Source organism: Primulina tabacum, chromosome 9 (assembly GCF_025594145.1).
Source record: "Primulina tabacum isolate GXHZ01 chromosome 9, ASM2559414v2, whole genome shotgun sequence".
Classification (NCBI taxonomy): domain Eukaryota; kingdom Viridiplantae; phylum Streptophyta; class Magnoliopsida; order Lamiales; family Gesneriaceae; genus Primulina; species Primulina tabacum.
Genome location: NC_134558.1, coordinates 31,485,061 through 31,557,149, shown reverse-complemented (window position 1 = coordinate 31,557,149; position 72,089 = coordinate 31,485,061). Strand labels below are relative to the sequence as shown.

Here is a 72,089-nt window from a genome sequence, read left to right as displayed (position 1 = left end):
AGCTCCCAGCCGACCTCCCTCGGGATGACCTCCTCGGGTTATTATTTTATGAAGTGTTGGGCCGAGCTCCCATAGCCCAGCCGACCTCCCTGAGTATGACTTCCTCGGGTTATTATCTATCAAGTGTTGGGCCGAGCTCCCATAGCTCGGCCGACCTCCCTCAGGTTGACATCTTCGGGTTATTATTTTATGAAGTGTTGGGCCGAACTCCCAGCCGACCTCCCTCGGGATGACCTCCTCGGGTTATTATTTTATGAAGTGTTGGGCCGAGCTCCCATAGCCCAGCCGACCTCCCTGAGGATGACCTCCTCGAGTTTTTATCTATCAAGTGTTGGGCTGAGCTCCCATAGCCCGGCCGATCTCATTTAGGATGACCTCCTCAGGTTATTATCTATCAAGTGTTGGGCTGAGCTCCCATAGCCCGGCCGACCTCTCTCAGAATGATCTCCTCGGGTTATTATCTATTAAGTGTTGGCCGAGCTCCCATGGCTCGGCTGACCTCACTCAGCGCGGCCTTATCTGGTCAATATTTTATTAAGTGTTGGGCCAACTCCCATGGCCTTTCTAACCTCACTCAGCGCGGCTTTACCCGGTCTATTTTATTGTGTTTGGGCCGAGCTCCAATGGTTCGGCCGACCTCACCCAGTGGGAGCCCATCGGGTCATTATCTTATTAAGTGTTGGACCGGGCTCCCAAAGGCTGGCCAACCTCTCTCAGTGCGACCTCATCAGTTACTATTTCAATTAGGTGTGTGGCCGACCTCATCCAGCGGGACCTAGGGATGGCAATGGGTAGAGTATGGGTCGGATTTCATACATCCATCCCCATACCCATTTATTAAATTCATCCCCATACCCATCCCCATACCCATCGGGTATTGAATTTCATCCTCATCAACATATCCATCGGATTATCGGATACACATACCCTACCCAAATACCCTATTATCATATACAATTGAATTTTTTCAAATTTAAATTGTTTCATTGAAGTTATGAATATTTAAAAAATTATTTAAATGAACAATAAGAAAAATTATTAATGATAAAAATTTGCAAAAAAAACTTTATAGAAAAATTAACAAAATATTAAAAATAGTTTATATTAGTTTAACAAAATTACTTGGATTTGAGAAGATGAATCTTTAATAAATATAATTTATATATATATATATATATACCTACATACATACATATATATATATATATATATATACATTAATTTAAACGGGTATTCGGGTCGGGTGTGGGTCGGATTATATCAAACCCGCCTCCATACCCAAACCCGAAAATCTCCATACCCGATTACCCAATTATTTAATCGGATCTAAAAATCCCTCCATACCCTCTTCTATTCGGGTCGGGTATCGGATCCTCCAACGGGTTCGGAGGAAATTGCCATCCCTAGCGGGACCCCATCGGGTCATTATCTTATTAAGCATTGGACCGAGCTCCCAAAGGCTGGTTGACCTCTCTCAGTGTGACCTCATCAGGTTTCTATTTTATTTAGGTGTGTGGCCGACCTCCCAAAGCCGGCCGACCTCATCCAGCGGGACCCGTCGGGTCATTATCTTATTAAGTGTTGGGCCGAGCTCCAAGAGCCCGACCGACCTCTCTCAGGATGACCTCGGGTTATTGTTTATCAGGTGTTTAGCCGAGCTTCAAGAGCCCCGTCGACCTCTCTCAGTATGACTTCATCATGTTATTATTTAGTGTTTGCCGAGCTCCAAGTGCCTGACCAACCTATCTCAGGACAGCCCATGGGCCACCGAGAGCTCAAACCACAACGAGCTTTTGGTCTACAACGTCAGCTCGACTTGAGGTGGGGACTCGTGATACCCCCGGATTGAGGATGGGCTCGGCCCGCTCTCGGTAGCCCATCTAGTTGAGGACCCGACATTCAGAGAAGCACGAGAGGTCATCTGGGAGGTCATCTAAGCCGACCTCCCATATCAGCAGTACCGTCGATTAGAGAGGTCAGCCGACCTCCCACGCCGAGCTTCCATGCCGACCTCCCAACATGAAGCTGAGCCGACCTCCAAGATTATGATATCGGTGTGATTGAAAACGTCTTGGCCGACCTTCCACGCCGAGCTCCCATAGGGTCCTGACTTCAGGCAGGCTCATACCTACGAGAGCTCTTACTCAGGCATTAACGCGTAACCCACAGAAATCAAAGCCCAGAAAGGTAAAGCCCATTAAAGATCTAACCAAATCTGGCACAAGATCTAACCAAATCTTTCAAGATTCTGAAGATCTAAATCTACCAAATCAGGACTCTATCATCCTCCTATATATACCAAGTTTCATTCATTGTTTATTGATTCATATATTCACATTCTTTTAGCACACACATTATTCTCTCAGTTTTCTGTTCTCTGACTTGAGCGTCGGAGGGGCTACGCCGGAACAACCTTCCGGCCCCCTTCTAACACTCATGTTTGTGCTTTCAGATTTTGAATGTCCGATCCGAGCTCCCCAAGTGAAGATCCAACCTCACATCTACCTTTCGAAGGTCTGATCCGAGCTCCCCAAGCGAATATCCGACCTCCCAGTACCATCCCGGATTTCAGCAACATCACTTATAAATATAATTTGAGTGATCTGACACTAGTTAGAACTGTAGCAGGTGTTGGAATCTTTGGAAATTATTTTTGCACAAAATTTGTATAGTGTATTTTTGGTTAACATTTTAAAAATTTATAACAATTAAAATACATAATATTTGTGAAACTATCTAACAATCTCAAAAATTTTGAAGTGTTACAATTACATAATGTTACCCAAAATCTTCAAATTTTAAATTTTTTAAAGCATTATTTAACTACCACATTAATACTCCACTAAAAAAGAATAAAATAATTTAAAAAATGAACTTAACTAAACCAAGCTTAACCAATCGCAGGACCAAAACCAAAACAGACCAAGCTCAAGCTGTGGAATAATTTTTGAAATTTTTGCATGACAAAAAAAACAACTAGTTTAAAATATAGATTTATCAACTAAAATTTATAAAAAAACAAAAACAAAAACAAAAATATATGAACCATAAAAGACAGCAGTCACATAATGTATGAATTTGTTGACAACATTATGAAATATTGAGTCAAAAAATAGCTGTCTTCCCTGTAATATGATAAAACATCATTTCATGTCCCAATTAGCCCCTCATTACACGTTTAATCATTAATTAGCTAATAATGAGATTTAAAATATCACATACATATTATTTTTAATGTGGACAATCTAATAAAATAAAATTAAAAATAATATGATTGTAGAAATAAGGGAGAATTTTGCGACCGAAGTCCCGATGAACGGCGGCCGTAACTATAACAGTCCTAAGGTAGAGAAATTCCTTGTCGGGCAAGTTCTGACCAGGACGAAAGGCGTAACGATCTGGGCACTATCTCGGAGAGAGGCTCGGTGAAAAGATTTTCATTTGTTGAGTGGTAATTGAAAATAACAGCCAAAATTAGTGTCAAACTGAGAAATCTGCGCAGACGTGAGGTCCTGGCTTGCAATTTTGTGAAGATTTGAGCCTCCAGATGCCTTTGCTCTCTGCAAAATTAATTATACAAAAGACATATTACCATAAATTTTTATTTTTTTTAATTTTGACATAGGCGTGTTTGTTGCAATTAGATTTCGAATATTTGATTCAATTCCAAACGTGGAATTTTAGTGTTACATGAGCTACAAGTATTCGTCACCAAAAATAAACTTTAAAATTACCATGCTATCATGGATCTCTGGTTTGGAGTAATCACCTATATATCATAGTATGCATGTAAAATGATCATATAATATTAAAAAGAACTAAAAATATATTATATGAAAACCATAATCTTTAAAATAAAAAAAAAATCTATTTAATTTTTTACAAAAAATAATATTTTCATGAGAAGGTTAGGAAAAGGGAAATTAATTACCTGCAGGGCCTCCATGACATCTGTGTCTGAATTGAAGTCATAAACTGTGCTTGCTACATTAAGCTTCATAGATAGAAACTTAATACAAAAAAAACACAAAAAGGAAAACATTTAATTCTGATAATTTTTATAAATAATTAAGAAATAAATACCATATTTCATTTTTTTTCTAATTCCATTTGCTTGCCTCAACTTGATTTTGCAAAGACTGCACGTAATTTATTATCTCATCCAACATCACTGCCATCCCCATTGTCTGCAAATTGGATCAAATAAAAAAATTTCTTAACGCAAAATTCAATCTTTGAATTTTCATCGAGACCCTTTAACTAAATTTTTGGATCTCTCCCTCTTTTACCCGGGAAAAAAAATCCCCCGAGTTAATAAAATAATAATTACCTTGTAGCATCCCGGAACAATGTCTTGTAAACATCTAAGCCGTTCGTTGATTTTTTCTCTTCTGACCTACATATAGATAATTAGATATAGATATATTAAAAATTCTATATCTTATATTAGTATTGTTTTTTTAAAAATTTGATACATTTAATTAATTTATATATATATATAATTTGGATTTTAAATTTTACTCTTTCTGCTAAACTGTGACTATCTGTGGCTTGGCCTCTTTTGGCTCTGACGTGCACAACTTCTCTTGGCTTTTCCTTTTCCTTTTCACTGTCTTTTACTCTCTTCCTTCTTCGTCCGGTCTGTAAGAAAACTCAGATGTTAACAGTTATTTTCATTTGAGAGCATTTGCCAAAATTTATAAAGCCGATCGCATGACAATTTACTAAAAAAACTGTAGTTAATGAGACGATTTAACTCAAATATTTTAAATAATATAAAACAATCCATCTGTCAATACTTATATGATAACTCATGAGTTCTGATATCAGAGACCTTTTGTAGCTTTACTGGAAACCATAATTGGTGTTAACAGTAGAAAAGTAAAATAAATATTGATCAAACACCATTCTTGACCAAAAATCGAACTTGAAAAAATAATAAGATAAGAGTTTACATTTTTCCATGTAATCCCATTTTCAGAATCCTGAAATGAATTAGCTGTGCTGCTTTCTAGGTTGTTTATAATATCCATTGATTTCCTCTTCTTCTCAACCATATGATCATTAAAAGACTGCAACACCATATTGCTTCCATCCTGGATAAACAATCCAGCAGGGTCTGCAGCAGAATCAAGGAAATTAGGATCGGCATGAGGATAGCTAATCAAACTGCTGTTGAAGTTGATCAATCCCGATAGAGAATCCGGAATCGTGGTCGGATTCAGGCCCGTGAATTGGTTGAACAGGTCTATGTTTGATTCTGTGTCGGACAATGTGAAAGATTGATCAAGGTTTTGTAATCCTGGTAAGAAGTGATCAGCCATTTCTGTTTCAAGAATTTTAGTCTTTATGGTCGTGGATCCCTCGGGTAATCCTATATAAAGTATAAGTTTGCCACTTGGGGATAAGAATAGGATCAAAATTAATATAGGAGTGAACCCATAAAAAAAAATTAACAGCTTCTTGAATATTCGAGATTATACACAAATATATATATTTATATTAAGACAAAAATACAAACATTCAATATATATAATGCATAAAAAGATTGTGTGCCCGTATATATAATTAGGTATTTTAGTAAGGGGTCTCTACGATTGGTGGTTTTACCCTTATTAAATTACAAAATACACGATCCATTAAAAGGAAAAAACAAAGTTTCTTTAAAACAAATTAAAAATATACAAATATTCAAATAATATTTAAAAACATATATTATAATATATATATATATATAAAAGAACATATTGTAAATACACATGATAACGCCTGCTCCAAAAAAATCTAGTATATATAAGTGATTATTGGTATTCGTACATTAAAAAATAAAAAGTTTATCAGATGAAAATATTAGAATCTCTTAAATTATTGTGTATAGGGATAAATGTTGCATTTTATAGGGCCACGTGGCAAATTGAGGGTGATGTTTCGTTGGTGGGGTATATCTAAGGAGATATATCCAAATTATGGGGTCGATCATTCGTTAGCCCCTGCATTCAGATTTAAGTAACATTATGATGAAAGATTTAATTCCAAGCATTCACACAAAAAAATCCTACAAACTTTTTTAGAAAATTAGTTCGAGGGTATCTAATTTAACTTAAATATGATAATTTTCATGTTTTGGATTCAAATATGCGGAAGCATGATGTCTGTAGAAAGTACTTTGTATTTGTATTCGTTTTACGGTAATGATTAACTCAAGTTGTTATAGGAGTTCATTATAACTCATTATAATTTGTTTCAAGTATATATTTTCAACCTATACGATACAGCGCATTATGATCATTTCTCCTTCTAAATGTCATGTTTTCGTTGTCGTCTAACTAATCTATCAAGTGTTAGAGTAGATGCCCTGCAAGCCAACGGTTGGCTAGGGAATTTATTGACTCAAGTGAAATAAACAATCTTTATTTTAATATAATTTAACTTTTCATGGTCTTGTTATACTTTATCTGTATAATCATGCAAACAGCATAGATAAAGTCCTTGATTATGCTTTAATACAAATGAATCGTAATTCGATGTTGAAACTCATTTGTAATCACTGCATATTCTAAATTCGTTCCTAGTCGATTCAGCCGCCTAAAACAGGGATAAAGGTCGCTTGAACTCGAGACTAGCATCTGTGATGTTGTGTACTGCGTTTCTTGGTAAGGGCATGGAGATGTCCAAACATGCAGATGGCAGATGGGTAGTCATATGATGATTATACCGAACAATCCTCCCTCGGACTTTCCAAGTGGTTATCATTCATCGAGAGGATAAGTCTGTGGTTATGATTGTACACCATTAGTCCTTACGACCCGGGACAACACTGAGGCTCTATATGCTAGGGCTGTGCTTTGACTCGTTTACCGGCTCTAGGAGAGTCATCAGGTGGCGAGGTTGGGTACAATTGCGACACATATAGGAGCCAGTGCATTGTAGTCGGGGATTCACCGCTCACCTGCGGGTGTGGATATCCTATGTGATCTGATATAATAATAGTGCATGGAATCTCTGGCCAGAGTATGAGATGTACGTTGGAGAATGAGTTCTCCAATAGTACACGCGATGCCACTATTATATGTGTCACATAGTTATCGAATTATTATGCAACCCTCGATGAACTAATGTTTGCAGATTCGATCGGGATATATGAGATGAAGGGACCGTACTGTACGTTAATCATAATCGACTTGTTCTTGCAGGCACTATCAGTGATACCTAGGGGATCATGGGGCGATGCTACTAGACGCTCTTACCATGATCCGATGGGTGTAATCAGAAATGAGTTCTGGCATTCTTGATCAAGGCGTTGATGAAAAGAATGGGGCTAACTAAGGTAAGCCCGAATAAAGGATTATGTCCTGAATCACAAAGAGTTGTGAACCCACGGCTAGCTGTATCCCTGAACCATTGAGGGTCACACAAGCACTAGATCGTTTGTTCCTGTTGAGAGAATAAATTCAAGGAGTTGAATTTATATTATGATATAGTAAATTCAAGCAGTTGAATTTATGATAATAAATTTTGAGAAAATAAATTCAAGGAGTTGAATTTATGAGATAATAAATTCAAGAAGTTGAATTTATGAAATTTGGAGAGAATAAATTAAAGGAGTTGAATTTATAAAATTTGATAATTTAATTTATTAAACTCAAAAGTTGGGTTTATTAAATATTAAATTTTGGAGGTGATAAATTCAAGGAGTTGAATTTATAATTTAAATATTAAATTCAAATGTTGAATTTATAAGAGATTTAAATTAAATGTAATGGGCATATGTATAATGGACTTGTAGGAGTACAAGACCAACATACATATTATTAAAGTTCTTAATTAGACTTTAAAAGATTAATTAATTAATTAAACTAGTTGAACTAGGATAATTAATTGATTAAGCCCATTAAGTGTTTAATTTAATTAATGGGCCCTAAGCTTATATATATGTGTATTATGCTTAGGGTTAGATACAATTCATTCACAATTTTGAGAAACCTTAGCCTCCATTCCATTCATTGAACTTTTCGAAAAATACATCTCCTTTTTCTCTCAATTTTCGGCCACCTTAAATGTTATTCAAGGTCTTGAGCCGCCTCTCAAGTTTTAATCACCAACGAAAAATATCTTCTAAATTTCTAGAACAATTTAAAAGAGGAACAAATCTTCTAGTCGTGGACCTGATTAGAAGGATTGAAGGAAAGAGTTCTTGAAGAAAGTTCGTAGGAATTTCATAAAGAGCTATCTCCGCTAAACCCGGAATAGTTGGAGCCGTGTGATTAATTCACCAAAGGTATAAATTCTTACGCCCTATGAATGTTTTTGTTAAAATTATACGAGCGCCCAAAGCAAAACATATTTTGATTTTCAAAATAAATAAAATTTTTAAAATTTCCGCTGCGTTTGGGCGTGTAGAAAACCGAGATCCAACAGTAGGAAAGTGCTCCTACATATTCAAAATGTGATCAATCTTGTGCATGTAGCACTTTGTCATGCAAGTTTAAGAGGTGACTTTCACGCATTAGCATTTTGTTTTTCATTTCACTTATTTCTCGGTAAATATAATGTTCTCGTTACCGTGCAATCCATTAATTATCAAGCACTAGAGATATACATATACTTCCTACATGTTAAAAAGTATTTCTGGTGCACGTGACACTTTTTTTTGTAGGTTCAAAAGATGACTTTCACACATATAGCTTTTTGTTTTTCATAGAACTTATTTCCAAGTAAATAAAACATTATTGTTTCTACATAACCCATCGATCAATTAGTATTAGTAATCTAGAAGTGAATTCTACATATTTGAAAAGTGGTTCCTATGCATATACCACTTTTCTTGCAGGTTTAACACAAGCAAGTGATTGAATGAGTGGGGGCCTCGAGTCTTTTTCACCATGTTCCGAAATGGGAAGTATTTTGGAATGATTTGATTGGAAACCTACTAAGTGAAGACTTTCAACTCTTAAACATGTAGCGATTATTTTTAATAACACTCATTACTTGTATTCTTACTTGGGGCTTGTTTCTGATGTCATTGTGTCACGCCTTGATCCTAAGTTCTACACAACTATGACTATGCATTTGACTCTTATAGATATTACTTCATACATGATGTTACTCTACGACAATGGTCAACCCAAGTTTTTATATTTAAAATTGTCTTAAGTTTCAGTGATAACAATTATTGTTGGCTGTTACAATATCTTATTGATTGGTTAGTTGTTTGGATATCGTGCTGGACATGTTTTTGGATGCTGGTTGTTCTACAAAGTTTCTATATTGTTTATTTTTGCTGGATATTATTCTATATCTGTTAGCAGCTATCAGAGCAAGCTCGACCATCTCAAGTCATCCATCTTATCTGCCTTAAGCTTGCCAAATGATTTTATTATCAAGCTTTTACCAACTAGAAACAGACAAAAACATATAGTACATCAGTTGAGCTTCTCATATTTCAATCAAGAATGTTCGCAGAAGAAGGTAAAGTTCACTACAGACATGACATTCCCTGCATAAAATAATGTTCATCGTATATGTTAGGACTTAGGAGTACTGTTTTCAAAAAATTTAGTGTTGGAGATTTCGTTTATTCGAGGAACCAATAACCCTATATTGAAGACTAATTAGGATCATCTACGTTATTTCAAATAACATTCAAGTCCTCGAGGACTGATCTTTCAAGAAACATGTATCATGCTGCTCCAGGCACACACTGAATATCATATTTGATCATTAAGGATCAATTTATTATACATTTTTTTTCACTCTATTATTTATTATATTTAGCTGATTAGAATCGTGAATTGTTATATTTGTCATAAATTTGTTTATGAACAGATTAAGAGTATCTGTTGAGTTACTAGGAGTTAAGTGGTTAGAGTTTTCAAATAAATGAAGTGAGTTTGTACAATCTGCTGTCACGCCCCGAGACCGGGTTATGACACCTGCGTTGTTTAACAACCACACGATCGAAAAACAACTAACCTCGCAGTACATCATAAACCGAAACCAATTTATTATCATAAATTTCCCAAAAGTTCACTGTCTTTACAACTCAAAAAAAATAGAAACATGCGGAAGCGTAAATACACGATACTGAAATCATAAGACAGAATAATCGACGGGTCCCGAATTAGACTGCTTCATCACCATCCCCAAAAGTAGTCTTGCTCCTTATCCTCAATTTGATTCTCATTCTTATCTGGGTGGGAAAGTAAGTGGTGAGTATTTTGGAGAAATACTCAGTAAATGGGGGCCGATCGCGCATGACCATTATCGAGGATATACATATGAATAAATTATCAAAATTTCAATATTAAGCATGTTGAATCAAATACTAACACAATTACGAATATAACACTGAAAATCATCTCATTTTCTATGGTTTTTACTGATCAGTCCCCTATATGTTACTCCTCTAAGGGGAGAGACCAAAGGAACGGTTATTATAACCCACCGCATCAAGGCATAAACAAAGTATATCAAAGTTCGGAATTTCCTTTACCATTTCTAAATCGAGTCATTACAGTGCATTTCAAAAAAATTCAAACATGCTTTCATATATTTAACTGATATCGAACAAAGAACAATTCAAGGGATTTCAATACCAAATAAAAATGAATATATCACGCCGACCGAATTTTCAAAGTCATGTTTAATTTATTTTCGAAACATATTATGCCCACTTAAAAAGAAATAAGTGTGCCAAATAAAATAGTATCAAGAACCCACTTACAAAGAAAGATATATAGCAAAAGCTCACTTACCGTATTCTGACTGCTCAAGGAAACGTAAACGTGAACGGTGAGATTGCGGCAGAGCTTTGTTACTAGAGGGCGAAGAGCTTCGAGAATACGGTGCTGCTAGAGAGGATTTCGAGAATTTGGATGTGCAAGTTTCGAATGAAGAGCCTTCCTTTTTATAGGCACGAATAATCTGCTACAAGGTAAGCTCTGAAGTCGCTCCACGTATGACGCTGCGTTGATGGCTCCACGAATGACGCTGATGGCTTAATCAATGGGTGATTGCACTAACCTCTCCCGGATGAATGTGGCCACTTTTTGGTTCAAGGTGCTCACTCGAGATTTATGCTGAAATGGAGTGATTTTGGCTGTATGAGTTCCTCCACAATTGGTGCACTTCCATAGTGCATGGTCTTCACATCTGCTGTGTTAACCAAAGTCTTCCAATGAACCTTTGACCCAGGAAGAGAGACGTAGAAGAATTGCTTTCGAACTTTCATTAACAAATCTTGCCTTATTTACTTACTGCATTTATCTTTTAGCCTATAATTTTGGTTTGTCGCTTGGATCTTGTTGTTTGACCAGCTAGTTGCGTATTCATTGAGTCCAACGTGCTCTTTTGGAATTTAGAAAATATTTTTACTAATTGTCTGATGCACCCAACTGATTGAGATCTTGGCTTTAGTTGTTAACCCAGCTGAAGTTTCTTGTGAGTTTTTAAACCATACAGGTTTTAATTGTGCTTATTCAACCTCTTTCTAAATATCTTATTGATTCGAACACAAATTGTTATAATATTTCATTGTAGCTTATTATAATCAATTTTTAAAAAAATCAACACATGTGACATCAATATCATTACAATAAATTTTTTTCGGACTAATTAATTATTTTAAAAAAAAATTATTTTATTGGTCATTGTTTATACGCTAAATCAGCAAAGCATAAGTTAAGTCCCGCTTAATTTTGTTCCTATATACATCATGAGTAGATCTCTTGTGAGACGGACTCACGAATCTTTATCTGTGAAACGAGTCAATCCTACCGATATTCACAATAAAAAGTAATAATCTTTCATGGATGACCCAAATAAGAGATCAGTCTCACAAAATACGACTCGTGAGATCGTCTCACACAAGTTTTTGCCATACATCATGTGACGCCCCAGATTCGATGACTGTCCTCATTGTACCAAAACGAGTCTTTCCAACGTGCTTATGTCCTCACTCACACGCACCCTAGGAAACTTCCCAGGAGGTCACCCATCCCAAAATTGCCCCAAGTCAAGCACGCTTAACTTTAGAGTTCTTATGTGATAAGCTACCGAAAAGAAGATGTACCTTCGTGATATGAGTAGTACAAATCAAAACTTTTAAGCCCTCTTCAACTGTACAGTCCATTATATTGAACAGTCTCGGAATCCCTCTCATTCCCGTGTGGGTCGGTTCATTCATGTTTCCTCCACCTAGAAGCCTGCCAGGAGCCGCTCATTGTCCGTGCAACTGATGGCACCGGCGATCACCCCCCGCCCTCTTCGGCCCCGGGCCTCACACATCATATCCTCTTAATATGCTCAGCAACCAAGTTTCAACTCGCACATTCTCATAATTAAGAATTCCTATTTATATTGATGAAATTCTGGTATATATGGATGTCACATTTAGAAATACAAATTTTTTTTTGGAGTGGCTCTTTTATTTTCTAAAATATCCTAGTAGGGAACAACAATTCCCCTCATTGGAAAAATACTCAAAATTGACGCTTGGGTTATTATACATATATAAAAGATTTGAGTTGAATCGTTGTTATCGGTTATAACTTTTGAAAGCGGAAAATGATATATCCGAAAACTGATATTAAATCCAAGATCGTGTATAACTTTTTATAAATCGATAAAATCCAATCTTATAATTAATTGATATAAGAGTTAAGATCACGTGTTTGATTTTCTAGATTTGCATTTCTAGGTACACAAATTTGTTGGAGAACAATAATTGATCTTGCTAAAAGAGCACCTGAAACTTGGTATTTGGGTTGCGTTATTATATGATTTAAAATATTAATCAAATTGCGTTATTATATATATATATATCCAAATTTCGATATATTTGAAGGTAAATTTTAATTTCTAAATTGCTAATGTTAAAATTTTTTCTCAAAATCATGTTTTTACGTATACATGAACATGAAAAATCAATATGCTGAAAGCTTAAATCGAGTGTTACCTCCGGCCATTGAAAATTTGTTGAAGCTTTCTAATTTTTTTTTGATTGAAGCCTTCTAAACACTTCAACACTCCTTTAGATGGTGTATTTTCTGTATGAGATTGTGTGTTTAGGGACCTCAATGCTTTCGGTATTTATAGGCACACTCATACCATCACCGAGTGTTTTTGGGAGCTCGAGATTCAAACCAAATTTGTATACGCATCTCAATTTTCAAAATTTGAGGCTGCCGTGTTTAAATTTTTTCAACAATTGTTGGCAATGACCGTCATCATTTTCAACACGTTTATTTTACGGGTCACAATTTTCTTACATTCTCCCACTTGACCCGTATATCTCATTTATCATAGGAGAAATTAAAATACATGAATCATGGCGATAGATCATCTAAAAACGATTATTATCTTCCATGTATCACAATGTATTATATCTCTCAAATAATTTAATGAATAAACCCTATATTTATTCGAGGTCCAACTTTATTGATATTTCTCGAATCAATGAATGTGTGCATAATAAATATGAGAAAATATCACATCATAGTTTCATTAACTTTGTTTTTACAACAAAATTACATAAAGGAACCAAGTCTCATTCTTTCTATATGATCCTTAAATTTCAATGGTCTAAACCTGGATTACTCTGATATCTTCCCAACATCCCAACAATAAATGCAATGTCAGGTCTAGTGCAAACCTGAGCATACATCAAGCTTCCGACAGCAGAAGCATAAGGAATGTTTTTCATTTGTTCCCGCTCTAGATCATTCTTTGGGCATTGGCTCAAATTGAATTTATCGTCTTTCACAACGAGAGCTATACTTTGTTTATATAGGTTTCTTGAGACAGACCTATAATACCTCGAATTCTGTCTCTATGTATCTTAATGCCAATGACATAAGATGCATCGCCCATATCCTTCATATCAAAGTTTTTAGAGAGAAATTGTTTCACCTCATATAACAAACCCTTATCATTGGTTGCAAGTAATATATCATCCACATATAGAATAAGGAAACAAATCTTGCTCCCACTGACCTTCTGGTATATACATTGATCCATGGTGTTCTCAACGAATCCAAATGAAGAGATAACATCATGAAATTTCAAATACCATTGACGGGAAGCTTGTTTCAATCCATATATAGATTTCTTAAGCTGACAAACCAATTGCTCACCATTACTAGAGAAGAATCTTTCAGGTTGTTTCATATAAACATCTTCTTCTAGTTCTCCATTGAGAAAAGCTGTTTTCACATCAATTTGTTGTAAATTTAAGTCAAAATGTGCAACTAATGCTAGAATGATACGAAGAGAATCTTTCTTAGATACCGGAGAAAAAGTCTCCTTATAATCGATTCCTTCCTGCTGAGTGAATCCTTTAGCAACGATTCTTACTTTATACCTTTCAATGTTGCCTAATGAGTCATTCTTTGTTTTGAAGACCCATTTACATCCAATGACTTTTACACCATCAGGCAACTGAATAAGATCCCAGACTCCATTAACTACCATAGAATTCATCTCTTCTTTCATAGCATTAAACCATAGTTTTGACTCATTACAACTCATGGCTTGTGAAAACGTTTCAGGATCATTTTCGGCTCCGATTTTAAAATCCGATTCTTGTAAATACACAACATAATCACTAGATATAGCTGATCTTCTTGTTCTAGTAGATCTCCTAAGGTTGTTTGGTTGATCAACAATTTCTTGTTGTTCTTCATTAACAACTTGATCTACTGGATTTTCATCAGCGATTTGTGGAACTTCAATAACTGGTTGTCTAACACCCATTTGGTCTTGAAGGGTGTGAATAACGATCAATTTGTCATTTGAATAAGAGGGTTGTGCATTAATGTGATCATTCTCAAGAATTATGTCATTTGAATGATCACTCCCACTAATCAAATCATTCTCAAGAAATTTTGCATTTCTTGATTCCACAATTCTAGTGTTGTGAGATGGACAATAGAATCTGTACCATTTGGATTTTTCGGCATACCCAATGAAATATCCACTTATAGTTCTTAGGTCCAGTTTCTTTTCATGTGGATTGTAAACTCTTATTTCAGAAGGACAACCCCAAACGCGTATATGTTGCAAACTCGGTTTCCAACCTTTAAATAACTCAAAAGGCGTCTTTGGGAGAGCCTTAGTTGGAACTCGGTTTAATATATACACAGTTGTCTTAAGAGCTTCAGTCCACAAGGATTTAGGAAGTTTGGAGCTACTTAACATGCTCCTCACCATGTCCAATAATGTTCGGTTTCTCCTCTCAGCTACGCCATTTTGGTCCGGAGAACCAGGCATAGTATATTGGGCAACAATCCCATGTTCTTGGAGAAATTTCGCAAACGGACCAGGTGCTTGTCCATTCTCAGTGTATCTACCGTAATATTCTCCAACTCTATCAGTTCTCACGATCTTAATATGTTTTCCACATTGCTTCTCCACTTCAGCCTTAAAAACCTTAAAGGCTTCAAGTGCTTCGTTTTTATTATGAAGCATGTAGATATACATGTATCGTGAATAATCATCAATGAAAGAGATAAAGTACTTCGGACTTTGCATGTTCATATCTAGACAACAAATATCTGAATGTATGATTTCTAATATTTCTGTACTCTTCTTGGCACCCTTTTTAGACTTATTGGTCTGCTTTCCCTTAATGCAGTCCACACAAGTCTCAAAATCAGTAAAATCTAAAGTACTGAGTACTCCATCATTTACTAATCTTTTAATTATCTCTATGGAGATGTGTCCCAATCTCCTGTGCCACAATATAGAAGAATCTTCATTTATAACATATCTTTTAATACCTCCCTGAACATGCATAGTGGTGTTATTATTTTGTAAAGAAATAGAGAAAAGAACATCAACCATTGTACCATTTCCAATAAGATTTGATTTATAAAATAAATTTATTGATTTATCCAAAAACTGAAATGAATAACCAAGAGGTACAAGTTTTGAAACTGAAATTAAATTCCTAGAAAAACTAGGAACATAAAAAGTCTTTTCTAATTTTAAAATATAACCACTATTCAACACTAGGTAGCAACTCCCAATAGTCTCCACATGCGAAAACATCTTGTTTCCTGAATAGATGCTTCACTCATTTTCTATTGGCTTCCTTAGGTTTTGCATACCCTGCAAGGTATTTGTAACATGGATTGTAGAACCAGAATCAATCCACCATATGTTATAAATCATATCAACCATATTAGATTCATAACAGACAAATGAAGTAGGAATACCTTTCTTTCAAGTCAGTTCTTAAATTTATTGCAGTCCTTCTTAATGTGTCCCGTCTTTTTACAGAAGAAACACTTGGATTCTTTCTTGATGTCAGGTTGGGGTTGAATTATTCCTTTCCCTTTACCCTTGACTTTGGCTTGCTTTTTATACTTTCTTTGTGTGCTCATAAAGATATTATCATTTGTTTCCATCAACAACCTTCCTTTCTCTTGAACACACATGGTCATTAATTCATTAATCGACCATTTATCCTTATGTGTATTATAGGAAATTTTGAAGGGTCCATATTGCTGTGGAAGAGTGCATAAAATGTAGTGCATAAGAAAAGTCTCAGACATTTCACTTCAAGTGTCTTGAGCCGAGCCGCTATGTCCCGCATTTTCATGATGTGCTCTCCCACACCTCGCTCACACTAGTGAGCTTTAATGAAGAGAATTTCATAATTAGGGTGCTAGCAAGTGCTTTATCCGAAGACTGAAATTGTTCATCAATAGCCTTCAGTAATTCTCTGACATTATTATGCTGATCGACAGAACCACGCATACCAGCAGAGATTTTGGTCTTTATGAACATTACGCAGAGTCGATTAGATCGCTCCCATTTTTCATAAAGATCAACATCATCCGGAATGATGTTTTTAGTAATAGCATATGGTTCGTCTTTCCGTATAGCATAATCAATATCCATCCACCCTAATTGAAGAAGAACTTTTTCTTTCCATATTTTACAATTATCGCCCTTTAGTTCGGGAATGTCACATTTCATATCAGAAAAACTCGCAGGTTGCATAACTGCACAAAATATCATATGCTTAAAATTTTGAGACAATATCATGTTTTACCAATGTAATTCATGTTTTAAAAATCTAGTGACATAAAATTTGCCTGTGGGCTAAAATTTTAATTCAATAAGATTTTTCTGTAACTTTATGATAAAACTATCAAAATGTATTTTCCTTAACTCCTGTGTGTAAATTAAGAAAAATATAATTTGATATTTTAATCTAATTAGTTATATAAATATAATAAAAATCCATGTGGGGTAAAATTTATTATGTTTATATAATTAATTACAATTGATGTCCATTATGTGATCCAAATCCACTTAATGCATAATTTTTCATAATTAAGGATGCTGTGGCTATTACTCAATTATTTAAAATTATACGGTTCACCGAACAAAATTTTGGCTTTACTTAATGCTTTATATAATAATTATTTCGCAATCAACACTTTCCAAGAGTGCTCCCAGAAAAGATAGGTAGTGCTAAGGCCCTTTAAATACCCAACTCCTAGACAGAGCAACGTTCCTCAGGGAGACCAGTGGCTAGTCAAGGCAGTTTAAACCGATCTATGAAGAACTCCCTCAGATCATGTTTTCTTACGTCACCTTATAATTATTATTCAACTTTAATTATCCACATTTATGTGAATCTTTATAAGCCAAAATTTTTCATTAAATAACTTTATATTCACATTTTTACTTAATATGAACGAATACATTCCCCATCAGTTTTTCTCTTCAATCAGAGTAGTGATAAAGCGAGGATCACATTTACATAAAAATGTGGTCTCCTCATCAGTTTTTCTCTTTTATCAGAGTAGTGATAAAGTGAGGATTATTTGTTCGTTTGTGAATATCTGAAATATTTTATTATATTCACATCTTACTTGATATGTTCATTTCAAATTATAAACAACTTAATATAATTTAATATGAACAAAATGTGAATATTGTTTTTCCAAAATATTTTTCAATACAATTTGCATTTAAATTTCTAGAATAAATGCAAACATAATATTAAATTTGCATGTACAAATCAAACACTTATCCATAATATTTGACATTATCTAACATGCAAAAATAATTTCTAAACATGTATTAGAAATTACGTCGAACTTGAAATTATTTTAATGTGTACAAATTATTTGACCAAATTTCAACTTTCATTTTTCATACGTAAATTTCCCGAAGCAAAATTTTCAAGGCAGAGGTATCATTGCTCTGATACCAAATTTTAAATTTTTTTCTCAAAATCATGTTTTTACGTATACATGAACATGAAAAATCAATATGCGGAAGCTTAAATCTAGTGATACCTCCGGCCATTGAAAATTTGTTGAAGCTTTCTAATTTCTTTTTGATTGAAGCCTTCTAAACACTTCAACACTCCTTTAGATGGTGTATTTTCTGTATGAGATTGTGTGTTTAGGGACCTCAATGCCTTCGGTATTTATAGGCACATTCATATCATCACCGAGTGTTTTTGGGAGCTCGAGATTCAAATCAAATTTGTATACGCATCTCAATTTTCAAAATTTGAGGCTGCCGTGTACAAATTTTTTCAACAATTGTTGGCAATGACCGTCATCATTTTCAACATGTTTATTTTACGGCTCACAATTTTCTTACAGCTAATTTATCTCCGATTAATATATTGTATTAGTATCTTTTGAAATATTTTTGTTTATTTTCTAAAAAAATAAAATTGTCCTTTTTTTAGGCCCATTGATCCCTAGAACCACAATGTAATCAAATTATCCAAGTAGGGTTGAATCCATTCTTGGCGAGATTATCTTATCAAAGTTGTATTTATAAAACTCGATCCTGAGACCATATTAAAGAAAATCCATGCTCTATATCACTTGAATCAATAGGCTATGACAAAAAAAAACATTTATCTTAAATAATAATTAGTTTCTCTTGGCACACGATGTATGCATACATGTTAATTTTTTTTATATTAAATACTTTTTTGAGTAAAAAATATAGATATTATAATAAAATTCAAAATTTTTAAAAATATTATTTACAATAATTTTTATGTTATGGGTGATAACAACTCGTTTTTGTCTGCTAAGTTGTCTAACTGGTTGTTTAGATGTTGTTAGGATGTCCTGCTACATGTGTTTTGTTTGTTAACTCGTTGGATGATTAGAAGGTTGCTGTGTTGAGTTGTAATTCCTTAGTTTTTGTGATAATAAACAGTACCTAATTGTTATAGGATCCAACCATATTTTTTATGTATTTACAGGTGGTGGAAGCGGAGCTCAAGTAGTTTCACTGCATTGCTTGCAACTAGATCTTTCAAGATTGGATCAAAGTTCAACCAGACGGGATTACTCATGTATTACTACTGGATATTATCCAGTTCAACCGGATGTTGCAAGTGTGTTTGGAATAGAACCGGATTTCACAAATTCCAAAGTTATCATGCCTACCATTTCTTGACTAATCATGCACAGGACAAGGAAATCGGTAATTCATAATGTCAACCAATGAGACAAGAAGTGTTTAAATTTTATCTCTTTTCTAGATCAATTTTTCAGAGCTCTGTTAGTTACCATTTTTTGTAAGACTCCAACAAATCATTAAATGCATCTTACTATGATTTAAGAAATGACTGAAGATAAAGTTGCTTTTGCAACAGAAAAAGAAAAAAAAAGTTGAACGTTGCAAGGGTTTGAACGTTAGAATCAAGATAAACTATAAATTGATGGTGTCTTCATTCATTTGAAGAGTAGTGAACAACTTAAAAGCTTTCAAGCTCTCAATTTTCGCAAGATTTCCGAGCACAATGATTTGAATCAATCTTCAACCGCCCTCAAGTTCCCTTGTTCAAAGTTCATTATAGATCACCAAGGATCAAACCAGGGCTTATTGCAACTTCTCAAACAACTGTTTGATCACTCCCAATACTTGTTTTGAATCTAATGATTCATTTACTTAAAGTTGATGTATTGTTCTTTAAGTGAAACTAGTACTTTCAAATTAGGGCAAGATATAACTCATAAATTGAAGTGTGTTGTACAAACGGTTGTAAACCAAACTGTTCTAGTGCATTCCTTTTATAATGGAAGAAGGGGAGATGTAGGAGACTATTCTTCGAACTTCCATAAAAATCTTATTTGTTGCTTTCATTGCCGTACTTATTTTTATCTTGCTTTTCTTGTTGAAAACTTAGCCTTTTGATTATATAATTATCAAATCCATTCGAAGTATTTTTCACTTTGAAAAACATTTTAAGTGGTCCAGCCGCATTTATATAATCGAGAAAATGATTTTTTTAGTTAACAATTGTTGAGTTTGGTTTGAGAATCATCTCAAACTTGAATATTTCGAAGAAAAAAAAAATCAAGAGTTTTGATAGGGTCGGTTTGGGGAAAAATCAATGAGTTACAATAGCTCGATTCTTGAAATTTTGAACACCGATGAATTAAATTAAGTTTTGTTTTCAAATCAAGCGGAAGACACTCGAAATAATCATTCATAGAAATCGATTAAATATTTTGTAAAACATTTAAAATACAGGCACGTAGAATTAGTAAAAAAATTGGTTGAAGCATTTTATCAAACACTTGGTATGCAATATTTTAGTATTTGAAGAGCACATAAAATGTTTCAACAATGCATCTTTAAAACAATGGAGATGATAAGTAAATGCAATAAATAAATGAACACAAATTTTTTTATGGATGTTTGGAGACTTTAAATGCTCTTGCGACACCCCTTCTTCCCTCTGGGAACTATTCACTAAAAGATTTAGATTTATACAACACATTGTACAAACCCAATCCAAAAGGGCAGCACTCAACTAGAACTCATAGCACTAAAGAATGCATGCAGCACCTCACAATCAGCATATTGTTTAACGTCTCATATGCAAAGACTACTAACACATTGTTTTACGTCTTTGTGTGAAGACTCACTCAACTAATCTTTGAAGTTCAACTCTTTTGTATATGTGTGAATGATTGTGTGTGAGAAATTTATCATTTATAGTGTACATCTCAAATATATCATCACACAAGAGCTTGTGCTCTCAACTAGAAGATTTCTTAATGATAATTGTCCATAATTTGAATCCCCTTCAAAAGCTCTTGTTCGATCTTCAAGGTATTGTATTTATAGGCCTCAAAAATGATATATACATTAGATAAAAGAATATGATCGTTTGGAAAGTTTCTGCACTGTTTCTGAAATTGCAATGGTCAAATTCGTCTTGCTGAAAATTTTGCCGAGCCTAAATTGGTCAGCTGGTCAACTTTGGTCAGCTGCTCAACTGGTTCAGTTCAACTGGTCAGCTGCTCAACTGGTTCAGTTTCAGCTGGTGTGCTGAAAGCAGCCTTGCTGATTTCAGTTTGTGAAGAATAAATACATTCATCATCATTTATCAGCATCTTAAACTTCGATTCAGACTTTGACTTATGAAGATGATTTGTAGATCATCGTCTTATCTTTCCAACACAGACTGTATCGCTTCATTCCAATAATCGAGCTGAGAGATATGTCTAAATACTGCAACTGCTCATATCCAACTGATTGTTGTTTTCGTGCAATCAGTTTGACCATTCAGTGATCGGTTTGAACTAGATGACATCCGATTTTACCCAACTGAGGTGAAATACGACTTGTTATAAATTGGGTTTTCTGATCACTTGAGTTGGCGGATTGCATTTGAATTATCCAGATGATAGATATCATTAAAACACCAAAACTCGCCAAAAATTTAGTTCGGTTAAATTCAGTTTCAGTTTCCTTTTTGTGTTTGAAACTTCACACGTGAGTAAATATGTTAGAAATACAATAACAAGTTTTGTTAATATCAAAATCAAGATTGCAAACATGAAATGTTCCAACAAGTTTATTAAGTCGTCCCCCTCTAAATTCATTTATGGATAACATGCTAGCATGGATGATCCTAACAATTTTTGGGTCTGAGTTTAACTTTAGAAAAAGGCCCGTAAATCATAATTTGTGTTCATATTATTTTAATTTCATAATATTTTTTGAATTAAATCAATACATTATAGACGATATAAAAAAATCAAACAATACACAATAGAAAAAATATTTTTATTATAATTAAATAATAAGATCAAACATATCTAAAATATTATTAAAAAACCCGCTTTATAGTTTTTAGAGGCAAAAATACTACTTCAGATTGTATAATCAATATATTCAGTAAATTCTTTTCCAATTGATAACACAGTCAATCAATTCAATCTTTCTTGTGACATGGTTGATCGAAAAAACTTTGTTTTGCACTTGTTATTGTAACCGGGATAATCGACAAGATTTTATAAGCAATGTGAGCATTGAAAAACATTCATCCACTTTTTCATGTAATTCACGACATCAATTGTCGATTTTTCTTTTCTTGTTAATGAGCACTTCAAGAATCTCAAATCCAAAGTAAATCATCCAATTAATGTGAGAACAAGCCATATGAGTCAAAGAATAGGATTTCTATTAGGTCAGTTACGTTATTGTATAATAAATTTAGGGAATAAAAATAAGTTTTTTGTTTATATTTGGCTCGGAAAAAATAAGTTTATATTGAAAATAAATTTATCAAGAGGCTCAAGATTAATAAATTTTATAAATAAATTTATCAAGAGACCCCTAGTAAAAGAAAGTTTATATTGTGCCAAAAAATAATAATTTTTGGTGACGTGTGAGGATAAAAATCTCATTAATAGTACATTTATATTAGGTCAATTTAAACTACTATACAATATATTTTTTTTCAAACATATGGGCCCCTCAAATAAATGGGCTTGAGTTGTATGACCACCTCTTAATGGAAATGACTCTGATTGCTGGAAGTCCTATTGGAGTATTTGGATGTTGCTAGGAAGATCCTATTGTATGTATTCTTCATTTACCAGTTGTTATCAGAGGAAGCTGGATCCTTTCAAGTCAATTCAATGGGTTTGCCTTAAGCTTATCAGAAGACCTTTTATCAAGCTATCAAGTTAAGCCTTATCAGGTTGTAGTATCAATCGATTACCGGTCAACAACAGACAAAGACTGACTGTTTATCAGTCGAGCTAGTCAGAGTTGAATTTAAAATTTTCCCGTTTGAGTTTATTGTAGTCTTTTATCTCCTTGAACAGAATCAAATAATTGTTACTTACTGAATTTAGCTAGTGTCCATAAGTACTTATTGTTATATGTTATTTCTGAAAATAAGATAAAATACACATGACATTTTCTGCATGCAAAATTGACGATCATGAAAAATATGTCCGTTTTAAAAAATTCTACATTGGAATCTCGAGTATTTAAAGAACAAATCATCTTAAATCAAAGACTATTGAAACCATCTATTCTCTGCATTACTTTGAAAAATACTCAAAGCTTTCGAGCACTACTTCAAGTGACCTATTAAAATGCCCAAAGGACACGCTGATCATTTTCAGTATCTGATCATTAAGGATTAATTTGTGCTACTTTATTTTTACTATATATTTGTAACATCAAGCTGATACAAGACTGAATATTTGTAAATTGCAAGAAGTTTGTTTTGGACAGATAGCTCGTTGTTGAGTGGAAATATTAAGAGTTTCAGTGGTTAGGGTTTAGTAAACAAATGATGTGGGTTGTTACAAGTTCCTGTATTAAATAAAATCTTCTAGTAAAATCCTTTTTTAACTTGAAAGAAGATGAAACGTAGAATGATTGCTTCAAACTTTCATAAATAAATTTTGCGTATTTTATTTCATGTTGCTCTTATTATTGTTTATTTATTGTGTGTTTTTTGGACCTCTTGTTTATTGACCAGCTAGCTATGTATCCTTGTTCATTGAGTCCAGTAAAATATTTTTGCACTTGGAAAATATTTTTATTAGTTGTCTATTGTACCAAATGATTAAAATTTAAACTTGGGTTGCTAATATAGCTTAAGTCTTGTTAGTTTTAAATTGCTAATTTTTGAAATGCACCTTCTCGATCCTCACATATATAATCATTTAAAATTCAAAAGTATAATTTGAGAAGAGAGGTGATTTTTTTTTATAACAAAAGATATCATAACACCAAAGTTACCGTTTGGATTAAAAAGTTCTTCCAAGAAAAGTTTTTTAAAAAAAAATTAAACGAAATGCTTTTTTATTTTTATGGGTTTGGATAGGCTTTTTAGTGCTTTTAAAGCACTTAATTTAAGCTAATATTAGAGCTTTTTGTAAACTCAAATTATGAGCCTTTTAAGAGATTTTTACCTAGAATCAAAACACTATCCTTTCATCACAACTCTCAACCTAAATTCTCCTCCATTCTACAAGGTAGATTTTTTAAAATATGCTCCATCTTTCAAATAAATTTTTCTTTATAATGCACGACTAATCGCATTGAGATGGAATGAGTCCCTTGATTTTTTTCTTAAATAATGTCCATTGATTTTGGGTCATTGGTCTCCATATTTGGGTTAATCTTGTTGTTCAAGCTCATGCGACCTTTTGGTATGTCTTGTTTATAAAATACTGAATCAATCAATAAAAGTTAGTCTCCAATGTTTATATTGTTGCTTTGTGGAGTTGGAACTTGGAATAGTGACATTGACAATACTAGAGCACATACATGGAATAATTGACCATTATGTGTTGTATTCATATGTTTGTTTTAGGATGAAATGGCTCATCATTGATAGAACAACTGCAAAAATCGAGTTATTAATTAATTATAATGAACCTTATGTACTGTTTGGTTTAATATTTTTGTGCTTTATTTTTCGAATATAGAATGTATTCAAAGTTAGCTGTAGGACCGAGTGATTACCGCTTTACCAAAAGCTATAGCTAGTAGTAATGGTACAACTCAAATTTTTTAAACCGCATAGCAGCTCAAGTACCACGTTTCGATCGCTCTACCAAGCAAGGACAATTATTGCACCCAACAATCTCCTTCCCAATAATTACATTCCTTGCAATCAATGGGAATCGAACCCCTGATCTTGGCTCTCATACCAATTATAGGATCGAATGATTGTCACTTTACCAAAAGCTATAGCTAGTAGTAATGGTGCAACTCAAATATTTTAAACTGCACAGTAGCTCAAGCACCACGATTCGATCGCTCTACCAAGCAGAGACAATTATTGCACCCAACATTAGCCCATAAAATAGGATTATCAACTCCAAGCCAAATACCTAGATATACGATTGGGAAGTTGTTGCTGATGGGAATACTAAGGTGGATTGGACCAATCACAATACTAAAATATTTTTAAAAATTTGTGCTGAGGAAATTGAATCGGAAAATAATCTTAACAGACATTTAAACAAAGAGGATTATGAAATTTAGTTTCAAAATTTCGTGAGAGAACAGGACTTTCGTTAAATCACATACAATTTAAAAATAAATGGGATGCTGTGAGAAAATATTTTTATTGTGCGCATAAATTATCGGAAATAATGAGACTAGTCTTGATTGAGAACATAACAAGATGACCGTGCAAGCTGATAATAGTTGGTGGGAGGAAGGTACATAATTTTGATGATACATTTTAAATTATTTATAAAATTATTTTTATTTATTTTTGCTTCACATTACGCGAAATCCCAAGTATATAAAGTTTAGATTAAGGGGACCCAAAAATTTATAATTATTGGAATGCATATTTAAAGGTTCTATATCAACTGGATATGCTGCAATAGCACCATTAGAGGATCAACCAGATCATAATAATTTGAATGATGATACAAATGATTGGGATATTGAGTTCGATGGAGAGTTTCAAAATTAGATTTATACTAATGCTAGAAACCAAGAGGTTATGGTAAGCTCAACAATGGATATTGACAACTCTAAGCAACAAAGAACGAGAGAAAAACGATAGTGGAAAAAAGGGTCATATTGCCACTAGGTTAGCTAATCAACTTAATCGTGTGCTCCAAGAATTTGAGTCTCAAAATTCTATGTATGAAACATCAAAGGATGGTCCATGTTGCACTGAAAATTTCTTAGAGGTTCTACATAATTTGCTTGATACGGTGGTTGGAAGTGAACAATTCTTCATAGTTACTAGAGTTTTGGGAAAAAAAGCAATATACACAAACATTCATCGGATTGAAGGACCTGGAACTGTAGCTTGGTTGTGCATCAGCTTTCACTGAAGATTATTTGAATCGTTGTTGACATGAGTTTTGTTTTTATGCAAATTATTTCAATTTTCCACTTGATTTTTCTTTATTGATGAGTTAATTTTATTTTATAGTATCTTTATATTTTTTCATGTAAGATGAGTCAACATGCTTCAGTTAGAAATGTTCAAGAGCATTTGCTTCAAGAAAATTTAATAGCGTTTTAGTGTCCATATGAAAGTTGTCGAGAGATATCATCAAACCTGTCGATCCTAAATTTACAGATGTCCCTGGACATATTAAGAATGATAAAAGATATTGGCCTTATTTTAAAGATTGTATAGGGGCTATTGACAAATATATGCATTTGTCATTTGTGTTCCTCCTAGCAAACAAATAGATTTCACAGGAAGAAAAAAATTACTTCAATAATTATTATGGTTTTCTGCGACTTCGACATATGCTTCACTTTTGTATGGGCTGGTTGAGAAATTTCTGTTCATATTTCTAAAATTTTTAAAGATGCTATGTGAAGAGAAAATTTACATTTCTCCCACATGAAGATTTGATACTAACATATTTTATGATTTTTAATTGTTTAAATCAATATTTATAGCTTAACTCCAATTTTTCGCAGGTAAATATCATTTGGTTGATGTTGGTTATCTTATTTTCAAATGATTTATAGGGCCGTATAAAGATACTAGATATCATTTACCTCAATTTCGATTGGCTCCAAACTTCAGATCAAGAAATGAAGTATTTAATTATTAGCATTCAAGTTTAAGAACGGTTATTGGAAAAACATTTGAATTTTGCAAGGCACGATGGGAGGTATTACAAAATATGCCGAAATTTTTTCTGGATACCTAATTCAAAATTATAGTGGCGTGTTTTGTTGTGTACAATTTCATAAGACGGGTATGATGCGAGTGAAGAAATTCTTGAATAACTGGAAAATATTGATGATTTGCAAGAAATCAATCAAGATGATGAAAATGGTTGTGTCCACGATAGAGATACAAGATGGCAAGAGCCAACACAAGACAACATTAGGTAAATGAAATAAGTGAGAGATGATATAAGAAATTCATCGTCAATACAATAAGGTCGACATTAAAGTAAGTTTTACTATAAATTATAGCCAATGGAATATGGAAACTAACAATTGTTTTAGATATTTTTAGATTTTCAATTTGTATGGATATTTTTATGATTTATAAATTTAATATGTTATTTAAATTATTTATATTTTATAGATTACATCTATAGAAGTATAATAGAAAAATATATATCAATTAATGAAATAAAAAGCATTTCAATGATATTCATCCACACATTTTATGAATTTAAAAAGTGTTTTTTTATCTATTTATTCAAACATAAAAATAGCACAATTTTTACTTAAAAAGCACTTTTAAAAGTCAGTTTAAACAAGCACTTTTTTTGTTAAAAAAACTAATAAAACCAAACGGGCCCTAAGTCCCTCAACTTTAATAATATACCTTATGCAGTTTGAATAATTTTCTATTATTTTCTAATTAGTGATTTTTTCTTAATTTAATATTTTAATAATATTCATAAAGGTATGAATGAATATAAAAATGTAGCTAAAACAAGATTGCAGGATTTTAAAAAAATGTTATTTTAAGAAAATATTAAAAAAATTCAATAAAATTATATAACGAGTGTATAATTGTAATATTAAATAAACTTCAATAAATCAATCAGCCTCAACTTTACTTATAGTAAGATGATGATGATTACGATGATGATGTATTAGATATGGCAAAACTTGTATGAGACGGTCTCACGGGTCGTATTTTGTGAGACGGGTCTCTTATTTGGGTCATCCATGAAAAAATATTACTTTTTATGCTAAGAGTATTACTTTTTATTGTGAATATCGATAGGGTTGACTCATCTTACAGATAAAGATTCGAGAGACCTACTCATCACATATTTATAAATATGAAAAGTTTTAAACAATTATAATTCAGATATACACAAGGCATTTACAATATCACAGTATAAAAAAAATTTAAAAAAAAGGTGCGGGAAATTTTTATTCCATTGAATGTCTTTTTTTTAGCCCGTTCCTTTTCTTTTGGGCCAAGAATTTCTAATTCATCAAATAATTATATTTCTGCTGACAGAGAGTGCTTTGGAATTTCACATGGCTGAATCTATCACTAAATAACAATCTTGATGGATCGGGGAGCTCCATCTTTTTCATCCCAACACCAAACCAGCCTATTATCACACTCTTGTCAAACATTGATCTCGAAAATCATAAATTTAATCGAAGTTCGTATAAGACACCGTTTGATGTAAAAGATAAATAGTTGAAGTATTTGTTACATCTATTGTTTGTCTCGAATTCTACGATAATTGAAACAAAAAATAATAGTGTTATCCATGTTTTTTAATTTAATATCACCATATTATAAGTTTTTATCATCGTCGAAGATCTACCTACGTGTATGAATCGAGAGGTCGAAGTCGAACCACCCCACAAAAAAACATGTTATTGTCTGGTATGTTTATGTTTTTGTTTTTTTGTTTTCCCAGAAATATTGAATAGTGTAAAAGGGGGTCGAAGACAAGTCTGAACGCAAACAAAGTGTACATCCTAAAACATCAGGTTGATCACAAAAATTAACAAAGAGTTCAAATATTAAAGATGAACAGTACATTACTAAAGATTTTTACATCTGCAGAATCAAATATCCCCTCTACAAACTTCAAAACGAAGATAAACACGAAGCGATTCCATCCAGATATTTCACCTCTTAAACCTCCAAGCTGATACTGAGAGAAGGGGTCGATCCTGCCAGCAAATCACGACGCTGCCATTCTCTTCTTTGATCTTATAGCCATCACAACTATAACTTTGCAGCAATCTTTTCGCTTGCAGCATCGCGTAATAGCTCAAAGGAACACTCGCAAAACCAGCCAGCTCAAATCTTTGATTCCATTTCTCGAGCTTTTCGTGTCTTTCTTTCCTCTCCATTCCCTCGCACGCTATAACATTCTTAATCTCCTCGCCCAACATCTTTTCCATCCTTAATCTCTCCAAAGATGCTCTAGGTAAAGCTGACTCCAAGCAATCGAACAGTGCAGCATAGAAGTATAAAGATTCGGACAACCTTTCCATGAGGGAATTCCCATTGTGATCTGAGTCTTGTTCTGTCACTACCATAACTTTCGGAGAAAGACCCCATATGGCATTAAGAAAAGTGTCTATATTTGAGGAACCATTTGAAGATAAAGGTGAGGATGAGGCTGAGTCGGTACTTGGACTATATCCATTAACCATATCTTTCTCCAGCAATTCGCCTAAGGTACCTTGATTCATTTGTGCTATTCTTTGCAAGTGAATACCAATCGCATTCATAGGCGTCGAGGGAGACTTTTTCTTAAGCTCGTTATCCGAGGCCAAAAGAGAATGCAACTGCATCATTGAACTAATAGCTAGAGCTTCCCCTGTTTTGACGCGCAACTTTTCGACATCGAGATTTTCTAGTTTACTGACAATGGGGTTGAACTGAAACGGTATATCCAACTTTTCCGCCTCTTCGGTTAATATATGTGCCATCTGTTCCAGTACCTCCTTTTGTTGATGAATCCCAGTAATCCTCAAATGAGGCGGACCTTCGGGTCGTGCACTCAAATCTCGAATAAGTGCACACCATTGTGCCGGTTCAGTCACATTCAAATCGATAACATGAACCATCCTCTCCCCCTCCATTGCTTCGACAATCGCTTGATTACTGATCACAAAAGCCACCTTAACAAACGGCAAGAACTCGAAAAACATCTTTTTCACCAGAATTTCTTCAGAAACAACAGAGATTCTAGTCGAGCGAAAGGCCTTGTAAACACCAGGCCAGGTTCTGAGGATCCTATCGGCAAGAGCCTCCGAAAAATACGACGCAATCCGTTGCATGGTATCACCATCCGGCGATGCAAGATGAGAGATTTGATCAAGGGCTATGTTTGCATTTTCAAGACTGCCTGTTGACACATGATTTGCACAAGTGACCAACAAATGGATTAAATAAAGTCCTCTTTCTTCAGGTTTCAGATCCTTAAGCCATGGATACGGTGACATAAAACCGGGTGACAAAGACATCATAGGAAACATTTGAAGCGGTGAAGAAGTTACAGACGATGATCCATCTTCTTGAAACATATTTTTTGAATTAAAACTCCCAGGAAATCAGCAACAAGAACAGATGTTTTCCTGGAAAATCACAAACAAACAAACAACTACTTATTCAACAATTCCCAAAACCACCACATGAAGCCAATCAACAATCCATCAATAATACCAAAACTCGAACTACACACAGGAAACACGACGTAGATATATCACACCAAAACACAGTCAGTATACTTGAACTCACCAACAAGGCCGAGATTTCTAATTCGCTTTCTGGGTTTTCCAATTCATCAAAATCCCACAAAAAGCCCCCAGAAAATTCCCACAAAACAACCCAGATTTCTCTGTCTTCTCCAACTCAAATAGAGAAGGGTTTGGTTGGACTTAAGGCTGAGGATTACGAGATGAGTCAATCTCGGGAAATTTGTCATTTTGTTGGTACAACATAGCTCGGTTGTCTACCATGCGTGACATTAGTTTTTGTCGTGTGGAATTTGGTGTCCTTTTGCTTCTTGAAAGAATATGGAATTTGTGTGAACAAGTGCCCCTTTTCACTTGTTTTCTCTACGCATAAAGTTAAGAGTGTCTAGGATATCCATTTTTTTCCCTGGGTAATTTTTTTTTATCAATTTAGATTTAGGTATTTAAATAAAAAGTATTTCTATTATGAGACGAATCTATATTTATAAGACGGGTCGACTCGATCTATAAAAATAATAAAAAATATTTTTCATTAGTCAGGTCAAAAGTTCGTCTCATAAAATTGAATTGTAAGACGTTCTCATCTGTTGTGATAAATTAATATATTTTCAAAAAATATTAGTAAATGCTTTTAATTCAATTTGTTTGGATTAAATTATATCTGACTGAATAAATATATTATAAATTCGATCGTTTGTTGTTTTAAATTAATGGTAATAGTACAACTCTAATATTTTAAATCGTATAACAGCTCAAACATAACGTTTCGATGAGATATTTTATTGTTTAGACCTGGTCAAAATTTTTAAAAAAATAGTCATCCCAAGTGTATTTAAATACACTATAGAATGTCATTTTCAAATTGAAGAGTTAAACAAAATTAGGTAAACAAATACTCGTGTCTCGATTATTCTACTCAACAAGAACAATTATTACATCTCACTATCTATATATAAGTAACTATTACCACTTCAGCACAAATATTTTGTGTGCGAAAGATATAAAACCTATTTTATATGTAATATTTTATAAAATGGGTCGACATGAAAAAAAATTATCCTTAAAAAAATGTTTATATTAGACAAAAAATAAAATAAAAAAAACTAAAAATGATGGTTTGTTTTATGTAATCTCTAATATAATTACTAATTAATATCTTCTTTAAAATAGCAGTAGAATTTATTTAAAAAACCTAATGATTCTTACTTTATGTAGTGGTGTTAATGGATTTTAAATTTGGAAAATTTGGATGTACATTTAAAGTTACACTCAAGCTTATATTTTGCGTGATAAATTACAAAATTACTTTTGAATTCAATTAGATGTTTTTTACAATATTTTCTAATCCTTTATTAGATTTGATAAAGAAAAATGTCATCATATGTGTGGATTTCAATATACATCCTAACATGACTCTTTTAAATTCAGTAAAAATTGATATCATTTGAAATTCCTAATTATGACTTCTCTTTCAACCAAATCTTTCTCGGACACCATTTATAAATTGGTAAAAACTTGTGTGATGGTCTCACGAGTCGTATTTTGTGAGACGGATATCTTGTTTGGTTCATCCATAAAAAAATATTACTTTTATGCTAAGAGTATTACTTTTTATTGTGAATATCGATAAGGTTGACCCGTCTCACAAATAAAGATTCGTGAGACCGTCTCATAAGAGAACTATTCTTATAAATTTTACTAATATTTTTCAAAATAATTTTTAAATTACTATTAAAAATATTTTATGATTCATAAAAAAATATTTTTTCTTGTTACCTTCGTTTAGTATAACATTGGTTGACAAGCAAGACAAATTGGAATAAAAAACACATACAAAAGTTGTATAATTTAATTTTCTTAAAAAGCAATGATCTTGCCATACTCTCAAATTAAATACGTTTTGCCGATACAAACTATTACAAATAACAATTAATCAATTGTTTGTCGACGGATAATTCAAACTTCGTATTTCGTAAGGATTTTTTTGTAATTTCACTCTCGTATCTTTGTCACTTTCAAAACTCGCCAAATTTAAAATGGAATTATGATCATGAATCCCATATTTTTATTCAGCAAAACCTTTTTTTTTGGATTTTTAAGAAAATAAAAAAGTATAAAAAATATGATAAATATTTTATAAGACGAGTCTATATTTTTCTGGAACGGATAATATTTTGTGATTCGACTGTAGTCTAAATAATTTATCTTCAATATGTATTAAATCACTAACTTCATGTCTTGATTAACAATACAACATTAACAAATATACATCACCTCACTTAATACGAAGGATAAGACGTCGATTGATCACATATTCTTGTTTTGTCTGATGTTTGGTTCAAGTTCTATTAAAAAAAATATTTTTATATGCTATCATTTTATCCAAATAAATTGGTGTATCATTTTAAATTTTTATATAACAAAACTTGTGTGAGACGGTCTTACGAGTCGTATTTTGTGAGACGGATATCTTATTTGGGTCATCCATGAAAAAGTATTACTTTTCATGCTAAGAGTATTAATTTTTATTGTGAATATCGGTAGAATTGATTCGTCTCACGTATAAAGATTCGTTAGAGCGTTTCACAATAGACCTATTCTTTTTATATTATACATTATTGATAATCTCATCATTAAAATTTGAACCAAGCATTACAGGTTCAAAAAAAAATCTTGCTTGAAATGGCTTAAAAAGCTACAACTTTAGTAGTGCCCCCCATTCAAAATTTTTACATTTTGCATGATATTTTTCTATAATATTTCATATAATAAGATAAAAATATATGGCACACTCAAAACTAGAAAATCCGAAATAAATGACTATGTTTCTTGTTCTAACATGGGTTAGGTTGGTTCACCCCACTTCAAGGAAGCCTTTTCGTGGTGTTCTTGTCATGACATAAGTGTATGGGGAATCAAGAACTGTCCCAAAGCAAATAATATTCTTGAAAATCAACTAAGTTCCAAATATGCCCTAACAAAGCCAAACAATGGGCCATGGCTTTTGTTCCCAAGTGCGTTCCAAGTGTGGGAATAACAAGAAAATTCTCCCACATGCTTCCAACATTCAATTCCTTTTCTTCTGCAGAGCTAAAACAACTTTAGTTTGGTATTATCTTCTCCTATCAAGAAAAAAGAGGAAGAGATAAAAGGAAAAGTCCAAACTACGACATCAGAATCCTAAGACATGGTGGTGACCTTGAAATCTCGCTCACCTAATTTGATTGAATATAGAAAATTAACAAATATTTGTTGGATCTTATCTAAATGGGAATTCTCCATCTGGGTTTCAAGAAGTTCCCTTGATTAACATGTGAGGTTCCAAGTCCAAGAGGAAAAAAGTAGAGATCGATTAAGAGACTCTGTTGCAGAAAATTATGCATATATGACAATTCTGGTGTATTCAATCCCCAACAGATTCTACAGGGAGAGAAGTTGGAACAAACAGGGAAATAGTTTTGAAAAATCTAGAAAGATTAGACTGCAACTCCTCCAAGTGTAGCGAGCATGTCTGTTTAGTTAACATTGAATTCTCGAAAGATAATGTAGCAATTAGGTCCTCACTGTTTCATAAGGCACCTGCAATCAAATATTAACAAGTTTGCTGGTAGTTCATAGCAAGTTGAAGATCATGTTTTCGAAGACTTACTTCAGAAATGGATACAGAGGTGCATCATTGTTTTAAAGCAATAAACTAGAAAGACTAAAGAGACGCTCACCTTTAGTACTATTTTGTCTGAGATGAGCGAGGGAGACAGCAATCTGAGCACCAACTCGTGCATTATTTTTCACGAGAGCTATATCTAACATTTCCGTTAAGGAAATTTAAAAAATGAGATGTTTAACGCCCTTCAATCGATGTTTTATATTGTTTGGTTAGTGATGCAAAAGTATCTCTGACAAAGAATACTTGAAGCAAGGGAGGTTCCTCCGGTCAGTTCGTTTACTCTAGTAAGTAAGAAAGGAGTTTCAGTGCTGCCAGTTACGTGCTGCTCCCTGTGTCACTCAAATGAAATATGTATATAAAAAATAGGAAAAACAAGACTGATCATCATTATTTCACATATTTGATTATCAGGTACAAAGTTTTACCGAGCATCCTTAAGAGCTTTCTGTATGGCTGATTCAATTTTATTTCCTGAAGCAGAATGTTCTCTAGGAATAGGGACCGCTATCAGGATTCCAGATCCGAGCTCAAGATTCATGTTTGAATCTATAGTGGTCGAAAATAGTACTAAGCTCAGTAATGTAATTAACTGAGGAAAAGGAAAGAAAAAGGAAAGCTCCCTACCTATTAATCGAGCACAGTCCTCAGGTGAGTCAACACGACAAGGTGCCTGAAATTTTATAGTAAACTATCAACAGTTTTCTCCCGGTAACAACTAAAAGCAAGCTAAATATTGATACTGAGAGAAGACCGCAGTTTTTTGGTAATACAGATTCAACACAAGATGAATTATAAACTTTCACAAAGCAAAACCAGGACCCAGGTATAAATTTTAGACAACTTTGATGAGCAGTATAAAATGAAAAAAATGGAATCGATCCCATAATACTTCATCGCATAATTCAAGACATAATCATAAAAATTCTGGGACAAGGTATAGTAATACCGCAAATCTTCTGCTAGATCTATTATTTTGAAAAAGGTTACCTTGCAACCACTTGTTTCAGAGAAAAAAGCAGGGAATTCATCAGTCTTATATCCAGCCACACAAACTCCTTGAGTTTCCTGAAACTCAACAGAAAATGAGTATGCATTCATTGCATAAGATGGTGTGACATGTGAAACAATAAAGGGTCATACCAAATATTCCAAAGTTCTTGGAATATCTAATATTGATTTCACACCGGCAGAAACTACAGCAACAGGGGTCTTTCCCAGCTCTGTGAGATCTGAAGAGATATCCATAGCTACAAAAAGAGAAAAAAAAATCATTTACCAAATCAGGACGAGTTAATAAAACTATTCTTCAGAAAATAGGTAACTAAAAGGTCGTGCATATTCTCGACGGAACAAAAGGTTCAGTTTATATCAGGTACTTGTTCCAGTAATTTACTTTTGGATTTTCCAATAATAATTCACTCTCATTGATTTTGCATGATGTGTACGAAAAGGTTTAACAATTAAGTTATTTCTCAAATGAATGAGCTCATCATGGTTTTAACTCCATTCTACCAAATAGTTTACTTTTTGGTTTCAACCAATCAAGCAACTCACCGAATTGAAATCATAACTGAATATATTAAAACAAATGCAATTATAATATATACAGCACAGAACATCAAATTACACCACATCTTTTTACTAGATACTTCAAAGCAAGAAGCACCCCAACATATTTCTCACTACATAAATAAAATAATGATAAAACATACTACTCTCTCCATGTCTGTGAACTCCCCCAATGCCACCAGTAACAAATACTGGAATGCCCACCTGCAAATAATTGAAGTCTTGACAGTTGGTAGCACAACTATTTGCCTTAAAGGAGTGTTCATAAGAAGGAAAGACGTATTAAAAATGATTATTACAGAGCAAGGAATACCATGGAAGCAAAAAACATTGTTGCAGAAACCGTTGTCGCACCGTTTCCTCTAGTAGCTACCTGAAAAGTTTGTTGATATTCAAACTCCAAAATACTAGCTAGCTATATGAGGGAAACAAATCCTAGTTCACGAAATGCCATGCAGTTGACATGTATTGTGAATCAATAAATTTGAAGAATCGGGTGGTAGACATTAATCTCAGTATGAAATCATATTGATATAGTGAATAAGTGAGTATGATGGCAAGATCTTAGATAATCACCCACAGTCATTAGGATTTTATTAACTTTTCAAAACATACGATTTACTAACAAACACAAAAAAATATTTTGAAAAAATAACCAAATTGTAGATCTCATCTAGCATCTAAGCATGGCAACCAAAATTGATAAAGGCTTGAATTTGCTGTGGTGCAATCAAGAATTGAAAATTTTAGAGTGTGGACACAAAACCAACACAGCAAACAAAGTGTGACTTATCTTCAAATACTCACAACATGGGCGATGTCTCTGCGAGCTGTTTTTCGAGCCTTTCTTCCCAGAATGGCCAACCTTTCAAGTTCTTCGGAGCATAAACCTACAAATTTAAAGCTTCTTCAATAATCAGAAGATTGTCACCATTTTAGTTTCCCTCCAGTATACAAGAAGCAAGTTAAAAGAAAAAACTCAGAAGATATCAACCAAATAAATGTAAAAGAATGTGAAATTTCAAACATTCACAAGAAAATCTAAGTTCATTGCAGGGATTTCCTTCCTCCACTCCCCCACCCAACTAAAAATAGAAGAAGCAAACACAGGATAAATGCCTGCTTTAATCATCCAATATTTTAAAATGAAATAATAGTTAACAAGACAATTATGCAATACGATATATAACGAGAATTCATTTCCTACCATTGCAAAAAACATCACTTTCAACATGAGACGAGAGAATGGAAGCATTCATAAAAAGTGAAATGAAGATAAGTGCAAGTAAACATAGAAGAGAGAAAAATGTTCTCTTATTTTATTATTCTGCATATTATCAATACAATGTACACAAATATAAAATGGAGAAAGTACAACTTAAAAAGAAATATTACAAAATATAATAATCATTGAAATATTATCATATCTCAATCAATCACTAAAATATGAGATTCTAGCAGTGATTTCCTCTTGATTTATCAAGAGGAAACCATGGTGCGAAGATGTCTGCCATCCCCAACTTGCTGATTTGAATCTCAAACGGTTGTCTCAGCAAACCCTTTGTAAGAATATCTGCCATTTGTTGCACGCTTGGGACAAATGGAATGCATGTGGTCCCGTCTTTCACTTTTTCCTTTATAAAGTGTCTATCTATTTCTATGTGTTTTGTTCGATCATGTAGAACCGGTTATGGCAATGCTGATAGCTGACTTGTTGTCACAATAGAGCTTTATCGGTAAGCTTGACGGTTTTTTTAGATCTTCTAAAACTCTATTGATCCACATAATTTCACATATTCCATTTGTCAATGCTCTGAATTCGGCTTCAGCAATAGTCCTTGCAACACCACTTTGTTTCTTATTTTTCCATGTGACTAGATTACCTCCACATAAGTGTACAATATCCAGATGTCAATCTTTTGTCGACGACTGATCCTGCCCAATCAACATCCGTATATGCTTCAATTCCTTTTCTTCACATTTTTTAAACAAAATTCCTTTCCCAAGAAAACTTTTCAAGTAATGAAGAATTCAATAGACTGCTTCAAGATGTTCTTCGTATGGAGAGTGCATACAACAAAGGTAATGTCAGGACGTGTGTGTGACAGATTAATTAGCTTTCTCACTAATCGTTGGTATCTCTTTTTGTCAACAAGTGTACCATCTTTCACTTCCCCAATTTTGACATTCGTATTGGGTTATCAGCTGGTCTACAACCACTCATCCCCGTTCTCTTTAAGAGATCAAGGGTGTACTTGCGCTATGACATGACAATTCCCCTTTTTGATCTAGCTACTTCCATTCCCGGGAAGTATCTTAGTTGGCCTAGATCTTTAACTTCAAATTCAGTAGCCAATTTTTTTCAATCTGTCCATTTCCTCCATGTCATCCCGTCAGAACGTTATCATCCACATAGACAATGAAAATAGATATCTTGTCTCTGATAGATTTTATGGATAGAGTATCGTTAACTTGTCCTTGGGTGTAGCCTTGACCCTTAAGAAATGTTGTAGACTTCCTCTTCTAGGTCACCATTCAAGAATGCATTTTTCATATCTGACCGGTGACTGGTGTAATGGCCAATCCAGATTGACAACAATTGATAATAGAATCCGAACAGTGTTCAACTTCGCAACGAGAGAGAATGTTTTGGAGTAATCAACTTCCTAAGTCTGTGCGAATCTTTTTGCTATCAAATGTGTATTGTATCGTTCTAAGGATTCATCTGAGCCATACTTTGTACTGAATACTCATTTGCGGCCAATTGTAATTTTTCCTTTGGGTGGATACACTAACTCCCACGTAGCATTCTTTTCCAGAGCTTTTGCTTCCTCTAAAACAGCTTCATGAACATTGTTAGGGAGAACCAGATTCGATAATTGTGAAATAAAAGCTTCAAACGAAGATGCAAGGTTTTTATATGATACGAAATTAGACTAAGGATGTCATGTGCAAGACCTAACATTTTTCCTCAAAGCAATAGGAAGATCAAGATCATTAGAAATTTTGGGACTACCCGGTACGGTGACATCCGGATCACTGAGACTCTCATCGTGAATTTCCTGATCCAACCTCTGAGTAGATGCTTGGTCGTGCTTTGGGACAGAGTATTCTCGTTTTTTTTGTTGAATGATGCTTTAAGTAGACAAGACCTTTGAACCATTTTTCAGTATCGTTTGTTCCGTTCAAAATATGGTTCCCCAAGGTTTGATGTGAAAAATTAGTAGTGTGAGGGACATCAAGTTGCATGGCAAATTCAGACTTTTTCCCATCTTGATGGTAATGCTCCCCTGAAGATGGGAATCTGTGTAAAAAAGTGTCCCTTCAAAAAAGTGACATCCATTGATACAAAATATTTTTTTGATGTCTGGTCAAAGCATTTATAAGCCTTTTGATTTTGGGGATAGCTTACAAAGATACATTTACGCGCACGAGGGTTCAATTTAGAACGCGAAGGATCACGATCATGAACAAATGCCACGTTCCCAAAAACTTTTAGAGGGATTTCCATCATGAGTCTAGACACGGGAAAACAAGTAGTGAAACACTTAAAAGGTCATTGAAAATGTAGAATCCTCTCGATTTTTTGCGTTTAGCGAGTCGCATCACATGAGATTTCCCATTTTTCTTCCTCGAAAAATTCAATTCTTGCCAGAGTACAAGCAACTGGTTATAGTACGTGGTAACTGACCGAGAGTACCTTGCTGCAATTTCCACATCCGTGTGGTTAATTCAAACATTTGGGAGTGATTGTCTTGATCTGAGTAGGTCTCCCATATCGCCTCCAAGACATATTTGGTCGTGGGGAAAAAGAGAAGGTTTACCGATGGCTGGATCCATGGAATTAATTAGCCATGCAATAACCATCGAATTCTCGGAGCGCCACTCTGGGTAACGGGTGTCGTCGACTGGAAGGTGATTGTGTTGTCGAGGGTCAAATATCCGAGTTTGCCTTTGTTGTCAATCACGAGTCGGACCGACTGAGCCCATTCCAAGTAATTGGTTCCATTTAATTTATGGATGGTGACTTGGAGGGGATGTTCCAGCAGAGAAACGGTTGGAGATGGTGAAGTAGCGACCTTGGACCCTTCACTGGTACTGGAAGAAGATATACCGATGGACGAAGAGGTGTTGCTGGTGGTCGAAGATGAACGAACCATGGATGCTTTAAAGTTCATAGTTGAACCCTGTTGATACCATGCAAGTAAATGTAGAAGAGAGAAAAAAATTCTCTTATTTTATTATTCTGCATATTATCAATTCAATGTACACAAATACAAAAGGGAGAAAGTACAACTTAAAAGGAAAGATTACAAAATATAATAGTCAAGGAAATATTTTCATATCTCAATCAATTACTAAAATATGAGGTTCTATCTGTGATTTCTTATTGATTCATCAACAATAAGATATCTAATCTGCTGACGCTAATAAACCAAAACACAAAGTATTTTCCGACATAAGAGCTGGTTCGCCCACGATAACACATGGTGGTGGAAAAAAGAAGCCAATTTTAAAAGGTAATAACCGTATATTGCTTATCCTATGAGAGAATTTATACTGAAGTTGTGACAAATTCTGTCAACCAGAATCGCATCCAAATATTCTTGAAAATCTCATTGTGCTTGTATAGATCTAAAATTAGATTCGGATCAATATCTATCTCTAAGCATTAGCTCAAGTCTTTTGAACAATAAAGTAAGATTTGGATCCACTAGCTTCATTCTTAATTGTTATGGCATCCAAAATCTCCATAACAAAGAAACCCATATTTCTCCAGAAGAAAAAGGAAACAACAAGTTGGAACTCCAAGCGACTCAAAGTGAACAGAGGAAAAGTTTTGAATAAACACCTACGCAAGGTATGCCATCCAAAATAGCAATTGTTGCTGGTATAGCTTCATTTTGTCTCACAATTGCCTCCACCTCTCTTGCAGTTTCGAGATTCTGAGGATATGGCATTCCTAAGTACATAATGCGAGAAAAATGATTAAATGTCAAAGTACAATAAATTATGTGAGTTATCATGGAAGCAATTAATAAAAAAACAAGTTAACTTTCATTTGTTTAAAAGGGGATTATATGATCAAATGACACTTGAAACAGGAAATACAAAAGGCAGAAAAAACATGGCTTATTTTATTTATTGTACAGAAACTCATTAATGAGGAGGAAAAAAACTTCAATATAGAAGGATTTTATTCACGAAAGATGATTTAGATGTATTCCAACAAACCATCACAGTCCAAATATGACCTCCGTTAAATTGATTTATTGCTCGCATAGAAAAATTCAACCAAAGTAAAGCCAATTGGGCCATATTTTTCAATTGTTCTGCACTTGGTGTTGATTAAAAAATTGAGCAGGAATGAGAAGCTTTCAAATCATACCATGAGATATTATGGTGGACTCGAGAGCAACCACAGCTTTTCCATCAGATAAAGCTTCTGAAACTTCACTGGATATCTTAATTATTTTTTCACCCTATACACACAATACATCAGTCTACCAGAGCCCCAAAAACAGAAAAAGTGCACATGGTGATCATTAAGCATGAGGGAAAAAGTAAACAATCCAAAATCACAATAGCAGCCAAGTATGATGATTTGAACTCAAACAACAAAATGAGACTACTAAACAATCTGTATACACAGAAACATTCCAATTCATATGGTGCACAAACCGGAGAAGAACAGGGACGCTTTACTTGTTCGTGTCTTACACATCATTTTTTTCTACAACTTCATTGCAACATGTCGATGTCTACCAGTTTGGATACATAAGTTATAGATTAAAATAGCATTTTATTGAGGCCCAAGTGTAAGCGCTTATTTTGAATAAAATGCAAGCATTTTCTGGGTATAGGATTTTCTACTTGCTTTTCCAAACTGCCACTTCTAAAAGCCCTCCAACCCCCCAGAGAAAGCAAACAGAAACAATATATAGAGTCGAATTTAGGAAACTCTGATTTCTAAACCAAAACAAAAAACTGAGACAGCAGATTTAATATGAACATCAAAACTTCAGTTGACACCTTGATCATAACCCAGCACCACACGATCATATAAAAAAATATTATCCATAAATGGGGCACGGAAATGATACCTTTGAGGTGGGATTTAAGGGGTTGAAGTGTTTCCGGATGTTGGATATTCTGGAGACAGCGGAAGAAGCCATTTTTTGCTCGATCGATTGCATAGGATGGGTAAATAGCGGAAGAGGGTGAAAATAGAGCCGAAACTTTGAAATGCGTAGTTGAAAATTACTCCCTACTCCAAACTTCCAATCATATCATTCTTATTCAAGGGCTATGACATGGTCCATCCGATCTATATATATATATATATATATATAATAAAAAATAATAATTTTGACATAAAAAATATGTGAATTAAATCGAGTTAGATATTTGGATATGACAAAATTAACATGTAAGATCGTCTGACAACATTTTTTTGTGTAACAATAAATATGATATATCGTCTATTAAATTTTAAATTTGGAATGAGATTTCAAGATATTCGTCTCTCCAACACAAAATAAATAAAATAAAATAAGTGATACTCCACAATAAATTTTTTTTATTTTATACTTGTCAAAAACTTGTATGACGATCTCATGTGTCATATTTTGTGATACGGATCTCTTATTTAAGTCGTCCATGAATATGCTAAGAGTATTACTTTTTATTGTGAATATTGGTATGGTTGACCCGTCTCATAGATAAAGATTCATGGACCGTCTCACGAAAGATCTACTCTTGACACTTATATTTAAAGAATGGATAAGGAAACTAGATTGTTTTCAGGCCTAAGAAATAAATTACAAAGGGTTTTAGATTTTGCCCAAACATCATTAAAACCACGTTGTTCTGGTTTAGATTATGGATTGCGTCAATTTGAATTAATTTTTTTTTAAAAAAATCAACGGTCTAAACTAAAATAACAATATTATATATGACCTAGTTAAACAATTTATACTATAAAATACTGCTTTTTTTCTCACTGAAATTTAAAATAAATGGTTATACATATTTTATATTAGTCAAATAGTTTATTCACATAAGTTAAGTTGTGTATGTGTACTACTACAAGATTTATAATTTAGCCACCAGCCCTTTGGTTTTGTAGCATGTTACTCTCAAAATTGAATGTCCCATGTTCGAGGCTTTCCCTCCCTATTGCTCGAAAAAAAAATCTTAAAATTTAAGACGATTTTATTTAATTTCGTTTCCGATTTGGGATCTTTTTTTTATAGAAACCGAAATTGAACCGTATGTCAATAGTTCTATTTCTGGTTTTTTAGAAACAAAACCAAAAAAACAATTTTGATCTTGACTTTTAATCAAAGTTTTCTTTAAAAATTTTGATGTATGAGAAAAACTTGAAAAATCGGACGCAAAAACACTAAAATATAATCAATTTTTTCATGAATAAGATGTTTTTCAAAACAAAACATGTAATGTGTAACATAATCAAAACATAACAAACATATTCTAAATAATAATCTAAAGTATTACACATCTAGTTGTTTTGGCAGCAATTAGCTCTTTTAAAATTATTAGCTATGCATATTCATGTATTTTCACGTGAATATTTTCTGCTCGAAGGGGATTGATCATTTTCTTTATAAATCTTATTGTTATATATTGGATATAACTATAAAACTTCGTGCTTCTGAATCTTATAGTCATTTTAAAGAATTTAATTGTCTTACATAAATTGTATAGTGATGTAGCCAAATAAAGAAGTTACCTGAATTGGGAAGATTCAGACGATCAGAGTCTAGATGCATAATTATTGTTCATGTAAACTCGGAAAAAAAACTCAGAGGATCGTCACTTGCGTCCCGAAACAGAACATTAAAAACGTCAGAGATAACCGAATAAATCTTCTGACGCACAAGTCAACACTAGAATTAAAGTGTATCTCATATTTATAGATTTTCCCTTGGGATGGCATATGGGCTTCGAACTGTGCGGACCTCTTTTAGGGATCAAAGGTTTAATGGAATTATTATCAAATCGTCTTAGTCAAATAAATAAATAAGTCTGATCATTGTCCATCATAGGCTCCCCATTCTCGATTAAGTGTAGCTGGCTCGAGGTGGGACAATAGTAAACCATTATATTTGTGTAAGTTTGTGAGATATTAATAGTTTCGGTTAGGCAATGTTGAGTTCTGCTGAAATGGACAGTTACAAATTATTATATTTGTCAAAGTGTTTTAGTGAAATCCTTCCGTGAGAAAGAATGGGTGACGTATGAGTTATTCAAGTCTCCAAACATCCAAAAAATAAACTTGTGCAATTTACATTTCAGTGTTTAGCTTTCATTTCATAGCTTAACGGTTTCATACTTAAGTCATTTATTGTGTTCATACCGTGCCGTTGAGCTTCTTTCCGCGCAGTACCCATCTGCTAGTTTCTTGATACCTAATTGACGAGAATTATATTTTAGTGTTGCTAAGCCCAACCGAAATTTTCTTATAATTTATTGAGATTGTTTGTTCCTCCTCCTCATAAATCAATCTCTCATCTTAACATAAGATAAAATCGGAATTTTTTTTATAAAATTAATTTTTTATTAACTTTTCTTAATTTGTTTGAAAACACATAAATCCAAATACATAAGACTGAGATAATATGTAATGACCATGGTCTTAGGCTGACTCAACTTGAGCCGTAGCCCATCCATGTACCATTAGTGGTCATGAGTCATTGATTGGTCCGATATGAGTCGTATTTCATGCTGATATAATTCACTCATAGAATATCTCACCCCTGAAAAATAGTTTTTTTCGCCTCCTCTAACACTCGAACTCAGGACCTTCACGTTTAAGTATCAAAATTCCTAGAGTGTTGATACCAATTGGGCTAGTAGTACCAACAATCTAGGAATTTAGATACTTAAATCTAATAGTCCTGAGTTTGAATATTGGGGGCGAAAGAAATCACTTTCCAGATGTGCGACATTCTATGAGTAATGATGCATATGCAATGGGATACGGCTCATATTAGACCAACTTACAGGTCCATGACCAGTAGTGGTATATGAGTATGGACTGAAACTCATGTTCAGTCAGTCTACGACCATAGTTATTACATATATATATATATATATATAGTACATGAATATTTATTTTATAAAGTGTTTATAACTTCACCAAAATTAAAACAATAAATTGCGGATATATTAAAATAGTGTTATATATGTATACATGACTCGCATCTGTACTGTTCAAATTCCCAAAGTTTTTAAAACAAAAAAGGTTTCTCATAATAAATGTTAATTCCACGCGGTACACCCTCACTTCGGATCTAGACTAGTCTTAAATTTTGTATATTCCTAATTGGGTCGCTATATATATATATATATAATATATATATATATATATATATATATATAAAAGGTTTCTCATAATAAATTTTAATTCCACCTGGTTCACGTTCGGTCTCGATATAAACCCACCGTCCTTACAATTTGCATTTAAAATTGTAAAATTCCTCGAATTTTGTTTTTTTTTTCTAATTAGATAAAATTTAGTCTTACTATAATATTTATTCATTTACTGCATTAAAATAGAAATTTGAATAAGTAGATTATTACAAACAAAATTAGGTAAACTTACATGGCTAATTCTTCTATGTTGTCGTCGTATATATATATGTGCATGTTTTGTAAAAATTTATTCGTGTTTTAGGTAAATATTCAAATATATGTTCTACAAGTTATTATAAAAATCATTTTCACAAGCTCATATTCAAAATGAACTAGTTTTAGTAATGTTAATTTTCAAATTATCATTACAAGTTATTGTAACATAAATACTATTGTAAAAAATAATTTTCAAATTTTAATATAACCTCTAAATGTTTTCCACAAACATTATTTTTCATTTAAAAAATTATAGAACGCTAGTGCAAACAATCTTTAGTACACGTGAATTTGAAAAAATATGAAATAGTTTGAAAAGTATAATGATAAATACAATTAAATATAATCCTAACATATAATAAATAAACAACGTCCTTTTCTTCTTCTTCTTCTTTAATCCACCACTTTTAAATATAATGATAATTTTGACTAAATAAGGAATAATTTTGTGACGCTTATTAAAATATTTTAAACTAAAAATACTATAGCAAATTCTAAAAACAATAAATAATTAAGTATTTATAATGTAAATATATTTCTTTTTTATATTTTTATCATTATATAATTAATATAAACTTATAATAATTTTTAAACATAAAAAATTGTATAACATTATAAAAATTTTAAAATTTATAATTAAAATTTTAAATTATAAATAGTTTATAAATCAAAATAAAAATTATTTATAATATCATAATGTTAGAGAATTTACGTTTCGATGAATTATCAAAGTTGTTGATCTAATAGATTAATACAGAGCTTAGCCAAACTGATTTCAGGAGAAAAACTGATCATTTGTGTGTATACAAGTTTCCATGAACAAACTGTTAAAACATAGCCTAACTAATGTCATAGCATAACTCATAGAGCAGTTTGACTCAGTGAATCAGTCAGTCTAATCAATGGACATTCTCTGAACTTCTTTGAAGAACATAGTCTAGCTAACTATTGGATAAAATCCCGTAACTTTTTCAGTCCATTGAATGTCGAAGTTCACGCGCACTACCCAGAGTGTATGATTTTCGGAAAAGATGATAACTTGCCACAAAAACGTCTGTATTAGGAAACAACCATTAGATTTAAAAAGACAATTGTCGCAGACGATGCCTATAAATATAGCAGTCAACAAGTCTCTCAAAATGCTCATCTCTCTGATTCTTTAACATTCTAAACTATCTAAGTAATTTTTGGAGATCAAGCTTTTCGAGAGACCAACTGATTAGAGCAAGCACACACTTATTTGTTTAGTCTGATCAATGAGTATCAATTTGTGCTTAAAATTTTCATTGAGAAATCATTGTAATTGACAGTAAAAGTTTTACTGATCATAGACTTGAAAATTTACTAAGTTCTCTATCATCATCTACCGTCATAATGTTGTATCATCATAAATTTAATAAAAAAATAAATTGATTTTAGGTGAGAATAAATATTATTCTTCCAACTTAAAGCTCTCGCAAATTTAGAATATTTCAATAAATTATATATACACATACGTAGATAAGCAAGCATTAAAAAACTTCAAAGATTTAAGTATGTAATGTGTCGGGCTGTGAAAATACTAGCAATCTTGATTTTGATTATAACAAAATTTGTTTTGTATTTATAATATATTTACTCACGTATACAATTGTAATATGTCAAGTTGAGAGATTTGGCAAGTTAGAACTCAAATGAAGTAAAGCTGAAAATCTAGTTAGATAAATTTTTTAATAATATCTTGCAAAACAATGATGCAAATGTCTAGAGACCAAAATGGTTGGAAAGCTAACACAATTCTCTAGAAATTGTATATCAAGCCGGTTGGGTTAATTCTGATGTTATCAAGTCAACATGGTGGTCAAAAAATCGAACCGGTCACACATCCTCGACCCTGACGGCTCGATAGATTAGAATGAGTTGCAAAGCTAAGACAATGCAGTACAAGAAAAATGATTTTCTGCAGCACGTCATCAACAGCGTGCATTAAAAGCATGCTGCGAATACTACTTTTAATGGCGTGCACCCATATGTGTGCTGTTAATATTGTTGCACTTGACAGAAATAACGGCGTGCATTAAAAGCACGCTGCGGATAGTAATATCTGCAGCATGCATTTATGTGTGCTGTTAATAAATTATATAAACGACAGCGTGCAGTTATATATGAGCTGTTAATAATCTATGCAATTTTCGCAGCGCACAATAAAGACACGCCGTTAATAGTATTAGTAACAGTGTGCATGTTTATGTGCGCTGTTAAAAGTAAATCATTTTTTTAAAAGAATCGTGTTTAGACATTGACGGCGTACATTAATCGCACGCCGTCAATAGTATTATACACGTCATGCATATTATTAGCACGCTGCGGAAAATGGGTGCGACCAAAACCGTCGCTAATTTAAAGTTGCGATGGTTAAAAAAACCGTCGCTATGGTTTTTAAAGAACCGTCGCCAATTTAAATCAACGACGGTTGAATAAAAACACCGTCACTTTTAGCGACGGTTACTACTAACCGTCCCTAATAGCCGTAAATAAGTGACAATTTAATTAAAAAACTATCGCTATTAGCGACGGTTCTACTTTAACCGTCGCTAATAGGCGCAAATTGATTATAAATAATCTTCCAACATTGAAGTCTAAATCGGAGCTTGAGAAGCCGATAAGTCGTGATGATGTTGCTGGTATGCAACACGGATGTAGCTACCTGCTAGACTTGAGTAGTTCCAGTATTTAAAGCATATTTCTCTCGGATGAACTCGAAATTGAGTTATTCTTGAGTCTATGGAAAGCTACAAGAAAGGGTTATTACTTTTATGTTCATCACTTTGTCCAAAAATCAATGAATCAAGAGTTATAACTACTAGATTAGACCATATTTATTCAACCGTTTTGCTCATCCAACAGTCTCATCCATTCAACTGTTTTGCTCATCATTCAACTGTTCATCTCCTGAAGCCGGAACGGACCAGTACCCTGCTAGAAACACGAATATGACTGTTTTACGTCAGAAATCATACAGAACATTTTCCAACTGTCATATTCTTGTGTCTAACGTATATATCACTCTTGGAATCTATATATACAACATCTTAAAGAACAAATATAAGCTTTTGAATGAATTCAAATAATGGAAAGCCTAAATGAAGAAATTAGATATAATAAGTGTAAACCCAAGAAGGTGAGTCTAAATAGATATATTATCTTAGTGATAGTTTTTTCTCTTATGTGTGAGGATATATTTGAGAGTATATACATTGTAATTGATTAATTTCATCTCACACGCAATCAATCATATATAAAAAAGAGATTATCTTATAACTTTAGTTGAGTACTAATCTTCACACCAAGATATTAAAATTTGTGTTTGTAGTCTTGATATAAAATACCTTAATATTATATGGATTATTAAGTTGTGGCCTACAATCGGAAGTTTGTTAGGAGTTTCGATTAGGAAAGTGATAAGTCCTAAGTCAAAATGAGTTTGTACAAATGATTGTATAAATCAAAATCTTCTAGTGAATCATTCCAATAGGAAGAAAGAATGACATAGGAGTTGTAAATCTCCGAACATCCATAATCAAATTCGTATATATTTATTTATTGCATTTACTTACTTTTGCTACTGTTTTTTGTAGACATAGTTGAAGAATTGTATCTTTTAAATACCAAAATATTATATACAAATTACTTGAAAAAAATCTTTCAATCAAACTGTTTTGATTATTTCAACTTATAAATTTTTGAAATGATTTTCAGAATGTTTAATATAATCTCCGGTTGGGTATAACCAAACTCAATATAACCTCTCGGTGCTCGGTCCATTGTTGAACATTTCAAGAACTAGCTATTATAGTTCCAAAAATTTTAAACAAAGTTATTCACCCCATCTAAATACACAATCGATCCTAACACAATTTATGCTTCTATTCAAACATATATCAAACATGAATTATATTATATATGTCACAAAAGTTATTAAAATAAAAACATATGTAAATAACAATTCATCGGATAAAATAAAATCTAATTTCTTATTGATATATATTCGAGATATCATTTTGGTCATTCCCTTCAAGAGTCTATTTGATGGAGTGAATTTCAAGAGACAAACACCATAACTTATCTTCAAATATGATGTCTTTTTCATCTCGAGATTAATATCTTTCTCCCATCTTTTAATCAATGATTACATCAACAAATCAAAGTAGATAATTGATCCATTTTAGTCAAGTATATCATCGATTAAGCTCTTCCAACATCCAGGTAGAGAATCTCTTGGTAGTCGAACTATTACATCATGTACAAAATGATGACCCAAATGCATAAGAAATAAACGTTTTTTGTCCCAAATTTTAATATGTTTGGATATGATATGAATATGATCCTGTAACGATCATGAGTCATTTGGCTGAACCAATACGAGTTTCGGTTCATACCCATGCACCACTATTGGTCATGTGTCGTTAGGATAATCCAGCATGAGCCATAGCCCGTGTCCATCCACCGTCACTAATAGAATATCTCACACCTGGAAAGTGGTTTCTTTCGCTTTCCCCAACACTTGAACCCATGACTTCCAAACTTAAGTACCTAGATTCTTAAAATTTTGGTACCAGTTTCCAAATGTTTCATGAACCAGAAGACAAATCCAGCACATCCGAGTGACAAAGAAATTGATGTCAGTGAATCGAAATCAAGTTAGATAATTCTCTGCGGACAAAGAACAGTTCTCGTGGAGCAAGTTAGTCATCGGAGATTAAGACAAAAAGAACAAGCGCTGTTGGAGAGTTTAGTAGCCATTAGAGCAAAAAATGGAGTGTTGGTCGAATTATTGATCGGTTGAGTTTGCGTCTGCTTTACTTATCATATTTGCTATCAATTCAAAAATAATATTCACTACATACACATTCGAGGGTGCTCAAGCGATTGATTTGATCAAGAAAATCACGTTTTGTTAATTCAACCCAAAAGTTGGCAAAAAAATCCCCCGTAACATTTTTTGCTACATTAACAATTGATTGTCACATATTAGATATTTATTGGTGTGATTTTTTTAAAAAAAAATACGTTGAATTAATACAACAGTTATAATTTGAACATAACAATTATTATTTAGTATAACATTGAATGTTATATAAATTGTTGCACAAGAATTTTCCACCCGAAAGTTCAGAGAGTTTGAGATAGCCGAAATAGTTTAATCATCGACCCTAACAATTCAGTTACCGATCGAAATAATCAGTATTTAATTCACTTTCACTTTGTTGAGCGTTGGTGAAAATTTTGAACGGTTCGAATTTCTCGAGAAAAATTCGATCGATCCAATTTTATAAAATTGATTCGATAGATAATCGAATTAACCAAATGATCACACCAATCCATCCACATATTTAAAAGTTTAACATGACTCAAAACTCTTTCACTCCCCACCAAAATAAAATTTGTGATTAATTAAATTCAAGATCTACAATCTTCTTTAATCATCCCGTATTATATATTTGAACAATCCCATGAACTTTAACAGTGTCGGCCTCAATTTTTTTGGAGATTATAAAAACCAAAAGAGAAAAATTTAAAAGCCCACATTTATTTCCCAAAAAGCCACCTGTCGACCGTTACACGACAAGAAACTCTGATATCTGCTAAAATAGTCATTGGTTTTTCCTGAGTCAACAACGTCACCTCCCACAAAACAAAAACGTGTGAATTTTCCATTCCCCCGCGTCAGCATCTACTTTTTCCACGCATTTCTCGTTCTAGGATTCCTCCTTATCCTCGCCATATTTTCTATATAAATGCGTGATTCATCCGCCAAATACTTGCAAGAATTCGACTAGATTTTCACATTTCAAAAGTTTACAAAAAGGAGCCCAGATTGAAAGATGAGTTGCGGCCAAGAAATTATGAGCTTCGGTTCAGAAAATTTATTTGATCGTTTGCCGGATGAGATCTTGCATTCGGTCTTTAGCAGATTACACGATGCTAAATCTCTGTGTGCATCCATGGCAGTGTGCAGGCGTTTCTGTAGCATAGTTACTCAAGTTGATGAGATCTTTCTTCGAGTCCCTCGGAGAAAACCTGTTATCCAAGCTCATGAAAATGGGCATTGGAGTAGGATTTTCCCCAAGAATCTGTTGGTTAAATCCCTGATTATCAAACCCCTTCGTTTCATTTCTGGATTGATCAAACTGAGGGCCAAGAAAGAGGAGTGTGACTGTGATGGCTGCTCGTATCACGCACCGAATGAGATTCTCAAGCCTTTTGAAGAGATCCGATCGCTTCACGTGAAGATTCCCAGTTATGGCGATGAAAACGTGGGTTCAAAAACGGGGAAGAATCGAGATGTTTGTTCGAATTTGCTGAAATGGAAAGCAGAATTCGGAAGCCAAATGCAGAGCTGCGTTATTCTTGGAGCCAAATCTTACTCGGAAAGCGACAAAATCGAAGAGAATTTGCGTGAAACAGTGTGTGGACCGGATCTGATTTCCGATGAAGAGATGAAATTGAGGGTTGTATGGACGATCTCATGCTTGATCGCAGCATCAGCCAGACATGAATTAATTCGAGAAATTGCGAAAGATCAGAAAAACATCGAAAATGTGGTGATTACAGACGAGAGTGATCAAGGGAAAGTGTACATGAACAGAGGGCAGATTCAAGAGATGAGGAATTCGAAGAAAAAAGGAGACAATCAAGTTCATTCCTTGAGTATGAAAATGTGGTATGTTGAGAAATTGGAGGTACCCAGTTTGCAGAAAGTGATGGAGGGCGCGACAGTGGTGGCGATAAGGCCGTCTTCCGTCGGAGGAGACAGCGGGATGGAGGAGTTGGTGGCGGCGGCGTTTGGTGGGGACGGGGAGGGGAATGTGGTTGGTGAAGCCGTGGGGAGATTGATGGCGGCTAGCAGGTGTTACACGTTGGAAATAACTTCTTTTTGAATGGTCAATTTTTTCCAAATGTAATTGTAAAAGATAATTTATTTTGGTCAAATTATTACAGTGTCTTTGTTCCATTTTTGCAACCTTTGACAAATACATGGTGGGGCAGTCTTTTAAAGAATTTTTGAAGAATGAGAATGAAAATTTCGAAATAATCTTGGTCAAAATTTTATTTTTAAAAAAGATTATCTCCGAATGTATTTAGATGTCATTTTTTACTAAAAAAAAATATTTGATTAAGGTTATTCTCCTAACTAGAATTCTCATAAATTATATCTGAAAATAAAAAAAGAATTTTATTTCCAAAAATATAGCCATTTCATGAAATGTAATGTCTCAATTTAATCATATAATAAATCAATAATAAGCATTAATAATTGAGTAAAGCAAAGCATAATAAACAGACATAAAAACAAGGCAAAAATTTGTGTGAGACGGTCTTACATATCGTATTTTATAAGACGAATATCTTATTTGGGTCTCATCCATGAAAAATTATTACTTTTTATGCTAAGAGTATTACTTTTAAATTGTGAATATCAGTAGGGTTGACCCGTCTCACAAATAAATATTCGTGAGACCGTCTCACAAGAGACCTACTCTAAAAACAATAATGAAATGAGGTATAAACAAGCTCTTAATTAATTAAATTAGGAAAAACAATCTTTATTTTAATATATGAGCCAACCAATTTCAAATCTACAAGGATTTCATTTTTATTAACGCTATCTACATAAAGAGAGTTGACACAATTTCTTATCATTTTTTTCTTTGTATTTAAAAAGAAAATCAATATTTGCTTTAAAAAATGCAAAAGTTCCCATGTTGTTCAAGGCACGAGTCATGAATAGGTTACTTATGTATCAATTTTTCTTTTTTCTTTTTTTAATGAAATTAATGCTAAAACTATATAGATATCCATCTATACATTCCAAATTTCAAAATTATATAATTTATACCTATAACATATGGAATTTAATTTTTTTTTTGGGATAATAGTAAGTAATCAATGACTCCAAAGATTTGTTTAGGTGTTAAAAAAGAAAAAAAAAAGGTAAAAATACATCAACTCGGAGTTATACGAAAGATATCGATAAATATTTTAGGAATAAGTCTTTTGTGAAACGGTCTCACGAATCTTTATCTGTGAGACCGGTTAACCCTACCGATATTCACAATAAAAAGTAATACTCTTAGCATAAAAAGTAATACTTTTTCATGGATAACCCAAATAAGATATCTGTCTCACAAAATACGATCTGTGAGACCGTCTCACATAAATTTTTGTCATATTTTAGTTGCGACAGTAGAATAACGCTGAAAGAAATAATTGATAATTTAAATGATGTGAAACGAGAAAATCAAAATTACAATAATTTTGTTGAATAACTTGATTTGTCTGTGAATGAAAATGAAAAATTAAAATAAAGTTATTCGAACTCTTATGCTGAACAAATTCAATGAAAAAAATAAATGGATACTGTCTCTCTAATTGATGAAAAGATCAATAAAAATAATTTCCGAAACATGCATGATAAACAAGTATATTGGGTGTGCATAACATATGTATAAAAGTGTTAAAATTTAAATATATTATTTGTGTATTCAAGTTAGAAGGTCAAATGATTCTAAGTTTCACATTCTTGTCTTTTAGGAAAGATTTCACTACTTTGAGTTATACAATCTTATATATTGTACTAATCGACTCTACATGACGTGAGACTCTCAATTGAAACTCATGGCGCACACACTCGATCAATTTGATTGTAAGTCACAACTAATGTATTATTCAATTATACAGACAACACGACTTATAATATGCTGCTACTATAACCACTCTTCTTCCACTTAAATCAAACTGGCGAGAATGTTGAGATTAGGTGCATCAATAAATGTTGCAAGGTGACTGTAAGGCCCGAGAATTTTATTCTATTAATCTGAAATGATTTGGGGATAATTGATATGATCATAGACGGAAAGGATCGGACCGGGAAAGACGAGATAATGCATGAAAATGCGCGAGACGTGCAGTATGCACATTGAGCCACTCGTCCTTTTGCATGTGCGTGGATGTATATATATATATATATATATATATATATATATATATACCTTACAATTCTTCAAAAACAAGGAAACGAAGGAAAGAATCGTGAAGAAAGATTCAGAGAAGCTCCGAAAATCCTTACGTCTTTTGTGAGAAATCCGTCCGTCCGATTTTGAATCCGACTTCGGTATTGAGTTCCTATCGACGTAGACTACAACTGAACGTAATTTTTACTACGTTTTGATATGATTTGAAATTATGGTATTGTCAGAATCTGATATGATTCATATATGATGTTCTTGTCATGTTAGACATCGTATAATCGAAACCGGACTGGAGAACCGATACCATATGCAATTGTTATGATTTTCGGAGTTGTTTTGGAATCGATTTGATATCAGAATTGAATTATTACCGATTATGAGATGTTAGAATTGATATCTGACTGAGATGATATTGCTGGGTATATTGAGACTATGACATTGTGCTGTTGAAACAGAATTTGATTTAATTCTGATTATATCCAGTATTGTTTGAGTGGTGTATTGATACCGTACCCTCGATATTATTATTGTCAGATTGAGCATTGACAGGCTTTGAGTTCGAGACTTCGACAGAGTCAGAGTATCAGAAAGAAAGGTATAAATTAATGTTGAGTTGGGATTGCACAACTCGAGTGAGGTTTGAATCGAGTCTCCCTAAATCACATACTTAGTTATTACATTGATATTTGTAATTGATGAGATTGATGTTTGTAGTCTATTGATTTATAGCCACTGCATGTATTGACTACTGATACGCTAGTCATCGGCTGATTCGCCTAGTTACTGTATGCATGTATTGACTGCTGATTCGCTAGTAATTGGCTGATTCGCCAAGTTACCGGCTGATTCATCTGGCTATCGGCTGATACGCCTAGTCCCTGACTGATTCGTCTAATTATTGGCTGATTCGCTTAATTACTGGCTGATTCGTCTAGTTATTGGCTGATTCGCTTAATTCTTGACTGATTCGTCAATTCTGCGGCTGTTTCGCCCAGACACTGGATATATGAATTATATCGATGTCGTTTAGGGTTGATTCATTCCTATCGACTGAGATTCGATATAACTATCAATATCCAGACATTGGGATCCCTAGGTTAGAGGTTGAGTCGAGTCTGAGACGACGCGTTGTTTGAGTCGAGTCTGTGATGACTAGTTGATTTACAGTTTTGATATCATACATGTTTGTTGATTGGCTGCATGTGAATGATATTTGTTATATGCTTTTGTATATGTTTTCATATGATTGCATGTTTACATTGTTTATACTGGGATTTATTCTCACCGGAGTTATCCGGCTGTTGTCTTGTTTTGTATGTGTGCATGACAACAGGTGGGACAGATTCAGGGTCGAGGAGATGAAGGAAAGATCGTGATTAGAGTGGAGGCTCCGGACTTGGATTAGAGATAGTGTTGGACACTTGATATTAGTTATTAAACCTTAGTTGAATAAATGTATGCAATACAGGACTTGCACTTTTATACTGAGATGTATATATGTTTTATTTCACTACGTTCCGCATTTTAAAAAAAAAAATTGTTAGACCCTATTTATCTTAATTGATAATTAAATCCCAAAGATGATTAAGATGATGATTAGCGTCCGGGTCCCCACAGTGACCATTGACGATATTTGATAAACTGATATAGACTAATATATTATAGAATTTTGTTTTATTTTTCAGACAATAGATATTTATGATAAGAACTCTATATATAATATTAGTATCTAAAAGAGTTTATTTTCTAAGAAATTAAACTCAGGTTTCCATATCTTGTAGGATTCATCGTATGAATAATCAAAGATAGCTGTTGTGCAACATGCGTGAAAAAAGAGAGAGACACCGCGGGAGAATTAAAGATTTATGTCGAAGAACCAAGGGCTCAAGCCAAGACATTGTGTTGTATTGTCATGAAGTGCTGAAGACACGCAGACATAACACCTAATTATAGTACCGATTAGTGTGTTGTTCATCATAATGATTCTCGACTTCACAAAAGCTGCGTCCGTAATTTTGATTATTTAGTTTGATAAGTCTTATTTATTTACGTAAAGTTTTGTGTGTCGAAATATTCCGCTGCATGTTGTGTTAGATGTGACTGTTGGGGAAAACCAATAAACTGCAGAATCCATGATGATAAATCATCAAGAATTTGATTGAAAACTTAAGCGGAAGCGTACCTCTGAAGTCATAATCCTGAATTTTTTAGAACGAGACTTGATCTTCCAGATCTACTCGCTCTTTCCTTGAGAGAATCCTTTAGTTTTTCTTCAGAACTATTTTCTTAATGGGGGAAGAGAATAGTGAAAGTGATAACGCGAGATCTGGGGACCATGACCCATATTTATAGATAATGTTTATCAATATCTTCTGATATTTCTGTTTTAGCCCATCATTAAAACAGAAATTACACTTATGTCTCTACACATTAAAGGCCCACAACCCATTAGATACATTAAAGCCCAATAACACAAAACATTAATTGATCACTTTATTTTGGACTTAACTTAATAGACAACTCACAATATATAATTATTCACATATAAGCCCATATAAATAAATTGATCCAACAATCTCTCACTTGGGCTATATGTGCAACTTTATAATTATGTTTGTAAAAATAACCTTATGAGCTCAAAATTGTTGTCACTCCGAAATGTATCTATAACCAATCTGGTCCATCAATCACATCAACATAGGATCAAAGCAGTCTTCGCTACAATCAAGGTAACTAGACCCATCAATGGTCATATATGCCAACACAACTGAATGACATGGATCATGAAGTGGATGTGTAGCATGAAAATTTCATGCAATGTGATCGTAACATGCCTATTTCAAACTGGTCCTCTCTTAACCTTATTGAGATCAAACTTTAAATCATAATCAGAGTGTGACTTAACTTGAAATTTATTTCTGCAGAAAATAAATTTATATAACTGTAACTGAAAATGTCTACAACTGAAAAGCATTTAAAACAACAAACTCCCACTAAAACTGAACTTCCTCAATTGACATAACACCCATACTAGCAATGTGCTCATGAAACTGTTTGGGTGGTAGTCCCTTAGTAAGCGGATCCGCAACCATGGAGTTTGTACCGATACGCTCAATACACAACTTTCCACTCCGAATTTTTTCTTTAACAACCAGAAACTTGATGTCAATGTGTTTTGACTTCGTCGAGCTCCTATTGTTATTGGAATACATAACTGCTGATTTATTGTCACAGTGTAATCTTAGTGGCCTTTCAATGCCATCAACAATGCGCATTCCCGTGACAAAATTTTGCAGCCATATTCCATGATTGGATGCCTCATAACAAGCTACAAACTCAGCTGCCATGGTTGAAGAAGCTATAAGAGACTGTTTAGCATTCTTCCAGGAAATGACACATCCAGCAAGGACATAGATTTAGCCCGACGTAGATTTCATACTATGTTGGCATCCAGCAAAATCGGAGTCAGTATACCCAATGATCTCAAGCTGATCCAACCTCCGATATATGAGCATGTAATCTTTTGTTCTCTGTAGGTACCGTAAAACCCTTTTGACTGCTTTCCAATGTTCCACTCCTGGATTACTTAAATATCGTCCCAATATTCCTGTCACGCGCGCAATATCTGGACGTGTACAAACCTGAGCATACATCAGACTCCCCACTGCAGATGCAATGGAACCTTCTGCATTTCTTTTTCCTCAAAATCATTCTTTGGGCATTATTTGAGACTAAATTTGTCTCCCTTAGCCACAGGGGTATCTGTTGGCTTACAATCTTGCATCCCGTATCGCTTGAGGACTTTCTCTATATAGCCTTTCTGAGATAATCCAAGAATACCCCGAGAACGATCCCGATGTATCTGAATACCCAGTACAAAAGATGCATCACCAAGATCTTTCATCTCAAAATTCTTAGCTAGAAATCTCTTGGTTTCATGCAACAACTCTATATCATTGCTAGCGAGTAGAATGTCATCAACATATAAAACCAGAAAAATATTCTTACTCCCACTGAACTTATGGTACACACAATCATCGACCAAATTCATCTCAAAACCAAACGAGACGATGACTTGATGAAATTTGAAATACCATTCCACATTGCCTTTCGAATCCTTCTTGGTTTTAAATATCCATTTGCAACCAATGGGCTTCGTACCTTTAGGCAATGGGACAAGATCTCATACGTCATTGTCCTTCATGGACTTTATCTCCTCATTCATGGCATCATTCCACTTTTGAGAGTTAAAACTTTCCATGGCTTGACGGAAGTTAATAGGATCATCCTCCATCAATCCAATGTCTGCCTCATGTTTTTGAAGAAATACAATGTAATCATTTGGCAATGCATTTCTCCGCTCTCTAGTGGATCTCCTTAATGGCATAGGTTCTGGAGGTGCTTGAGTTTGTTCATCTGGGATGGGAGGATCTCTGATATTGTCTTCCTGTATTGTGTCTTGGTCAAAGTGAGGAATATGATCCTGATCCATGTCCAAGACACCTGTGGGAATATTTACATATTCCTCTTCAAAGACAATATCTCTTACTTTATCCCCCCCCCCCCCCGCAAACTCAACATCCTCAAAGAACCGGGCATTTCCTGACTCAAAAATCGACTTACTCGTGGGATCATAAAACTTGTACCCCCTGGATCTTTCAGAGTATCCAATAAAATAACAACTAACCATCCTTGAGTCCAGTTTTTTTTCATTAGGCTTGTAAGGCCTTGCCTGAGCTGGACATCCCCAAACGTGCAGATGCTTAAGACTGGGCTTTTTTTTTACCCCGTCCAAAGTCCATAAGGGGTTTTGGTCGCTACCTTAGTTGGAACCCTGTTAAGGATATATGCTGCGGTCTTTAGTGCTTCTCCCCACAGTGATTCTGGTAAGGTAGAATGACTTATTATACTCCTCACCATGTCCTTAAGCGTTCTGTTTCGTCTTTCAGCAACACCATTCATACTGGGCGAACCCGGCATAGTGTACTGTGGGACGATACCGCATTCCTCCAGGAATCTAGCAAAAGGTCCTGGACGTTGTTCACCTGAACCGTCATATCTACCATAGTATTCACCACCACGGTCAGATCTAACGCTTTTAATCTTTAAGCCAAGTTGATTTTCAATTTCAGCTTTATAGTTTTTGAACACATTCAATGACTGTGCCTTTTCATGAATTAGATAAATGAAGCCATATCTTGAAAAATCGTCTGTGAACATTATAAAATATTGTTGACCATTCCAAGAAGCCGAAGGGAATGGTCCACAAATATCAGTATGTATAAGTTCTAAGACGCCTGAACACCTATTAGCTTCAAATCTCCTTTTGTTGGTTTGTTTTCCCTTTATACAATTAACACAATTGTTAAAATCTGTGTAATCTAAAGGTTCGAGAATTTCGTCTGACACGAGTCTCCTTATTCTCTTTTCAGATATATGACCCAATCTTTTGTGCCATAACGCAGCTGAATTCTCACTGGTTAATTTTCTTTTAGTGCCTCTACTTGTTTGCAGGGATTCATTAAATAAAGTAATAAAACATCCAAAGAATAAAGATTATCGTATCCTGATAAAGAACCAGAACCAACCAATTTTGAATCGAGAAACAAACTGAATATTTCATTTCCAAAAGAACAAGAATAACCAAATTTGTCCAATGCAGAAATGGAAATCAAATTCCGTCTAAAATACGGCACAACAAATGTTTCATAAAGATCCAAATATATTCAAGTCTTTAACAATAATCTAAATTTTCCTATTGCCTCAATTTCAACTTTGTTGCCGTCACCAACATAGATGAATCTTTCAGCATCACTTGATTTTCGGCAATCCATGCAACCATGCATAGACACACTGATGTGAGATTGTTGCCCCAGAATCTATCCACCACGTGTGTCTAGGCACTGAATCAGAACAAATCATATTCAGAAGCATACCTTTCTTAGCACGCCAAGCGTGATAATTATTGCACTGCTTCTTCATATGCCTATCACTGCCACAGAAAAAACAACCAGAACTTTGAGAATCACTAGGATTCTTCTGTTGTTTCTTCGGAGACTGTGTATCCGCAGCTTCCTTATTCTTTCGTTTCTTTCCTTTATCCTTCGAGGTAGAGGCATAATGAGAACTTTCTGTCATTGTCTTGCTTCAACCTTTTCTCTTCCTGGACACAGTGCGAGATGAGCTCATTCAGAGACCAAGTCTCTTTCTGACAGTTATAGCTCACCTTGAACTGGTTAAACTGAGGAGGAAGAGATATCAAAACCAGATGCACCAGGAAGTCCTCAGAGAGGTCAAGCTTCAGTGCTTTCAACCTTGAAGCAAGATGAGACATTTCCATAATGTACTCCCTGATGTTGCCCTTACCTCTGTACCTCATTGAAACGAGGCTTGCCAAAAGTGTACCAATTTCAGACTTTTCACTTTTAGCATACCTCTTTTCGAGGTCTTGAAGGAAAGCCTTAGCCGTAGCAATGTCGCTAGACATTGTGCCCCTGAATGTTTCTGGAATGGCCCTCTTCATGATCATCATACACATGCGATTCGATCTCTCCCACCTCTTCAAACTCCCTCTTTTCATCAGAGGTACTCTTATCGGTAATGGCGGGAGGAGAGTCAACCCTTATCGCAAGGTCCAAATCCATGACTCCGAGAACTATCAATAAATTCTCTTGCCACGATTTAAAATTAGAGCCATTTAACATAGGAATAGAATTTATATTGGAATGAATATTTGCAGGAGTCAAATCTGAATAGAGAACAAAAAACAAAGCATACATGCTCAACCAAATATCCAAATAAAATAATCAATGAATTCAAATAATGTAAACCCTCATAAACAAAATATCGAGCACTCCATTAATGTTTCATCTTTGGACAAAAGATTAACTTGTAAGTGATATCATGGCGCAGTAGTCAAACACTGATAGTAACTATCATGTCAAATAACAACCTTCCTTTGGGCCGATTTATTATTCACATGAAAAACCGAACAACTATCACATGTTTACCATATGTGATTATATTAAATATTAACCTTTCTTTGGGCCGATCAATATTCATATAAATCACATGTACCCAAAATCCTTTTGTATTTCAAAATAAAATTAATTTCCATAAAAGATGTCACTTTGGCGACATTTTATTTCAATTAATCAATTTTAAAAATACATATAACCTTGTCATTATTTGAATTAATGAATATTTAACCTTAAACGAATAAACCTGAACCTGGAAATTTTTTTTTAATTTTCGGAAATTCCGTACGGGTCGGGTCGACCCGGTTCCGTACGACCCGACCCGAATCCGTATCTTTTTTTTATCCTGAATTTTCGATTTTCTCTAAAATATTTTGTTGAACAAAACTGGAAGGAAAATCGAAATCTTATACCAAATTTTTTTTAAAATTTACAACCAAATCTTTTTACCAAAACTGAAACTTTAAAAGATTTGGTTTTCAACCAAAATATTTTCCAGATCTGAAACCATATCAAAATATTTTCAGATCTAAATCAAAATAATTTTCAGATCTGAAACCATATCAAAATATTTTCAGATCTGAAAACATATCAATATATTTTCCAGATCTGGAGCCATATCAAAAAAATTTTCAGATTTAAAACATAACAGAAAAGTTTTAAACAAAATTTTCTTTTCCAGATCTGGATCCAAATAATATGCAAAACTTTAAACAAATCTTAAGGATTCAAACATGACTGGCTCTGATACCACTTGTTGGGGAAAACCCATAAACCGCAGAATCCATCATGATAAATCATCAAGAATTTGATTGAAAACTTAAGCGGAAGCGTACCTGAAGCCATAATCCTGAATTCTTTAGAACGTGTCTTGATCTTCCAGATCTACGCGCTCTTTCCTTGAGAGAATTCTTTAGTTTCTCTTCAGAACTATTTTCTTAATGGGGAAGAGAATAGTGAAAGTGATAACGCGAGATCTGGGGACCATGACCCATATTTATAGATAATGTTTATCAATATCTTCTGATATTTCTGTTTTAGCTCATAATAAAAACAAAAATTACACTTATGTCTCTACACATTAAAGGCCCACAACCCAGTAGATAAATTAAAGCTCAATAACCCGAAACATTAATTGATCACTTTATTTTGGGCTTAACTTAATAGACAACCCACAACACATAATTATTCACGTATAAGATTGATCCAACAGTGACAACATAGTACACAACACCTCACTTTGACGTCATACAGTATACTCTTTGAATGATTCGGTAGACATAAGTGTGAGTACTTAAATCACTAAGATTTCTATGTTAAAAGCGAGATGCACTGACATGGTGTGTGAGTTCTCTTGGTCAACTCTACTTTTCTTTTTTGCATATCTCTGCTGTTTATACCAAAATTTCCGATAATCATAATTTGACTTTCCTGCACTTCCATCTGTATGTCTGAAACACACTTATCTCTGCATCTTTATTTAATTAATGATATTGTTTCATTAAATATATATTGTTATTAAATTATGATTTTCTCACTATAATATAGTAAGTCCACTTACGATCGTCTACATATAATAAAAAAACAATTCTAGAAAATCAAATATGAGATTCAGTCGCATTTAATTTTTTTTTAAAAAAAACTATATTTGATAAAATATAATAATTAACCCTATCTAATCCAAAGCAAGAAGCGAAATCCCGGCACCACTTGATTTTTGGGCAGCAGTCTTCATCTTCAACCAACAGGTTCCATCAAATATTTCTTTCACACACTGATTTCCATGTGCATGTTTTACTTGTATTCTCATCAAGAATCAATGGATGGATTTTGGTTGTTTGAATCAGATGCAAATTTCAGAACTCATCTGTTTTTCTTGATTTCCTTTCTGGGTTACGGTTTCTTAAAATTTCAAATGATTCCCATCACTCGAAAGTTTAAATCACATCGCATGCTTTTATTGTATATCTGCTCATATTTTATTTTTTTTGGCTTTTGACATTGAATCTCTCGATCCTTGGATATATACTTTTTGGGAATTTGATGAGCCTTTTCAGAAGCTCAGAGTATTATGTTTTAAGATATTGAAGCAGTGTACCTATCCTGAACTGTTAGTTCTTTCTTTAAGATTAATGTTTTTTAGATATGAGTTTTAAGTTTGTCTTAAATATAAGTTTCATGATATATGTTGTAATTTTTTAATATGATCAATTGGAGCTTGAAGAACTTTGTTGATGTATTTTTATTTTAATATATAATTCTTTTTGTAGTTTTATCATTATGTGATGGATTATTTGTTAATTTTATTTAAAACAAAGATATATTTTGTTATATAAATTCAGTTGAAGACATTTTCTGTTATATTTTTCTCCAACATGTATATTAGGCTACTCGTGATCGAATTTTGGTTATACATCTTTAGGACTTTTTTGGTTATACATGTTTTGGATTGATTGAATCATTGCTTGTTATTAATTAAATTTGTTAATAAAACTAAATGTAGGTTATTGATTAAAATGCTATTTTATCATGAATATTTTGTCAAAGAAAATTTATGATCTATATTTATTTTGGTCCACCCTAATCCTGTGTGTTGAGGTATGATACCTACGGTGCAATATCGTATATCAAGATTCTCGTGTCATTTACCGAGGTTATTGGTTTGCTTAGCAATGTGTCGAGGTTCATTTTCAAGATATCATAATCCCCTTATTTTGCTTGTTATGCTTTCATTTCAGTTGTGTCGTTAATATGTGTCGATTCATTCCATATTAACTCTTATTTCAAAACTTTTTTGTGATCATAAAACTTGTATCAATCGTGATTCTTGTGGTTGATAGCACGACATATCCAATGTCTTTGTTTGTGCACTCAAGCACAATCAAAATAAAGTATTGTCTCATTCGAATATTTTTCATAAATTTTCTCATCAAATATATCATGACAAATCGACCAACGTTTTAGCATGGGATAGATATATGTGGAACTTCCCAGATCCATTTCCATCCACAATGCATTTAATGACTAGGTAAGTTGCAAAAGAACTGTTTTAGGAGTTCCATAGGAACTTTTTGCCGTTTAAACATAGGATAGATATATGTGGAACTCCCCCTCAAATCTTTGTCTTCTTCCAGGCTTTGATTTGCGACGAAGTAATGTGCTGACGAGTTGGCAGTGTGATGGATCTCAGTGTGGCTTCTCTATGCTTCATTACTTTGATTTTCTATGTTCTGTGGGTGATATACTTCCTCTTCCGTCGTCACTACACTGTTCGTTACAGTAAGAACCCGACCCCTCAATCATACCCTCTCATTGGAAATCTTGTAGGCTTACTCTACAATCGCCATCGCTTCCATGACTGGGTTACCGACTTACTCTCCGCATCACCATCCCTCACTATCCAAGCGAACTTCTTTCTTGGCCTCTCACATGTAATTTGCACGGCTGATCCTGCTAATCTTGACCACCTCCTCCGTTCCAATTTCTCCAACTATGTGAAAGGCTCTCGATTCCAGTCTGTCCTCAATGAACTGCTCGGAAATGGGATCTTTAATGTGGATGGTGAAATCTGGTTCACTCAACGCAAGATTGCCAGCCACCAGTTCAACACCAAATCCCTTAAGCATTTCATATCAGATACAGTTCAATCCCAGCTTTCGAAACGGTTGATTCCTTACTTATCCTTTGCCTGTGAGAATGGAGAAGTGATCGATCTTCAAGATGTTCTTAGTAAGTTCGCCTTTGATAATGTATGTAACATTGCTTTTGGTGTCGATCCTTCATCTTTGGACTTGCAAAAGAATGGCTTTCATTCCTCGAGCTCCTCCTTTTTTCATGCATTTGATTATGCTGTGGACCACAGTTCAAGCAGGTTCATGCATCCATTACCTTTATTATGGAAAATCAAAAGGTCACTTGGCATAGGAAGCGAAAGACAATTCAGAGAAGCGATTAGAATTATCGATAGCTTTGCAATGAATATCATTAGACTGAAAGAGCAAAGTTGTCAAATTGGAGATATAAACGAGAAAGATTCTCCTCAAGATTTGCTGTCAAGGTTTATGTATTCGTCCTCAAACCTGAAGTTTCACGATGAAGATGATAAAAGGAAATTCTTGAGGGATATAGTGATCAGCTTCGTGCTTGCAGGTACGCAAAAAAAAAAATGCTTTGGATATATTAAATCGACACCTCCCTAGTTTATGCCAAATTATAGAAATTCACTCTCGAGGATTGAAAATGTACTTCGATGCAGGCAAAGATACAACCTCAACAGCACTAACTTGGTTCTTCTGGTTGATTGCTGGCCATCCTCGGTGTGAGCGCTTAATCTATAACGAATTTTCAGGAGCATCTCCTGATGAATTACCTGGAATTTTTAGCTACAAGATGCTGAAAGAATTCAATTACCTGCATGCTGCTTTGACCGAGTCTCTACGGCTATTTCCTCCTGTACCAATCAATTCAAGATTAACCATGTCAGACGACATTTTAAGAAGTGGCACATTTGTGGGCAAAGGTTTGTGTGAAAATCTTGGATAGTAAGATTAGGCTGAATATGGAAAAAAGCGTGAAACATGGTTTGGTTATGGTCTATATTCATAGATAAATGCTTAGATGCCTAGAACTCGTTACTTTTCCATTTAATTTACAATACGATGGCTAACCACAAAGGATTATATTGGGATGATGTGGTAGAGTACCTTAATCCTACTAGAAACGATAAAATCGTATCTAATTTTGTTTCGCCATTATCCTGAAAATATTAATGTTCGTTACAGCTATCATATTTGATTCCTAACAGGCTGGTTCGCTGACTACTCGGCCTATGCGATGGGGAGAATGGAGAGATTGTGGGGTGCTAATTGCCGAGAGTTTCTGCCGGAGAGATGGTTGGATGAAAATGGAGTTTTTCAAGCTTGTGATCAATTCAAGTTTCCGGTTTTTCATTGTGGACCGCGTATATGTCTTGGGAAGGACATGGCTTATGTGCAGATGAAGTCTGTTGCTGCAGCTATAATATATGGATTTGAGGTTGTTGCTGTTGATGGGGGTGGACTTCCTGAGAGGATTTCGAATCCACCGTATATTTTGTCGCTTATTCTGAAGATGAAAGGGGGCTTTCCTGTGAGGTTGATAAGGAGATGATGGCTCAAGGCCGCTGTATTAGTATTGTTCTTGTAAGTTGCTCTAATGTATATCCAACCTCCCTTGGATATAGCAAAATGGGGATGTCAAATGTAGGATAAGTAAATTTGAAGTAGATTTCAAAGTTCTCAACTTAAATTCATTATGCATATTTGGACAAATAATTTATGTTGGTATGTCAATTTCATCTTTTCCTCCTATATATTTTTACATACATTTTCAAAGTGTTTCAAAATTAAAATAGGTCTCATGTCACGGTCCGTGAGACGAGTTGATCCAATTTCATTTATGTCGTGAAAAGTAATACTTTCGATATAAAAAAAATTAAAATTTTTCATAAGTCGGGATGGAGATCATTTCACAAAATTAGATCGACGATCTTATATGAGTTTTTATATTGAAAGAATTGTCAATTACATATTATCTCAAATCAAATATATTTTAAATATAAATCCCATGAAATCCAAATATACCAATCTATCCGTAAACACAGCCAAAATTTATTTATGCTTTTAAGAGAACTAGCATGAAGTACGTGCGATGCACGTTGACACTAATTATATATAATATGAATTATATAGAAAGTTAAAAATTCGATCTCAAAAACCTATCTTATTAGCAAATGATAATAAACATAACATATAGAAAACATTATGGATTGAAAAAAACCCAAAAAAATGTTTATCCATCCACACACTAAATATTAGGAAGAGTAACAAAAAAAAGACAATTTAGATGAAGATGAAATGATACAGAATATATAGATAACACATCATATATCAAATTAAATTTATAGTTTGACCACAATCATCTACTATCATTCCAACATCTCACAAAATTATATCTTATAAATAAATAGTAAGTACAATAAGGGAAAAATGGATGACACAACATTTTGAAAATAGAAAGAAAACGACAACCAAACAAATAAATAAAATGAATTGTTCTCTCTTTCTTTTGCACTTAATCATATGCAATTTTTTGAGAGAAATTTGATGCCAAAACTCTGATACCAAATGCAATTTCAAGAAAATATCAAAATTTTCAATCTTAAGCCCTTAATAATTTACAAAACAACAATTGCAATAAAGTTGAGCCTTTGTGAGTTTCAAAGAAATTAAAAAGAGAAATAAATGTTATAGAATGAAATTTTTTTTTTAAAAAAATTAAATAGAATGAAATATGACATAATTAAATATTATAATGAAAGAAAAAAGGGAAGAAAATCAAAAGCTCATAAACATAACCATAAAATATTGTTAATTAGTATTAATTACTAATTAATTGACTAAATGTGAAATTATCACATATGTTACTTGACGATAAAATAAGTAAACATGTGAAGGATAATTATGTCAATTCACAATCGAAAAACTTTTCAATTATCTACACTTTTATTATGCAATTCATTGAGAGAAACTTGATGCCAAAACTATGATACCAAATGTAATTTAAAGAAAATATCAAAATTTTCTATCTTAAGCCCTTAATAATTTACAAATACTCCAAACAACAATTGCAATAAAGTGGAGCCTTTGTGAGTTTCAAAGAAATTAAAAAGAGAAAAAATGGTTATAGAATGAAATAAATTTTTTAAAAAAAATGAAATAGAATGAAAGATGATATAATTAAATATTATAATGAAAGAACGACGAGAGAAGAAAGACAAAAGCACATAACAATAACCATAAAATATGGTTAATTATTATTAATTAATTGATTAAATTTGAAATAGTCACGTATGTTAGTTGATACAACATATATGTTACTTGATAATGAAAGTAAATAAACATGTGAAAGGTAACTATGTCCGTTCACAATTGAAATTTTTTTTCATTATCCACACTTTTATTATGCAATTCTTTGAGAAAAACTTGATGCCAAAACTATGATACCAAATGCAATTTAAAGAAAATATCAAAATTTTCAATCATAAACCTTTAACAATTTACAAATACCCTAAACAACAATTGTAATAAGGTGGAGCTTTTGTGAGTTTCAAAAAAATTAAAGAGAGAAAAATTGGTTATAGAATGAATTAATTTTTTTTAAAAAAATGAAATAGAATGAAGTATGACATAATTAAATATTATAATGAAAGAAAGACGAGAGAAGAAAGTCAAAAATACATAACCATAACCATAAAATGTGGTTAATTAGTATTAATTAATTGACTAAATGTGAAATTACCATATATGTTACATGATAATAAAAATAAGTTAACATGTGAAGAGTAATTATGTCTGTTCACAATCGAAAAACTTTTCTATTATCCACACTTTTATAGGTACTAGCATGAAGTACGTGCGATGCACGTTGACACTAATTATATATAATAGGTGATACCCAATGGATGAGCCCATCAAGATCCGGCCCATATCTATGGCCCACAGGTGAAGGGCCCATGACAAGCCCATGCATTCTCCTATAAATACCAGGTTTGAGCGTATGATTATTCATTTACTATATTGTTTTTAGCAGCACCCTTAGCTGCTCCCCCCATATATTCTCAGTCACTGACTTGAGCGTCGGAGAGGCTCCGCCAGGACACCCTCCTGGCCCCCTTCTAACGGTCTTCTTCGTGATTTCAGACTCAGGACAATTTCAAAACCCTGCGTCTGTACTAGTGACGCTTGTCGGAATCGGACCCTAAATTTCCCGTGAACATCAATATGAATTATATAGAAAGTTAAAAATTCATTCTCAAAAACATATCTTATTAGCAAATTATAACAAACATAACATATAGAAAACAATATGGATTGAAAAAAACTCAAAAAAAAAAAATGTTTATCCATCCACACATTAAATAGTTAGGAAAAGTAACAAAAAAAGACAATTTAAATGAAGATGAAATGAGGCAGAATATATAGATAATACATCATATGTCAATTCAAATTTATAGTTTGACCATAATTATCTACTATCATTCCAACATCTCACTAAATGTATATCTTAAAAATAAATAGTAAGTATAATAAGGAAAAAATAGATGACACATCACTTTGAAAATAGAAAGAAGACGACAACCAAATAAATAAATAAAATGAATTGTTCCCTCTTTCTTTTGTAGTTACTCATATACAATCCTTTGAGAGAAATTTGATGCTAAAACTATGATACCAAATGCAATTTCAAGAAAATATCAAAATTTTCAATCTTAAGCCCTTAATAATTTACAAAACAACAATTGCAATAAAGTTGAACATGTATGAGTTTTAAAGAAATTAAAAAGAGAAATAAAGATTATATAATGAAATAATTTTTTTAAAAAATGAGATAGAATGAAATATGACATAATTAAATATTATAATGAAAGAAAGGTAAGAGAAGAAAGTCAAAAACACATAAATGTAACCATAAAATATGATTAATTATTATTAACTATTAATTAATTGACTAAATGTGAAATTACCACATATGTTACTTGATGATGAAAATAAGTAAACATGTGAAGGGTAATTATGTCATTCACAATCGGAAAACTTTTCCATTATCTACACTCTTATTATGTAATTCTTTTAGATAAATTTGATGCCAAAACTATGATACCAAATGCAATTTAAATGAAATATCAAAATTTTCAATCATAAGCCCTTAATAATTTACAAATACTTCAAACAAGAATTGCAATAAGTTGGAGCCTTTGTGAGTGTAACGCCCCATATTTGACGATTGTGCTCACTGTATCAAGACGAGTCTTTTCCAGCGTACTTATGTCCTCACTCACACGCACCCTTGGGAAACTTCCCAGGAGATCACCCATCCCAAAATCAACATAGTCCAATTCCACCACGAAGCCAACATGCGTTAAATCAAATAATTTCTTATTTCATATCGTCATGCAGGTAACATCATACTGAATCATATAAAGCATATAAACTTACAAGTTGATGCTTGACGACTGATCTTTCTGGCGCTGATGGTGGCACAACCCTTTACAGGACCTTTGCTCTGATACCAACTGAAACGTCTGCTTATTCGTTTTCTTAAAATGTACTAGAAATTTTTTTTTTCAAACCTCACATAGCATCGGTCGAATTGCATACACAAGCATAAAATATTTTTGACATCATTTTAAAATAAATCAACCAACCACTTTACCCAATCTAAAAATAACATTTGAAAAGTATACCTCATACTAAACCTCTCAAAATCTCTCAAAAAACATAACTAGAATGTCGTAAAAATCTTTAACTTAAATCATAAACTTAAATGCGGAAATAGAAGCGCTGGTCCTCGGGTTATGTGCACCTTCAGTCCAGTCAAGTCAACCATCAAGACCTCCATAAACATTATTATCATAATCACCTACATCAATCACACCTAGTGAGTCTAAAGACTCAACACGTCATACCTTTGATAACAAGTAATACATAATACAGTTAACATATAACGGTGAAAAATACTTGCACTTAAAATATCATTTTCATGAGGATGCATAAACTTAACTTAAATATTTCCGTAAATATTTTCATGATGCATAAAAACATTTTCAAAAGACATAAACATATCACTTAAACATATTCATATTCATGTCCATATTCGTATTTATATTCATGTTCGTGTTCATGTTCGTGTTTGTTGAATTCAGATCGTTGATTGTGACTTTCATATACGTGTTAGGCGATGGATCCATCTACATGTAACCACAGTACTGGGCGGTGACGGACACCAGCAACACTCTCACCGGTCAACTGGGCCCTGGCCTTACGTATTAACATATCATCATATACATATACATATCCGTATCCGAGGAAACACGTTCGTCGGGCTCCCACTGGGACCATAACCCTCACGATATCTCCAACATATCATCGTGTTAGTCACAATCCTTTCACATCCTTCAACATGTTATCATCACTTAATAAAAATCATGCATATAACATTTTTCATTTTAAACCAAGCATGCAACATGTCTTTTAACGTTATCGTTTCATCATAAAAATCCATAGACATTTAAAATGAACATTTTAACATTTTAAATCATAAACATTTAAAATAAACATTTTGACATAAAAATCCTTAAACGTATAAAATTTCATAATCATTTTAAAATAACATTTTGGCATATGAAATCATAAAAGCATCCATAAACATTTAAAATATTCATGTTAGCATATAAAACAATCTTTAGGACACTGCCATGACGTTTACTAATTTCTAGGTGTAAAATGATCGTTTTACCCCTAGACGTAAAATTTCTCGTTTTTGACATAATTATTTAAGCCTACAAGAATTTTCTCATATTTTTATTTAGCTTAAATCGGTGACTTTTAAATTAATCAATAAATGTAACATATTAATGCGTTTTAATCCCGAATTAAACCAAACCTTAATATAAAATTCCAAAATTGAAAACTTAGACTTATAATAATTATTTAAGCTTAAATATATTTTTTCATAATTTTATGAAGCTTAAACTAGGCTATTCAATTAATTCGTTAATTAGCGTTTAGTGCGGCAATTAAATCCCGATCAAATCCAAAACTCGTTATTTTGATCCCAAATTTTAAACATAACATTTTTATGATTTATTATACCCTTCCAAGTCATGAGCCACACCCGTGGACCCATGGATTCATTTTTAGGTTTAAAAATCTCATTTTTGACCCT

General features: G+C 33.4%; 5 protein-coding genes across 6 annotated transcripts; 2 read left to right on the top strand and 3 right to left on the bottom strand.

Annotated features, from left to right (window-relative positions):
• Positions 1–3,104: 3,104 nt before the first annotated feature.
• LOC142556549 (transcription factor BEE 3-like) lies at positions 3,105–5,390 on the bottom strand. Its single transcript, XM_075668010.1, has 6 exons — positions 4,956–5,390; positions 4,522–4,641; positions 4,331–4,396; positions 4,119–4,187; positions 3,932–4,009; positions 3,105–3,560 (listed from the first exon to the last, which is right to left on the bottom strand). The coding sequence occupies exons 1-6, from the start codon at positions 5,322–5,324 to the stop codon at positions 3,438–3,440; spliced, it is 825 nt and encodes a 274-aa protein (XP_075524125.1). The 5' UTR covers positions 5,325–5,390; the 3' UTR covers positions 3,105–3,437.
• A 23,317-nt stretch (positions 5,391–28,707) lies between these two features.
• Positions 28,708–30,778, bottom strand: LOC142555213 (scarecrow-like protein 3). Its single transcript, XM_075665966.1, has 2 exons — positions 30,491–30,778; positions 28,708–30,327 (listed from the first exon to the last, which is right to left on the bottom strand). Exon 2 carries the CDS (start codon positions 30,274–30,276, stop codon positions 28,867–28,869), a length of 1,410 nt encoding a protein of 469 aa, XP_075522081.1. The 5' UTR covers positions 30,277–30,327; positions 30,491–30,778; the 3' UTR covers positions 28,708–28,866.
• Positions 30,779–33,734: 2,956 nt separating this feature from the next.
• LOC142555212 (pseudouridine-5'-phosphate glycosidase) lies at positions 33,735–41,963 on the bottom strand. Its single transcript, XM_075665965.1, has 13 exons — positions 41,788–41,963; positions 41,073–41,166; positions 40,536–40,646; positions 36,491–36,573; positions 35,997–36,056; positions 35,827–35,887; positions 35,255–35,361; positions 35,102–35,179; positions 34,739–34,784; positions 34,540–34,660; positions 34,358–34,443; positions 34,167–34,250; positions 33,735–34,026 (listed from the first exon to the last, which is right to left on the bottom strand). Exons 1-13 carry the CDS (start codon positions 41,878–41,880, stop codon positions 34,016–34,018), a joined length of 1,035 nt encoding a protein of 344 aa, XP_075522080.1. The 5' UTR covers positions 41,881–41,963; the 3' UTR covers positions 33,735–34,015.
• A 9,238-nt stretch (positions 41,964–51,201) lies between these two features.
• On the top strand, positions 51,202–52,257 carry LOC142504401 (F-box protein At4g18380-like). The gene has a single exon (XM_075617275.1). It carries the CDS (start codon positions 51,202–51,204, stop codon positions 52,255–52,257), a length of 1,056 nt encoding a protein of 351 aa, XP_075473390.1.
• Positions 52,258–62,930: 10,673 nt separating this feature from the next.
• On the top strand, positions 62,931–66,687 carry LOC142555211 (cytochrome P450 94A1-like). 2 transcript variants are annotated; one of them, XM_075665964.1, is made up of 4 exons: positions 62,931–63,073; positions 64,460–65,474; positions 65,581–65,844; positions 66,130–66,687. In XM_075665964.1, exons 2-4 carry the CDS (start codon positions 64,505–64,507, stop codon positions 66,471–66,473), a joined length of 1,578 nt encoding a protein of 525 aa, XP_075522079.1. In that variant the 5' UTR covers positions 62,931–63,073; positions 64,460–64,504; the 3' UTR covers positions 66,474–66,687. The 2 variants fall into 2 exon arrangements, with proteins under 2 accessions (XP_075522079.1, XP_075522078.1); XM_075665963.1 differs by lacking the exon at positions 62,931–63,073 and adding an exon at positions 63,498–64,353.
• Positions 66,688–72,089: the final 5,402 nt, after the last annotated feature.

Bases quoted from the DNA above. Each gene is read 5' to 3' on its own strand.
- LOC142556549 (XM_075668010.1), bottom strand. From the start codon at position 5,324: ATGGCTGATCACTTCTTACCAGGATTACAAAACCTTGATCAATCTTTC. The intron at 4,642-4,955 runs GTAAACTCTTAT...GTTTTCTTACAG, and splicing joins ATGGGATTACATGGAAAAAT to ACCGGACGAAGAAGGAAGAG. The intron at 4,397-4,521 runs GTAAAATTTAAA...ATCTATATGTAG, and splicing joins GTCACAGTTTAGCAGAAAGA to GTCAGAAGAGAAAAAATCAA.
- LOC142555213 (XM_075665966.1), bottom strand. From the start codon at position 30,276: ATGTTTCAAGAAGATGGATCATCGTCTGTAACTTCTTCACCGCTTCAA.
- LOC142555212 (XM_075665965.1), bottom strand. From the start codon at position 41,880: ATGCAATCGATCGAGCAAAAAATGGCTTCTTCCGCTGTCTCCAGAATA. The intron at 36,574-40,535 runs GTGTTTATTCAA...TTAAATTTGTAG, and splicing joins GGATGGCATACCTTGCGTAG to GTTTATGCTCCGAAGAACTT. The intron at 36,057-36,490 runs GTGAGTATTTGA...CAAACTTTTCAG, and splicing joins GCAGAGACATCGCCCATGTT to GTAGCTACTAGAGGAAACGG.
- LOC142504401 (XM_075617275.1), top strand. From the start codon at position 51,202: ATGAGTTGCGGCCAAGAAATTATGAGCTTCGGTTCAGAAAATTTATTT.
- LOC142555211 (XM_075665964.1), top strand. From the start codon at position 64,505: ATGGATCTCAGTGTGGCTTCTCTATGCTTCATTACTTTGATTTTCTAT. The intron at 65,475-65,580 runs GTACGCAAAAAA...ACTTCGATGCAG, and splicing joins GATCAGCTTCGTGCTTGCAG to GCAAAGATACAACCTCAACA. The intron at 65,845-66,129 runs GTTTGTGTGAAA...GATTCCTAACAG, and splicing joins TGGCACATTTGTGGGCAAAG to GCTGGTTCGCTGACTACTCG.